The 72,089-nt window shown below is 34.8% G+C and overlaps 1 protein-coding gene across 1 annotated transcript; it reads right to left on the bottom strand.

Moving 5' to 3' along the window:
- Window positions 1-15,284: 15,284 nt before the first annotated feature.
- LOC106673291 lies at window positions 15,285-45,023 on the bottom strand. Its single transcript, XM_024227340.1, has 51 exons — window positions 44,893-45,023; window positions 44,765-44,813; window positions 42,686-42,811; window positions 42,462-42,512; window positions 42,357-42,400; window positions 31,685-31,769; window positions 30,501-30,638; window positions 30,268-30,438; window positions 29,196-29,285; window positions 29,079-29,141; window positions 28,818-29,015; window positions 28,433-28,552; window positions 28,262-28,375; window positions 28,150-28,209; window positions 28,048-28,092; window positions 27,929-27,991; window positions 27,046-27,114; window positions 26,923-26,976; window positions 26,798-26,845; window positions 26,683-26,727; window positions 26,572-26,631; window positions 26,446-26,505; window positions 26,071-26,127; window positions 25,952-26,008; window positions 25,313-25,372; window positions 24,820-24,873; window positions 23,800-23,886; window positions 23,461-23,715; window positions 23,331-23,375; window positions 23,179-23,241; window positions 22,975-23,034; window positions 22,849-22,905; window positions 20,935-20,973; window positions 20,729-20,764; window positions 20,043-20,075; window positions 19,945-19,980; window positions 19,849-19,872; window positions 19,749-19,790; window positions 19,631-19,678; window positions 18,677-18,718; window positions 18,579-18,611; window positions 18,405-18,437; window positions 18,269-18,301; window positions 18,171-18,200; window positions 16,599-16,631; window positions 16,495-16,533; window positions 16,391-16,423; window positions 16,292-16,330; window positions 16,206-16,238; window positions 16,052-16,090; window positions 15,285-15,763 (listed from the first exon to the last, which is right to left on the bottom strand). Exons 6-51 carry the CDS (start codon window positions 31,726-31,728, stop codon window positions 15,652-15,654), a joined length of 2,994 nt encoding a protein of 997 aa, XP_024083108.1. The 5' UTR covers window positions 31,729-31,769; window positions 42,357-42,400; window positions 42,462-42,512; window positions 42,686-42,811; window positions 44,765-44,813; window positions 44,893-45,023; the 3' UTR covers window positions 15,285-15,651.
- Window positions 45,024-72,089: the final 27,066 nt, after the last annotated feature.

The raw sequence follows: 72,089 nt of genomic DNA, 5'->3' as shown, positions 1-72,089 counted from the left end.
GTGAGAGTGATAGAGAGAGAGAGATAGAGAGAGAGAGAGATAGAGAGTGATAGAGAGAGAGAGAGAGAGAGAGAGAATGTGACAGATGAATGGCAACAGAAGATGATGTTCCGCGAGCTTTGGTCGAAAAAAATCTCAGACAACTCTTCGAGAACGTCAGAGAATCTTTCAGTTAGCAAATCGACCGTCGCTGACCACCTTAAGGCAATTGGACAGGTGAAAAAATCAAAAGTTTGATTCCTCTTGCATTAAACGACCACCAAAAATCAACGTGATGAATAGTGCCCAACACATTATTATCAAAACAGAAACCTATTTGGATAAAAGTGTTACTTGTGATGAAAGTGGATTCTCTACGATCACCGCAGACGTTCTAGACAGTAGCTTGACAATGGAGTCTTTCCAAAGCCCCCAATCCATCAAACAAAGGTGATGGCAACTCTGTGGTGGGCTTGATTTGGGCTGATTTACAACAGCTTCTTGAATCCTGGCGAAACAATCGATGCCGCAATGTAGTGCTCTCAAATTGAAGCAATACACCAGAAATTGGAATACTGAAGTCATCTTTGCTCACTCAGAAAAGGCCGAATATGTTACCCAACAACGCACAATAACACATGTGTTAACCTAAAAACTGGCGGATCTTAGTTTTAAGGTTCTGCCTCACCCTATTTTCCACTCTTTTCGCCTACTGACTACGTATTTTTAAACACCTAGGCAACGCTTTATAGCATAAAATATTTATTGATTAAAAGTCATTAGAAAATGCGTTTACAAAATTTGTTAATAGTAAAGACTCAAAATTCTATTCGGAGGGTATAGAGAAGTTGCCATCTCGTTGGGAGATTCTAAGTATTGAGAGTGATGGATCCATTTTAATTAATAAAATATTTAAAGTAAGTAATTTATTCATTGGTTTCTAATTTACAAACACAAAAATTCACTATTTTCTGGTCAGCCCAATAATTAGTCAGAACAGGTACTTATTTCAATTGGATTTCAGTTCTACTTCAGTGTAAGTATTTTAGTTATGATAATAGTTGTGGTTCTATTGCATTGGAAGAAAGTGTTCTTTTTTGTTTTGCTAATTTGTAAGCTATTTAATTTTCTTCGAAGCTTTCATTCTGAAATATCCATGTCCAGGTCACTTTGGTGTATTTTCTTTCTATATGATGACAGCGGGTATTTTTTTTTAATAATCAGTTTTTCCCCGCAAACGCAGTAACAGGCTAAACAGGACAATATGATACATATACATTGTTAAGGTTGTATAAGGTAATAAAGCCCAGAGTCTTTCGCACTTCCAACACAAATGAAAAAAGATTCTGGTTGCAATCTGTATATATGTAAATATTTAGTCAAATATACTTTATCTCTCTCCTCTCTCTCTCTATGAGAGGAGTGTAGGCATTTCCACTGACTGGTAGTATATTTTATAAGTTTTATTGCCTTTGACAACTCTTATTCAATCATACATTCATCTGTATACCACAATATAGTTTTGTTTTTAAATGTGGGATTTTTGTACTTCCCAACACATCTATGATTCCCTGGGCATTCGAGACAGGAAAGTGGACATGTTGGCCGAAAAAGGAGCCTATCATTATTATTATTCTCTAGGCCCCGGAACCTAATATGGCCTAGCTTCATACCACAAATAAAAGACACATCCAAAAATGGATCCAAAACCTGGTGGAACTAAACCCCAGGCTTGAGGCAGCGAAGAGATTCAGAGAAAGGTCATTTGTAAGACGAACTGCCGTCTAAGGAAGCAAAAGCACCGGATAGGAATACAGGCAGAAGAAACACTGTGCAGATACTGTAAGAGGAAACCGCAGAACACATTCTATGTTTTTGTGAGGGTTTTTGTAGGTGTAGACTGTTGTAACTAGGAAAAGCCGCAAACAAGATCATACGCTAAGAATTGGCTGGCAATGTTATAGAGGTTAATTAACAACCTGAAGTTGGCCAGTCAGTTATAAAAATAGAAGACCACAACACATTTTCTCAGCACGAGGTGCAGAAGTCCTAGTGGCCGCCACTTTTATCCTTATCAGATCACACATTTTGTTTTTGTGTATGTTCGGACGGGTATTTAAAAAGTATGCAGAAATTTCTTTATACTATTAGTTCCAAATTGTTCCAATAATAATACAAAACTGATAATAATAATTGTATTTCAGTGTGCAATTTTTAATTTCTCCATTTATTTGTTCAGTTCCATTTGCAGCGTAATTAAGTGAGCATAGTTGTGGTTCTGATGGGTGTGTTTTTAGCTCCTTCTTTTGCCACCTTGTCACCTATTTTATTTACATCAAATTTATTTATTTAAGAACTCTTGATATAGCATTAATATTGATGGAATCTCTGAATCTGGTTAGAAAATATTTCTAGCCGATTAATTATAATCATTAGGCCGTTTTAATTACTTGATATTTTATTCTGCTGATATTTAAGTTTTCTTAGTTTGCGTGTTTAAATTAGACGATTGTTTAAATTTTAGTAGAAAATAAGTACAGCCTCTGGGCTTCGTCTTACATCTTTTCTCTGAACCCTTGTTATGGAATAAAATTACGTATTCCTACACGAATCCGAGTAGAATAACTGGGCGAACCTGAAAGTGAAAGCAGGAGGGCTCGGCCGGATGAAAACCGCGTGTCCCTTGACACGCTAATTCCGGACGACCCCTGTCGGTAAAACGACGCCTTTTTTCAACGGCCCTTTCACCGGAAAACCGAAAAACACGAGATTTCAGAACGATGTCGAAAGCCTGCTATAAAATGGAGTGCGGGAGGAAAAGGAGGCTATCCCCTGGGAGAAGGACGGCGTTAACCGTGTAGCGGGGCATTTTAATAGAGAGAATGTGAGACCTGAATCGGGCGAGAGAGCTTGATGAAGATCTAAGAGAAAAGAAAGGTCTTTACCAGAACGGGTTATACGACAAAAGGACGGGTCAAAGGGAGTGGGAGGTAAATTAGACGTGGGAGGTAGTGGCCTGGTACAGTTAGGTCTGTACCAGGGATCACCGGTAGCCCGTGGGAACCTGGGATCTGTTTTGTCTTTCTCTCTATTTATCTCTCTTAAAAGGATACGATTATTCTACGCACAGATGTACACAAAGGACGGGAATTATCCAAACAGGAAATGATAACGACGGAATCAAGGAAGGGAATCTTCCTGGCTGAGAGTGCAGCGAAGGCGACCCATTTTATTTATTTCCGATTTAAAAGTATTTTCACTTGAACATATTATTCTTTCAATTACGCGGCCCTAAATTTAAACTTCATATTTTTTATTATAATTTATAAAAAAAGCAACGAAAAAACTGTGTACTTTCAGAGTATATTATTATTTTTTCAATAAATTATTTTCCGGACAAACAATTTACATAAAAACAATATAGGTACCCAGGAAAGTGCTTAATCTTATTGGAAAAAGTACACTTTATAAGGTATGGCTATAATTTATTGGAGTTCTCGAAAAATATAGGTTGAAGTGTAGGAAAGATTTTTAAAACGCTTAATCAACCCCCAAACTTCAAAAAAATTTAAATTTACTCCATTTTATTTATACTTTATAAACAAAACATATCTACAAAGTGCATATTACTATAATACATATATCTTTTTTCTGTATGACGAATGTACCATTATTTGATGAAAACATCCGACTTGGTAGACGTATTATAGCCCTTTGTCTTTTGTCAATTTAATTGACTAAAATGAAAATAAATAAAGTTGAATAAATTTACTTTTTTTTTGGGGCGGGGGTTCACAACAGAAGAGGCTAAATCAACCCCAGGGTTGCCTGTTTTTGAAAAAAAGCTCTTTTCATAAGTATGTCAGGTTCGAATTTAGCGGCGCAACATTGCCTTCTTCCAGTGATGAGAGGTGTGTTAACGTCTAAACCGGCGGCCACCGACATCCCCACTTCACTATTATCATTATTATTTTTACTAATTACTAGAAAAATAATCCACTTTTCAAAATGAACAAACCTCTAAAAGTGCATATTTCATAATATTATATAGCAAAAAATTATTGACTCTATGACAACGTTTATGTAAAAATGTTGTTAATTTGTTTAAGGGAAAGAACACATTACCATTTTCACTCTACTATCTGTCAAAATGTAATTTTAGTTTGGTTGAATCCTTGATATCTATATATTTAAATAAATCATGTCTCTAGTTTGCCTCTGTTCTGAGTGTATGTACGCGAGATACTTTTTGGTATCGTTCAGGAGTATTTCTTTTTAACCACTAATAATCGGATCTCGTTATAGTCGTCATCATTAGGTGTATAATTTTACAGACAGTAAAGGCCCTTGGCAGTGTTGGGTCCGAGTATATGTTCAATGAATTTTAAAACCACTAATCGATTTGTAGACATCTTTAAGATTAGTTTGCTCTGATAATGACCTTAAATCGAAAGCTGGCCAGTTAACAATTGAATTTTGATCCACTTGACCGTGTAAAGTGACATATTTTGTAAGTAAAAAAGTGGTCGATATGATCATTTTGAAAAGGTTGAATTTATTTTGACAAAAGTTTAATTTGATTTGGAGAGGGTTGTTTTTGACTTAGAAAAAGTAAAAAAGATTCTTATTCTACCAAGCTGTCCACACATGGTTCCTTTCTGTCAACCGTAATTTGTCTACTGAGTGAGAGTATTTGATTATTCCTTTAGAATTCCCGTCCTCGATTTGATGGACCCATCTGTGAATTTCATGTCTTGTTATATATTTCAAACTGAATTTAATGATATGAAATACAGGTTTATGATAAATAGCTATCCATGATTTATTTTAATACTAGAAAATTTATTAGAAAATATGAACGCATAGTAATTAAAGGAGTGGTAGTTACCTGTTACCTGTTAAAATTAGATTCATTGCATTCACTTGATTTGTGCTTCATTCAAAGCTGGAGCTTTTATAGAACCAATTGGCCAGTCCTTATCTGCCGATACCATCGTGTAGCCTAGCAGGATGATACTTGTACTATACTACTCAAACAGGAGTGCTTTTCATTTAGGGTCGAGTAAACATAAATATACCTTTATTTTATGAAGCGTTAGCTACAGGGAGATTTGGATATAGTAATTCAGCCTGTCAAGCGGGATATGCTGCATGCAGAAAATCCGGAATTTCTTCAGACGTGCGGTAAAAAATTCTCTTCCAATACGAGGACATTTATTTACGACGTTAGCGGGATAATGATACGTAATTTACGTCCGGGCGTGCTTAGGATATCAGACGGTGCTTTACCTGCGCTTAGGAGGAGCGCTATTTTTTTTTTAATCGGTACGTAACCGGAGTTCTCATGAATATTAACGGGTATGAATTCAGAATCTGTTTAAGAGTCGTCGAAATGTCGAGTGCATCCGAGACAAGTCCACGCCCGGAGATAAGGTTCGAGTTAGACCGGTTTCCGATCTGGAAAATATTCATGTCTTCATTCAGGTCATCTTAGAATCTTCGCTCGGCAAATTCAGCAGGTTTGTTTGTTTGCACTTTTGATTACTTTTTCTCTAGGGGAAATAAAGAAAAGTATCTATATAAAAACGCACAGACCACACAATATGCTATTTTTCTATAAAATGTACAAGTAAACAGGAATGCTTTTCGTTTAGGGTCCAGTAAACATAAATGTACCTTTATTTTATTAAGCATTAGCTACCGTGAGATTTGTATATAGTAATTCATCCTGTCAAGCGGGATATGCTGCATGCAGACAATCCGGAATTTCTTCAGACGTATATATAATNGATATATATATATATATAGAGAGAGAGAGAGAGAGAGAAAGAGAGTGAGAAGGAGGAAAGATTATTATTATTTTATTTTTGAACAACTTCACTCACAAATGCTAAGAAATTTTCGTTAACAAATTTTCATGTCATTTTATATTGAAGAGAATGGAAGATAATTGGACCGAATGGCATTTCAGCCAAGAAATGTAACCTGAGATATATTGTGCACCAACACCAGGTTTAGGAATTTCTTAAGATATTTTTTTTCTTCAAATGATCTAGTATTAGCTTCATAGGTGGAACGTAATGTCCTGAATGTGGGAGGGAAACGGTGAAAGTATAGGAACGGTGAGAAGGGCCTGGAAGACCTAAAGGGCCTCTATTAGCTCTCGGCTCTCTTCCCTTTACACTTTATTATTCTCTGTTTTTCTTTCTTTTGCCCCACCCGCCCGTCCTCCACGGCCTGGCCACTACTCTTTTTTTTCCCATTGTCGGAATAACAAAAAACAAAATAAAAAAAATTATTGGAATGCCCTGTCTGGGGTGTTTGCCTGTGACCTACCAACATGTGATAAACGCTGCCATCACACTCAATTCCATTCCATGCTCAACTAATGCGTGCTCTCGAGTGTTCTTATTGTACAAATAACAAAATATTTAAAATAATCTCATCATTCTACAAGATTTACGACACCAGGTTTATCACTAATTTTTGTTTAAAAAAAACAAACATTAATGCATTCAAGCTTAATAGCTAATTTTAAATAGAATTCACTAGTTTTCGTGGTCCGCTTGACCAATTAATATATTTCAATTTATTAAGGTTTTTAGTTGAGATAAAAAAGTCTTAGATTTAAATAGAATATTCATAATTCTTAAAAAAGTATTGTATTCTAGTAATGAAATCAATCTATGGATTTCAGATACCTACACGATAGATGTTTTCATCCTAGCGATGTTCTTGAATGAAAATATTTTGTGTCTTGTTTAACAGTTCTTGGTGGTTAATTCTTCGTCAGGTACTGGCAAATATCACGAAGGCAAACCATCCTTGCACATACTAACATATCATATATGTACTTATTTTGTTTAATTTATTAAAAGTCAAACTAAAATACGGCGGCTTTCAGATAAAAACTCAATAGAGGGGGCAGATGGTGTTGTACAGGCTGTAAATGTACGATTTGTCGACCCTTCCAGCAGGTAAACAGCACTTCCAAACTTGAGTCAATCTTTTTGCAAACTCAATCAAACAAAATTTCCACACAATATAAAAATTCTGGCCTAATTAGACAAAGAACCTTATCATCCACCGTTCGAAAAGAATATAGCAATTAGTAACACATTATTGGAATAAATTGGCAAATTTGACAGTCCACAAGCCCAAGTAACACCTGAATTTGCTTAATTATATATATACATATATATNTTACAAATCTTTAGACAAATTTTATATTTTTCTTTTACTAACATTTTCTAAAGTAAACTTCCCGGTTGTTCCAGTCAATACCCGCCTTGAGGAAGTCAACAAATTTGACGTTTTTTTTTTGCATCCCTTTCAATCTGACCGACCCTCCCAATCTTCAAACGAATTTAATCATTACGTTCATCTACTGTACATTTAATCAATTTCCCTTTTTTTACGTTTTTTTGACAATACCAAAAAAGTATATAGCGATTTGTTTACAGTGATTTGGTAAAATGCTTTAACAAAATATTGTCAATTTTACCCCTCACAGCAAAGATCGTAACCTGAGGGTGTTACGTAAGATAAATAAAGTGGGTCTCCACCCAAATGCACCAATTGGGTCCGTTTCACGAAGGAAATGTGAGATCTCGTGTTGGCTTTGTAAAAAACGACTGTTTTTTATATTTTACTTACTAATGCAGACCGTTTTTACTTGATCGCTGAATTTAGTCTGTCAGTTAGTTGACCAGACTGATTGGATCGACAATCGTTCTCAGGAAGATTTTCATTGAAAAATTAACTATCGACCCCACAAAATTATTGGCAGTTAATTGCTGTTCATTTGACTTTGATTACAGCCAGGTCTATTATTATACAGAATCCATTTTTCACCTCAAGTCGTTCTTATAATCGGAATCATATTGTGCCCTTTTGAAAGAAAATCAGAAATCCTGCGAAACCCTTGCTTTGTAACAGGATCGAATAGATTTTTGACAAATAAAACGACATAAACCATTACAAATATCCCGTCTTTGAAAGAATTACTACGTGTAAATTATTAAAAACATAATCTTGATATCATTGATCATCATTGATCATGATATCATGATATCCAAGATTTCGAATTGAATACAATTCCAGTTATAATGAAACTCACCTGACTAACAAGCGAGCACAATTAATTGTCTTAAGAGTTATATGACACAGATGCCCTCCCAAAACATTATTAGGTTTTTGTTTTCAGTTTTCCTAATTTTTGTTGAGATCAGATTTCAAATCTGAAAATTTGGTCAAAATACAGTTGCACATAAGTAAAGTTGATTAATTTAAAGTTTAAAGTAAAATTTTGTACTTAAATATAATTGATGTAGTTATTTATTAAGAGGGACAAAAGAACAAATAAATTTTAATTTTTACATTATCCGTATTTATTTTTAATGATGTTTAGTTGCAAATTGTTAGAATCTTATGATTTTTAAGCTATATTTATATTACAAATTTTTTAAAAATAATTTCATCGCATATACCAAAATTTTTGAATAACAAAATAATATTGCTTTTGGAAAATTTAATATTTACTATAAGGCTTTCATTCGGTTGATTTACTTATACCGGATCGTTCTCCTGTTCATATATCATTTTCCTTAACAGAAACAAACATAAATGGAACAATTTGTAAATAAAACATGTGTTCCGCGACTAAAAGCGTAGTAAACGTCAAATTTTATTCCTCCATCAAAACTGGTTTTTTACAAACTCGCTTAAAAAGCGAAACGCTGAAACCAGTCTTCTCACACTTTTATTGCCGCTTAGGTAGCGTTTTGGGCGAGATTTGGATCGCCTTTTTTATTTTAGACGATCACATTTTTTCTTTTCACACTTATTTCTTTATGGTTTCCTACTCGAAATATATATGAGTCAATTTGTTGTAGACACGCAGGAGTTAATTCATTGGCTATTTCCTAGGTAGAAACTACCTGTTGTGAAAGGCTGAACAATTTTCACACATATTAATTATTTGTTTATAAAGCAGACATAATCCACGCTCTTCTTTCTGTGGCTAACCATTTGCACGGTGGAGATACGAGTCCTGAGACGAAACTGTATTTAAATCAACAAATGTCCTAATCGACTAATGAGCGATCTCACCTCACAGCAATAGAAATCCTATTTTTATAACTTTATTACGACGAGAAAGTTCTGTCGGCTTCTTGGTTGCTGAAGGTAGTGGTACCCGTGTCCACTACCGTCTAGGCGGATCTGTCCTGCAAGAGGGGAACAGATGCATAGCTTGGTTTACAGGTGTCTGCGTACTTAAATATTTCCTGTTGAATTACAAGAGCATGCCCATTCGATATAACTGACTTTTTTAATTTCATTAAAAGATAAATAAACCAACAAACATGCCATCAACTGAAGACCGCATAAATAGGTTTCATTTATGTAACAAATTAACATTCATTTCATAATTAAAATGTATGTTGATACCTGTATCTAGAAAACTAAATATACCATCGAAAGTGAATTTTTGCACGTTTGCAAAGGCAGATTCGATTGTTTTTGATCATTCTCAACTACTTTGTATTATTATATTATTTGTATACAAATTAGTTACATTATTATTTTAATGTATTTTTTAAGGAAGCGCTTCTTTTATAATAGTCAACAATAGACAACGTTCATTATCTACTATATCACAACGACCTCAAGTACCCATTGCACATAAATTGATCCTCACCGAATTTTCCAGGTTTCACGATTAAATCACCACTCATGATCTTGTTTAACCAATACCAACGGGCAGACAAGGATGATCGGTAACGAGAAAACTAATGTCTGTAAAGGCTTTATGTGTTTCTCATCCTTTCCGTCCATCGGCTAGAAACTGCGTGTTTTTTCATTCACTGGACAATTCTTAAATGATGTAAATAACCGGCCCATGTATTACGTTGGCGAGGCAGCGTTGTTCGATTTTACCGAGAAAACAATTTGTCAACAGATGAATCGCGTTTTGCGCCTTTTTCAATTATTCACTGAAAGGGGTTTCGTTAGAGCTGGCGGACGGTTGAAAAAATAACGTGCTGCTATTCGCTTCAGAAAGACGAAACATCCTAAATTATGGAGTGACAAAATTGAGAAGTTGAATCGAGCTCTTGAGAAATCCCGAGCAACGGTCAATTGCGCATCGATTATTTAGCCTACGGTCAAAATAATTATTAGTGCTCAATTCCTGAAAGAAAATGATGGACTACGACCTCTATTGGTATTGTACATTTATACCGACTGCAATATTCAGCAAAGAGTGTTAGAACTCAAGTTAATATTTCTCTTTTTAAAAAGTATTTTATCATTTTATTATCTTTGGGCCAGGCCAGTTTCGCTCATTGATAGCTCTCATCACGCTAAGTTAAGCAAGGTTTGTTTATCGTGACAACAATGTAAACAGTATAGTTTAAAATTATTTATAACTTAAAAAATAGGTTTCAGAAAACAAATCCAAAGTTATTCATAAATTCAACAATGAGCTAATAAATTTAAGTACCATCATATTAATTGTTATTAATGGAATAAATAACTTAATATGGTTGAAACATCTAGACAAATATATCGATTTAAGAGATAAATTGTACCTTGAAATATTTGTTGATTTGTGTCGGCTATTTAAATTAAAATTTCGGCCATATCTACAAGTTTTGAAGACGAGAACCTTATTTTGTACATTAAAAGTTAAAATCGATTGTTGGTAGTCCGAACGGCCACAACACTTACTCTGTATACATTAATCCAAAAATTTGCCATTAACTAGGAAATACAGTTGACGACACAGCGTTTGGGTTATAAGCAATTGTAGCAAGATGATGGCTCATTTTGTTTCTACAAATTCGTACAGTGCCAAAGTTAAACAGCATTAAGACGCACTTTTATATGCTGAATTCCGGTACACTTTTGGTTTTTGTGAACAATCTTTTTTTTCTTTTTTTTTGGAAAGGGACCAAAATAACTCTCATATTTTTTTCTGTCTGTTGAAAGGGACAGGTAAATACATTTTTGTTTTCCTGGTTGAGATGTTGAGGAAATTCTTTGATAGTTTTGCTCCTGGCGAATTTCTCCAGTGTGGGATCATTGTTTATCCATCCATATGTTGAATTACGCTTATAACATTTGGCGCCAATTGCGGTTCCTGTACATAGTGTGCAAGGGCTGCTTCTATTTTTGCTAGTACGTCAGCATGTTTGGTGTTTGAATGACCTCACGTTCTGGCGATCACATGACAGTTATCGGATATCTTTTTCCCAGGATTTAGGGATATAAGGCATTCCAATTTGCTTAGAGTTGAAGGTAGAGGATCTGAAGCTTTTATTGATGCTTGGTTGTATGTCTTCTGCAAAGAGGTCTATTGCACGGATTGCAGCTTGGAAAATTGATAGTGTAAAGATCAAATCTTGGGCTCCACGTCTTGTTTAATTTTAGATTCACCTATATACCATAATAGGCCCCTGTATTAGTGTTTTATTAGGTTTTTCTATTCTTTCAAACATCTCTTCTTTTTACTTTTATGTTCATATCAATTGGAAGGGTCCGTAAATAATTTGACCTAATTTAATTTTGTTAGATATGTTTGTGACATCTTATTTATTTCCTTTCTCTAAAGCAGGTTTTGTGTTATTTCGGACCTCAACGTCTGCACATTTGTATGCCAATCTCAGGATATGTTTGCGAAGTTGGCAAACCCAGTGCGATTACCAATGCTGAATTGGGTAAGCAATTATTTCCCGTATCTTCTTTACATATTGATTTACTGATCTATCTAACCAAAATCTATATTTCCAAACCTATTTTAATGTATGTCATTAAAAGTTAAAATCAATTGTTGGTAGTCGGAACGGCCACAACACTTACTCTGTATACATTAATCAAAAAATTTGCTTATGATTTTATGTCCAATTATCCCATGGGTAGTTACAATAGATGATTTTTAAAGTATTGATTTATTTTTGACTATTTCAAGATTTCAATGATTGAGTATATTCCTAAAATTTTGATACATTATAATCTTCTTATATTTCAGTTGCGTCAATTGGCCTTAGTTAAAGGATCAACTTGATGGAGAAGACGCTATGATAGGCGCGAGGCCAACATAAATTTGCATGCCAAAATTAGACCCTGTTGTAGGACGAGGCGTGCGCCGAAAAGGCCCGCGGCTCTGAATTCCAGCGGAGCCGGAAAGATCTTGGATTCAATAAGGTCTGATGCGGTGGGTGGGTGAGGAACCAGTCGACGACCGGTTTTTCCCATCCTTCGGGATCATCCCGAGCACACGCAAAAACGTATAACGGGCCTGTGGATCCGGCATATTGCCCGTCGGTTGCCACGCTTCACTTCACAACGAAGGCGGACGAAGCCGATTTTTAAACGTCCGATTGTTTTATGGAACGTTAAGCTCTCGGTTGAAACGGCCAGTGATCATTAGAGGGTGCATCTGGTCTCCCACACCTGCAAGGCCCCTTGTTACATGACCTTCCCGCATATATTAAGAATCGATGCACCAGTCATCCTCTTGAAATATAACATAATCAATTATAATATATATTCTAACATAAAACCAAGGCAAGAAAGTATCAAAATTTATGTTATTTTCTACAGATACCATAATCGCCATAAATCAGACGATCGTGATAAAATGTTAGTGAAGAAATAGCAAAAAAAAAAATTGAGACAACAATAGAAAAAAAGGTGGTAATCAAATTTAACAAATTCAAGTTAGTAAATATCAATTTTACCCAACATTTACCCATTACCATTAATTTTTATTCAAACAAATATGTTACAGAAAACCATTGGTCGGAAAAACTTTCCCCAAACCAGAATTTAAGTACTGATACTATTAGAATTTTCTACATCTGCGTTATACGAAATCACTTCGGAAGATGGAAGATGTCTCATCGCATAATTATAAAAACTACAACCTCCTTCGGGACGTGGTTATAGACACTGTTAAGCAAACTAGCGCACAATTTGACATGTGCCATTTACAAGGACTATAACATTACACATACACCTTAACATTGCAGCGTTGGTATAGGTTATATTTATCTATCAGACTCAACAACAACAATCCTTTTGATCGGCTCAGTGAAACGTGACTGTGCAAGGTATTTGTTTTATATNGAGAGAGAGAGAGAGAGAGAGAGAGAGAGAGAGAGAGAGAGAGAGAGAGAGAGAGAGAGAGAGAGAGAGAGAGAGAGAGTGAGAGAGACTCATTGATCTATATATGTATCAGACTGCTATATTGGTACTCGTAAAGTATTATTGTGAAGGGGGTGAAATAGTGATTGTCTTACGGGAGGGTGTTTTTGATGGGGCTGAACAAAATCAGTAATTCGTAAAAAAAAGATAAATGAAGGGTCGAATGGTATATATGTAACTTTTTAATGTGGATAATTTTATTGGAAATTATCCATCTACAATTTGGCAAATAATGAAAAATGCATACAGGACAAAATTGACATGATGTGAGGAGGTTTTAACTCAGTGGCTGTTAAGACAATTAATTATTCTTTTTAAGTAATTTTAATATATTTAAAACAAGATAAAATAGTTTCTCGTCATTCTTGGTACAATGGTCTTTAGACTTTGGTCATAAACATTACAGTAATTAATTTTCGAAAGATTGAACTTTTGTTAGAACCATTGAATTCCTTGATCTTCATGTTCAGAAATTGATCATGCCCTTTTAAAATGACCCAAGGAGTACCTTTTAATTAATTAAATTAAATCTTTGTACTTGCATAATCCTTTTCGAAAGAACGATGTTTGGCTGAACGATAAATTATGAGCGACATATTGATTATTGATATTTGTATTTCCGTCCCTATCCGGTCCATAAATTATTGTTTTTTTCCAATGTATCACCCCTGCCCTACATCACAATAATGCTTCATTATAGCCTGTAATTAATTTAAAAAGAAATGTTAAATTTGAGTAATAGAAATATGTTTATACAATTTGTTTATAAGATAATAGTAAATAATACCATCAACGATAAAATATAAAACGATCGTTTTCTTTATCAAAAATGCGATCTCATGTGGTCGTCCAATGTGTATAATTGCCTATTTGTATACACTGTTAGGTAAAAATAAAGCACTAATAAACACTACATAATCGTATCATACGAGCAATTTAAATAATTTTACATCACGTACATCTAAATTATTAATATTTACTTCATCTGTTAAATCATAACTGAATGAATTTCCTAACCAATGCTTTATTTACATTTTGTCATAATCGCAATTACAGCGTTTAAAGATTGAATCCATCTACCAAAAATAAATAAATATCTTTTTTACTGGCCCATCATCCTTCTTCCTTCTATGTTCAAAATACATGAAAGGTTGTTTTTTTAAACGCTTAATACCATAAGCCACGATACTCATAGAATTCCTTCTCATCAATTCTGTTTCCGTCCTCATCATTTCACGATCCAACAAGATTTCAGAGTTGTCGACACTATATCCTCTGCTACTGATTAAGGGGTATTGCTTGGGTGCTACAGGCTTTTGATAAGTTCTGGCTCCCGGGCATGGTTTATAAACTTAAACGTTTTCGACCTCCATATTACCTTATCCTGAAAACCCATCAAACCCATTGCACCACTGTTACATTACAAAGTGATTACAAAATGTTTTTTCACACTGTCACAGCACTACTAGTAATGTCAGCGCTGCACTCGGAGGATTTGCGGGTTCTCGTGATGGGAATGTGTAGAGAATGTTTGGGCAGTAGGATTAGGATGGATCGAGGGGATGGAGTGATGGACAGCACAATCCACAACGACCTCGATATTCTTTTGTCAAAGAATTGATTCGTTCCCCACTCCAAAAGTTACGAACTATCCCCTCGATCAATCCTAATCCTACTGCCCAAACTTTCTCTACACATTCCCATCACAAAAACCCACAAATCCTCCGGGTGCAGCGCTGACATTACTGGTAGTGCTGTGACAGTGTGAAAAAAACATTTTGTAATCACATTTGTGATATAACAGTTTTTGGTCACAATCTTTCTGTTGTAACTTAACGATACGTGCACCATTGTGTAGGATCAAAATAAAATAATTTCAAAAAATATATATTCAGATAGTTTTTTTTACTATTATTTCTTTTTTTTATTATTTCTTTTACATGTAACGATACACTTTTAATGATATTATTAATATGTAAAATATAAACCATTTGTGTTTTATAATAATTATTACTGTCATCCTTCTGAGCACAATTAATGTTTGTTTTTAAAATATTTGTTTAAGTTAATATATATTTATGAATTACCAATGTTGTATAATAGGAAATAATATATAATTGACAATAAAATATTATAAAATGCTATGTATGGTAGTATATAAATGGTCACCATCATATCAAAAGCTATTGTATAAAATATAAATATAACATCACAAAAACTATAAGTATGTAATATTTAATTAAACCAAATTGAAAGGTACAAAACTATACCTTTATGTAATATTTACTTATAAATATATAAAAATTAACTCAAAGCATACAAGCAAACTGGTTTATGTAATCGCCCTTCTTGTTTAGATCTTATAGTATACCTTTTACAACTGTAGCAATAATAATAATAATGCGACAACAAATCTTAGGAACTTTACGATTTAGTGATGCAACCGAAACCTTCATCACGATTTCAGTCGATGTCCCATTTTGGCGTTTTGTCCTGGTCTTCCCGTTCACTTTCTGGTTGTTTTGGACTGGCCACTTGGTTGTCGATGAACCACTGGTTGAGAGCGGAGTCAAAGCTGCAACCCAAATTTTCGTCAAAACCGTTGGAAAAGTGATTAATTTGAAATTCGCGCTTTTTCCTGCAGGTCAGAAGCAAAAAGGTAAAGAAGTACCACACATCCATCACAATCCACCGAATAACTATCATTATTTTTTTTTAATTTCTCAAAGAGTTCTGTCGTTCGGTCGATAAGCTATGCACGTGCATTGAGCATGCATTTTAACGGAAAGTATGATTATTCGAAACTCTGGTTCTAACAAGAAATTTGTATATATATTTAAACGATTCGTAAATTTCTACTTACTCGCTTTGAGGCTCCACTTTTATTTTAATAGGTAGAAATCTGTAAAAAAATACATGTATTTACACATTTTGCAGGGATTTGAAAATATTTATAGTAAATGTTCATGCCATTAGTTGCAGTTTATACTGTGCAAATTAAACTTGAATTCTAGTACCTTAAACTTGAAGACGAGCATCCATGGTCAATTCTAAAAAACAAATTCAATGAGATAACGTATGCAAATTTACTTATACCACTTACTGTTTACGAGAAGTCTGGGTGTTTAAATCAAGGGTGTGCCTGTATAATAACAATAACACAAAGTATAAAAAAATTACATTAAATTTTAATAATACTCACAAGTCGGTCATTTCTCTTAATTCGGGTAAGTCGCTTATAAAAGAACTTTTTTTAAATCAGTCAAGCCATGAAAAATTAATAACTAAAACAATTATACAACTTACGTATTTATCTGTTCTACTAGGTTCATCTCCGTAGGTGAACTGTAGAAAAGCAAAAATTTATAGTTAATAATTTATCTTAAGTTTAAAGTTCAGTTTTAACTTACGTGACTTCTCTTTTTATAAAGAACGTATCCAATCTAAAACAATATATTTATCATATACAAAATTATAAAAGTAAAAGGAACAAATGCTGCCATCATCAAATTGAATGTTAGATAACTGATTAAAGAGTTATATATATCTCACACCTGGGCATGCGTGTACATACGTATACGCATGCAAGAATTGAACCTGTCCACCAATAATTCCAGGTTTTTTAGTTTCCAATAAATTACCGGTTGGCCAAGAGAATCATCCTTCCTGCATTTTGGCAGTCGGGGGTCGGATCTCGGTCTTATCCATTTAGCCACGGAGTTTGGGCTCAAGGGGCTATGAACATCTAGGTCATTTCAGCCACAACGCAATAGTTCCTAAATCCAAATCCATTCGCATTCTTACATACATTATTTTTTATGTGTATACCATTCATTTAGTTAGGGTGTAATACTACTATTACTGGTGCTAAATATTACTCCATAACCATTTTCACCTATTAAATAATTAACCTAATTGAGGGATGAAGATGTACTAAATGCATTCGTACGCGCTCTTTGTATTGAGCCAACGACGCTTCAATTAAGTGAGACACATCATCACACAAGCAACTTTGCTCTAAATGCCATTCTCATACACGGGCTTTGGCCCAAAAGTAAGTGTTCGTGGGTTTTCCTCGCAGGGCCTATCGATAATTGGGTGTGGATGACCATTGTTCTGCAGGTCAGGTCTTCCGAGGGCACTCTCGCCCGTCTTAGACCGTCTATAAAGACAAGAGTGAAGACCGGCCAACCTCTATCTAAGTTTCAAGAACTTACCGATTAAAAATATGGCTAATAAAGGAAAATCGTTCCGTACGAGTACTGCTCGGAGCACCCCGGGTGCCGGTTGCCCAGCTCGAGTACAATTCCCAGTGACATCCCCTAAGTCTTGTCGTAAGCGAATTCCTAGGGGTTGCGCCCTATACTGAAGTCACTCGAATATTCTGTTGTAATACTGGTAACTGAGGATCGCACCCGAAACCTGATGTTTCTGTTTGCCCAGAACCCTGCCGCATAGCTGATGCTAAGAAGTTCTCTCCGATTTTAGGGGGATTTTACTAGCAGCACATCGAGCTAGTAGCACAGGCTGGGCAAAGGGCTTGTTCTAAACGCGCTTGAGTCCGCTCGAAAGCCTTTTTAGTTGAAGATATCGTACTTCTGCAGGCCCGTTTTTCGGGCTGCAGGGTGGCCTTTGTATCCATAAAACAAGATTGAGCACAACAATGAGTCAGACAGTTTCACGTGGGTATCCCTGTCCGTTCCCCACTTGAAATGGCTGTCGAAATTTATGTGCTATGATTTTTCGGAGATCGTGAGATGCGGTCTGGTGTGACGTAGGTTTTAGAAAAACATTTTCTTTATCGTGCCAACGTTTCGATCTTTATTGAAATCATCTTCAGAATAACTCATTACTAAGTTATCATCGACTAACGGTCATTAATCACCACACATTTATGGGTTATAACTTTTCTTCTCCCTCCCCTCAATGTTTGTCTGACATCTATACATGAGATTTATTTATCTTGTCATTACTGTACTTACAATTTCTCTAGCTTCTTGTCCGCTGACAGACTGCAAAAGATAAATGCAAAGTTTAGATTCTAAAATAAATAAAACTGTTTTAAATTATAAATACATACACATTTTCTTTCTTAATTTCTTTAATTGACAACCTAAATCAAAGAAGTTGGATTTAATTTTTTTTATTACTATATTATTATTCTTCATTGTATATTTCGAAATTTTATTAAACAAAAATATAATATACAAACTTACATCTTTTCTTGTTTTATTTTGTCTGAAGGTAGCCTGAAAAAAAAAAAAAAAAAAAAAAAAAAACTCTTTGTCCACAGAAATTCTGACTACATTAGAAAGGTAAAAAAATTCAAATAATAAATTTTTGTACAAAGGTACAAATTAAACGTTACAATTTAGTTGAATGTTACTCACAGTTCCTCATGTTTGATTTTATCCATATTCAATCTGAAAGTTTTTGGTGACAAAAGTTAATTAATATGTTCATGCTTTCAATAATGATTTTTACTAACAGTTTTTCACAAGATCCTCTTCGGCCGCTTGGGACGTTAGAACTAAAATAGATTGTATTAACAATTTTAAAACAGCACACCGTTAATGTGTATCTATGGTTAATTATTTAACTCAATAATTAACTTAAAATAGATGTAGATTTACTAAGTTATTAATCGGAAACTAGGAATAAAATGCACAAAATGTAAGCATACCAATATAATATGCGGAACAAATCATATAAAAACTCTTTTCTTACTGATATTGCTGAATCGTTTAATAAATTACTAAAAGAAATTAAACAAACGGAAAAAATTAATACATTCAAAGTAAACCTCAAAAATAATTACTTCAAATGTTATGAAAAGTGGAATACATTACTTATTTTACTTACAATTAATCTAGTTCGTCATGCTTTTTCTTCATTCTCTTTAATTGCAATTGTAATCTTTCTCTCTATTATTTGTTTGATATTATTGGGTTTTTATTGTGTTTTAGTTTGCAATCCGATTGTAAATGATATTTTCTGTAATCACAGTGCAATTTACCATACGAGCCTCATCGATAATTTTTATAGCTACATAAAGCATATTATTTAATTTTTTAAGGCATCAAATTTATATGATAAATTATAACCCACGTTGGATTTAAGAGAGTTTCAGGAGATCAAGTGTTGTTTGGCTAAATAAAATGCGATCAATCCCCCCCTCTCTCTCTCTCCGTCTCTCTCTTTCTCTCTTTCTCTCTCCACTATTTCTTATTATGTTTATATCATAATATATTTATAAATACATAACCATCCCTCTATACTACCTATTTCATTATCACTATTCCTCCCACTCTGCTTATTAACTAACTTAACTAATTTTGTTATTAATAGGAAGTCGTTCAGCAAAAGCCTAATAAAATCGTGTTGCTGAAAGGGTAAACCTGACTTGTAGAGAAGTAATTAAAATTATGGCTTTGGTTCTAACCTCGAACTCGACTCCGAGTGTTGTGTAGGAATTTCAATTAAGTTTGAGCTTGAAACCGACAAAAAATTCTAATTAGAAAAGTTTATTAAACAAATAAAGAAATTATTGCAATCCTTACCTAAAAGTTGGAATCCCCGGAGTTATTGTTGACCCGGAAAACCTTGTATGAAACAAACAATAGTATTTTCCAGTGGTAAATAACAATTTTTAAGACTTACTGCGGTTCTATATTTATATTTGATCTAGGATAAATTATTTTAAGATTATCTTAAAAAGCAATAAATAAAAAAATGTACACATTTCTAAATAATCACCTTGCTTCCATTTGTAGACGAAACGCACCTCTTGTCCTGAATTTCATAGTAAAACTTATTATTGGGAATACTTTTTGCTAAAATACGTAAAGTATTACCTGTTCAGCCGCCCTCTGCTTGGCTTGGAGTCCCTTAAAACAAGTTTGACTATTAATTATATTGTTATTAAAGGTTGAAGTGTTAAGGGGAAGGAGTGATCCATTTGTTTAACTCGTTTAATTCTTTAACTCGTTTAAGAAAACATTAAGTTACGAAAAAATCAATCATCGCAAAATATAGAATTTTTAAAGAAGCAATACTCGGCAATAATAAAATAAAAATAATTTTACAAAAGCATCTGTTAAAGATAAAAAAGCTAAGCAAAAAGTAATTCTCAAATACATATAAATACATTTTGGACAAACGGAGTATAATCTATTGTACTGATTGCACATGGATACATAAATTGAAGTTCCACCAAGGCTATGTGCTAAGCTAGATCCGGTTCTTTATGTTCATAAACATGCTTTTTTAAAAATATTTTAAATTGTTTTCCTACATATTATATACAATTTTAGACGATTTATTTTATTATATTATAGCATGAAGAAAAAGCTGATCTGTAATATTTCTAAATTGCCTACATTGTTCATAAAAGCTTAAATTTCTGTTACAATGAATATTACTATTATTAATATATTCAACTGTCTCTTGGTTTGAAAAATAATTATTTGAATTATAATTAGTTTTATATTTAAAGTAAGGTCGTGTATATATAAGATTTAAATTTCACTTCATAACTTACTTATAATCCAAACTTGATCCTAGTCTTCCAAATTTACTGTAGACAAAAGGGACATTAATAACTTACAAATAACTATAACGCTATAGTATAATTAATAGCCAAATTATTGAGTTCTTATACATAATCAAGTACACGTTGTTATTGTTTGTTTGTACATGAAACGTAAAAATATATTAAGTAATAGAAAATAATCCATGAATACGTACAAGAAATCAGCCGTGTTTGTACCACTTCTTGCAGCCATGCTAAAAATCATTAACGATAATTAAATTAATTAATACATTTGATGCTAAATTTAACATGATCTATTTTCATTTTGAACCAAATTAGTTGCCTATATAAATAAACTGAAAGTAACAAAAAATTGTGTAAATTCATTTACCTTTTCTAACTCTCTTGATTGCGCAAAATCTTGCACGCTTGATTCTTCATGTCAAGAAAAAATATCAATTTTTGTTAGCAGTACTGAGTTTTGCTAGTCTGACTCCGTGAATTTTTAACATTTTAAGCCTTGATTATAATTCTGATTTAAACCCAGCAGCAATGTGTTTAAAATTCAGACTCAATTTAGGTTTTATCGTTTTCTCTGGGTTATAATTTATGGCTTTTTAACGATATAGAAGGAGTCAGACATCACTACTGATGAGTTAACATTATTACGCAGAGAGCTTATTGAGGAACTGTGTAAGAGTAAAAAAAATATGTGTATTCGAAAAATATCTTTGCTCAAATTATTTGAAAGAATTTACAAAATAAAGTATAACTTTTTATGTTAGTGCATTCATCTTTACTCTCGTTTCCATAAAGCTTCAAAATAGAAAAATCTTCTTGTTTTATTTTCTCCATTTCTTTCTTCATTATGTCTTCATTTTCTTGTTAATTTATTATAACCAATGTAATTTTAAAGCAATCTGTTATATATCGCTAAACAAGTTATATAAAGCAAAAATATTTTTTTTATAAAGTATTTAAGTATCACAAGTATTTTATATGTTCATTGATTGTTATACTTCAAATAGGTGACATTACACTAGTTGGTTAGTTATTCTCTGTTTGTAACTCTTTTATTACTTTTTTAATGTGTGAGATTTTCGTTTTGATAAATTCTGTACATAGAGTGTATGTAGGATTGTAGTTTAATTTCTTTGTAGAGGATAATTTTTTGGTTAAAGAGATTTGGTTTACTAGTTTGCCTGTTGATCTGAATAGAGTTGTTGTATATTCTAGTTTGTTAATTTATATTTACTTGCCACCAGTTATTTTTTCTTCGTGTTTGAATGACTGATTGACCTTGATGTAGTTTTCATTTCTTTTACTAACAATAAATGTATCTTCGATTCATCAAGTTTTTAGAATTTCTATGGAACACTTTTTGTTGTTGGCATGTATGTTTCTTATTCAATGGGTCGATTATTTTGAAAAGCTTACTTTAGTCATGTTTTCCTGATCTTGATGTTGTTTTTTGGGGATATTTCGCTATTTGAATATAAATAAGAAAACAAATAATATGCTGTAATAATTATAAGTAAGTTTCATGTAATACTGATCAAATGAATATTTTTATATTTAAAACCTAACCTAAGTTAACCTAAAGTTGAAGCAAGCGATTCAAATCGACGAATTTCTACAAATCAATGCGAACTAGTTTGCGAGTAAGATATTAAATTTTTGAGTGATGCATTGTGGACCTTGGTGGTCCTGAATCATCTTAGCACTAATATTTAGTGCTATTTCTGGATAATTATACTATTACAATATTTAAATGGTCTTTGTTTATCAGTCGTGTATTTTTGTAGATTATTTAAAAAAATGATGAAAGTCAAATAAAGCGAACCAACCATTCTACTATTCTATAAATCTTTTAGGTATATTTGTACTTATTTGTTGTAATTTTCATTTTATGATAAAGTCAAACGTGAAAATAAAATGGAATATAATTTCGAATCGTTTAACACTGCTGGAAAATTCGTCTTCAGTTGTACTTACCCTGGCTTCATTTTGAAATGCTGCTAAAATAGGTAATTTGTTTGATTAGACAAATTTAATAAAGTAAAAGTAAGTAAAACTATAAAAAAGGAAAACTAAGTAGCTCTTGGATTAAAAGAAGAAGAAGTACTAACCTTTCTTCGGGAGGAGCTGCTGATAAAAGTTTAAGGTAATCTGGTGTTTCATTTTGCCTAAAAGCATATTTTAAGCAGTTTATATTAAGTAAATAATAAATCTGTTGTTATTTCTTTTTAACTAACATGTAAGCAGAGCTTCGCCGAGTTGCCTCCTGATAACTGGGTGGATTAGGCCGGGTGAAACTTAAAAATATAACATTTAGGTGACATTATATGCATTCATTAAATCATAATACATAGCATATAACAGAATTAGTCAAATCCAATGAACTTTGTGTAAACTAAACTGTTATAAACTACACAAGTATATCGAAAAAATCAGCTTACTTCTTATCAGTGTAATATACATAGTTGTGTCCCCTTAAATTGGACTGGGAGTCTCGGATTTGTCTGATAAAAAAGTTTCTTAGCATAAATGACTAGCAATTAAGAAATGTAGGAATTTTTGTTTATAAATATTTAGTAATACATTTAAGTACCTTTTGGAGTATCTTCCTCTCGACCCTTTTCCTTTTTTCGGTGGGCTGTAAATCAGTTGAGAAATTTGGATAACAAGTAATTCAATTTTTCTTTTTCTTTCATTTTTAATGTTTATTTAATGGTTATGACCTTTTGTCGTCGTCACTATCGATAACGATGGTGTCGACGACTCTGGATGTATTTCTTCCGCGGCCACCCCTGCTGCCGCGTCCCCTTTTCGCGGGCGTCCGCCCTCTCGTCGGCACCGCAGGATACTGCATCCCTGGTAGAGGGATCAAAAGCTGGGGTGGCGGCACGCTTAGGTTGGCGTTTTCAAGGGAGACGAAATCGACCCTCTGCTCGACTGGAGGATTGGGCAACAGGGCGGGCCGCTTGTGAGCGTTCCTGCCAAATAAGATCGTTTACTTAAAAAATAAATATAAATAATAACTAAATAAATTTAAAAGAAAGTAGGTGAGCAAAACGCACCTGATGAAATACGAATTTTGGCCGCTTTGATACGGTAGATCTTGTTGATATCCTTGAAATTTGCGCAACTGTTGAGCATTCCTACTGCTAAAAGTCAAAATAACTAGGATATATAATCCATCAAACGATTAAGTGTTTTGTATTACAAAGGACACGGTCTGGTCAATACAGAGCCAGTAAGAAATGTTGTCAAAAATCATTAATGATCATCGTTAGATAGAAAAATGTATAGATAGATAAATAGAAAGAGGAGGAGAATGGAGTGTAGACAGATCGAGTAAAATAGGTAGTAGATAGAAATAGACAGAGCAGAAAAGGATATAGAGATAAAGATAGACTGAGAAACAGGGAAGGAGAGAGGGAGAAGAATAGCGAGAGAAATAGAGAGAAGATAAGATGAGGGGGAGTGGGGAAGGGTGAGGAAGAAGGAGATGGAGAGGGAGAGGGAGAGTGTGAGTGAGTTGGAGGTGCGGGAGGGAGTGAGGGAGGGAGGGAGGGAGGCAGAGAGAGAGAGAGAGTGAGTGAGAGAGAGAGGGAGGGAGAGAGAGGGAGAGAGAGAGAGCTCTGGGAGAAGACTGAGTAGGAGAAGAGATGGATAGATTTATAGAGCTAAGGAAGAGACTCAGAGAAAGAGAGGGTGAGTGAGAGGGAGAGGGAGAGGGAGAGAGAGACAGAGAGAGAGTGAGAGAGAGAGAGAGTGAGAGAGAGATCGCTTGATAGATAGATAATGAGTAACAAAGAAATAACTATGGAAATAAATACGAATTTACAACTTTAAACTTATCATTGATATGATTGAGTGTTTATTATTAAGTTATATACGTGGAAATATAATTTTTTTTGTGGAGAATCTAATATATATATAAATAAATAGCGTTTACTGGAAATTAATAAATATTTATCTATGACCATAATGACTATAGAAAAATTACGCCAAATTTTTAAAAAAAGAATACTGTAATTTATTAACAAATAATTATAATAACTAGGTAACTATCAAATTAAAAATTGTTTGCAAACCTGTTTTGATAAGGTGACAGATGCAAGTGGTGTGAACTTTCTTGCTTTATTTGACTGTAAATGAAAAAACATCCTTTGTAATTTATATAGAAATCACTATAAATGACATAGGTATTAATTAAATGTTCATGGATGCCTGACACACTTAAGAACTTCATTCCTCAGCATGAATTTCATTTTCAGAAGTATTTTTTTAAATTTACTTTTAGCATTTTCAAAATTATCGTTAAAATGCTTAGCAGTATTTACCATTTCTCATGTGCGTGAAGTGCGTTGATGGTAGATTACCTTAGACTTAACCTACTGCGAAAAAAGTTATAGCCGCAAAGTATCACCAAAAAGTTCAGAAAAAATTACATATTAAGTTGCCAAAGAACAAAAACTTTATAACATAAACAACATTGTTTTCTATATATTAAAACATATAATGACTTTTAAGCTGAAAGTAGTTTTTAATAGTTTAAATAAAGTAAAATCACAAAATAACAGTTACCTGCTATCCAATTGTGAAAACTGCAAATGATGTGGGTTTTCTAGCTTAATTTTGTTTAGACTGTAACAACAACAACAACAACAATAATAATAATAATAAATGAATAGAAATTTGATCCCAGAATTGAACAAAATGCAGTATATTAAATATTATTATAAAACATTGCTCTACTGGATAAAAAATTTTCTCAAGCATGTCTAAAAATTATTGATGCCATGTCCGTTCAATTTGCTTGTTTTATATTTTTAGTTGTTCAATTAACTCTTATAAAAATATTCTTTAAATATGTAGAGTTGCTTCTTTTGTTTTTGTTTCAGGGATTTCTAATTTAAAATATTTTCAATGCTGTGAAATATTTTTCACAACAAAAAAAACAATACATTTGGTCAGCTTTATAAGAAGCATTATAAATAATGTATTGTGATTGCGTACGTAAATAGTAACGGGGTCTCTTGATGAGACATTTGGCCCTGTGTAAAACTAAAAAAATTGAAAATTAAAATTAAAATTACTAATATATTTTTTCAAGTCTACCTTATGATATGCAAAGGTTGCTGGACACCATTCTGTTGATACTGCTTCGAACTGGGAGATTTTTCAGCAAATACATATTATTAAATTCAAAATAAAACTAATTACCTCGAAAAAGAAGAGAGCCGGAGTTGCTGTGACTCGTTTTGCCAAGATCTGTTTGTGCTGTAAGAAGCGCATTATTTCAAAAAACTAGAAATAATAATGTAGTAAGTTCGTTCTTTTACCTGCTGGAAAAAGTGTTCAATTTGTTCTGACTGCTGCCATGTTGTACGTTGTTGGAGCTGTACAAAAAAAACCCATAAACATCTCAAGTGAAACAAAGTTCGCTATAATTTATGTAAAATGTGATAAAGGAAATATAATTTTTAAATGAATTTAACGTGTGGTGTTTAGTGACCGTTATTTAATGATTATTGGGAGATTGTGAGATGCGGGCTGGTGTGACGTGGGTTTTAGAAAAAAAATTTCTTAATCGTGCCAACGTTTAGGTTTCTTTATAGAGATCATCTTCAGGGCTCAAAGGGTTTGTTTTCCGCGTAGATGTGTCATTCTTGTGTGTCGTGTTGAGAGTGGCACTGAATTTAATGAATTTAACTTACCTATTAAAAAAGGAATTTTGATGTTGGGGCTCACCCGGCGATACCAGTATTTCCTTTTTTCTAATGAAAACATTCTAATCAGATTAATTAAACAATAATTAGGCTGAGGCTTTTTTCAAGGTTTACCTAATATCCAATGTAGGTGTCAATTCATCGACTGTAGGAGGAGGAGTCTGATTCCTAACACTGCAATACAATTACATGTTTCACAATTTATTATAATTTAAAAAAACTTACCTTGTACCACCTGCAGACGGTGTAGAATGTTGGAGTAAATCCCCCCTAAATTAAAAAATTTTTAATAGTAAATTACAAACTTGAAATCTGATATGTTTATATTTCTATAACATACAAGCCCATATCGGTACAGTTTGTTGCATCGGATTTGAAAGTTGTGTACCTTGGAGAAAAATACCATTATAAATTATTACAAACGATCACCAACATTTTAATAAATAATTTAAGAAAGTAACTTACCTGTTGTCAGTACCTACATCCTGAGTTTCAAGCTTGGGAGGAGGTAAGGTTAATCTAAAAAATCAATTTAAAAAAACAATAATTAGCAAAACCCAAATATTGTCAATGTTGTCCTGTACTTACATAAATTCACTTGGCGCAGGAACTGCCGTATCTATCTCACGATGGTCAGACGGTGTTTGCCCTCTGACCCTAAAATATTATTAATTGTTCACTTATCCTTAAGTGTCTAGATTCAAATTTATATATATATATATATATATATATATATATATATGAAATTTTCATTCATACGTTGATTTACAAAAATGACTTCCTAATAGTCGTTATCCTGACAAAAACGGTAAGAACACGACGGGCTGTTTGATTTTCAACTCAAGCATGTTCAGTATAAGTTGAACTTTTAAACATTAACTAGGAAATTACTTCGTGTTTACATATATAAATGATTTCGAATATTTTAGAGGAATTACGATTTATCATGAGTTCGACGTGATATTAGACATTAACACTACTGTTGTTAGCAATCTTGGCCAAACGTTTGAACGTTGGAAACAAAGTTACACAATATAAACGTAAAAATACAATAAATTATAATGATTTATAGTAATTATGTGTTTGAGTACTCTTGATTCGTGAGAGCTTCTCTGACAATTTCTTAGGAGTCTGCAGTCAGACATGCATTTGATGCATTTTTTCCTTACAACGCCTTTTTATGCTATTTAGGAACTTCAAAATTGGCCATTGACAACGATGGTACTACTATAAAAGCAAAAGTGGTCGGTTTATATCGTGATATATTAAGTTAAAAATAGCGAATTATAACTTGTAGATATTAAGTGATAAGGATCGTCTGATACCATAAACAAAATTTACTTTAAAAAATAAATAGAATTAAAAAAAGTTGGAAAAATTTAAACAAATCTACCAAGCGACTCGAAAGAGGTTCCAACAAAAACAATACAACTCGAAAAATTAAAAATGGCGTAATTTCATTCCATTTCACCTTGCTGCCTTGCTTAAACGATCCATGGAGGGGGCTAAATCAGCATGATGTTCGAGGCTGTCCCTAAAAAATAAATGAATAAACATTAATGAGAGAAAATTTAACTGCTATCGGTTTACCTAGACTGAGATTGGCTCTGATTCCAATCGAAACTGAACGACGCCCTGTAAATAAATGAATTTAAAATTCCTGGTGATTTATATAAACGTTTTTGAACGTACCCTGAGTTCTGCTGCGTAAATTGGACCTGCTCCGGATGCTGTGTTGTTGGTTGAAACACGCTAAAAAAATTACTGCTTCAAACAAAATATATACCGATAAGTCTGCCATCACCTGTTAGTATGTGAAACTGACGTGGAGGACGGTGAGAAAGTTACCGGGCCCTGTTGAACTTGCTGTTGTATTTGAATCTGCTGCGTTTGCTGCTGCTGCATGTATGTTAGATAACTGTAGAGACAGTATTCTTAAAAATCTAATTCATTTGAAATATGCTTAAGAAAATACCTGCCCCCAGCTGGCTGTGAAGATGTTGGCGACGAGGGAAAACTGGATGCACCTATTTGATGATGCTGCATATGATGTTGCACTAATTGCTGTTGTTGAAGATACGTTATATATGTGTGGCTGTAGAAATGTGGAAATTTAAAAAAAACGTGTTTTCTAAAAAGCATTTAAATATTTTTGTGACTGGGTCCGACCACACCCCTAAGGCTTTGGGGAGGGCTATCCGGACCGGCTGCTGCCCTCTAACAAAATATGCCGCAGAATTCGAGGCCCAGATTAAAAGCCAAAGAATTTTGCCGACGAGTAATTGTCTATACATTTAAAAAAAAATAAAAAATACCCCCTAAATGTACTCTTTCCTTTATTTCTTTTCTCGCTTACTAACCTTATCTGCTGAAACATCTGACACTGCTGAGCCAATTGAGCTGCCGACCATTGCGGCTGCGCCTGCCAAGCAGGTTGATGCTGAAGAGGAGTCTGCCAACTCGTTTGATGGAATCTTCCACGAGGCGCTTGGTAACTTGAAAAACTTTGCCAGCCAGTTACTGGAGCCAACTCAGCAAAAGTAGCATCCTGTGTTGCGCTAATCATCAAAGAGCACTCAGTGACCACTCATGCAAGACATATCAAATAGTTGTACTTGTACCTCGTATTGGTCCACCATGCGCCATGATTAATACTTTCCTGCTCGCTTGCAAAAAGAGGCCTACTAAAAAGTAAATAACTTAAAAAAAAGAGAAAAAATGTATAAAGCAACGCATACCTTTCGTTTGTATAGTTACTCTGGTTGAAGAGACTTGGATTTATTTGTCTTTGTTGCAACAATCGGCCACCGGAAAATGACCCAGAATCCCTGAAAATATCCTTCTTACAAAAACTCACGTAGTAAATTTAAACAGAATCACTTTGTATTGTATTACTATTGCGACCATCTTTTTATTACGGGTGAGAAATAGTTCAAACAATCTGTAATTTAAATTTTTTAGTGTTGTTTTAGTATTAAGTGTGTTGTAGATTTAAAAAATTACTCGGCGTTAAAAATAGGGATTACGCTTTCGGCAAGAATGTTTGTTTATTTGTGCAAAATTTGTAACTTCATGAGAGGATGCAACAAACAATGATATATATTGCATTAATATAAGAAGTTAAGCATAGTGAGATATCATTTTCATTCTCATACTACACATTCACTCTATTAAGTACATTCTATCTCAAAACATACAAAAGTTAGCACAAAATTATTTATATACAATAAAAAATGCCCTGGTTCCTACAAAACTATTGGTGGCCGGGCTCAGAGAAATTGACATATCCGGTGACATTCATAACCCCGCCTTCTGTACGTCATATTTACTACTATATAGTCATATTTTTGGAATAACGTGATAGATTTTAGGCCGATCAACATTGAGTGATACTGGTTAGGTACATTTCGCTTGCTTTTGGTTGGGTTTATGTGTGTTGTGAATGCGTGTTTTAGTCAGTGCGTAATACATATTATTCACATATACTTGCTAGACTAGGTCGAATGTATTTACTTTAATTTTTACAAACTATTAGTATTTTTGGAATTTTACAAAACAGAAGAATTTAAATTTTTTAATCCAGAAGATTTTTTATATTTTTTTAGCTGACTTGCTGTTAGCCACCAAATATTTATTTAATCAGTTTTTCGAACAAATCTCATTAAATTTACGATAAAATTGGTCCAATTTTGGTGATTTTAGCCAATAAGATTCTGTTTTGCCCTTGAAAGAATGAGAAGAGATACTATTGAGACAAAGGTTACCAATGTTTGTTCATTAGTCATGTTGAGTTAAAATCTACGGCTTTACCTTGGATATGGTGGCGGAGGAACATTAGAATTTGCATTGAGCAGGGCGTTCATTACGCTCGGATTGGTCCGTCTAGTGTAGCCGGTTGCATTGCCGGAAGACGTTTCTGCATCTTGGCCTAGTCCGGTCGTGTCCAGCCACCGGCTTACCGTAGATCTCACGGTGTCTTGCCTGCAACTTTAACAATTTTAGACGCTCCGTAAAGAAACACTAACGAAAACGATGATACGAACACACTCTCGGCGGAAGATATCAGAGAAAATTCGTCGTTAGCGATTTGACTGGAAGATTGCTGAGCTGGCGGACGTCGCGTAAGGTTTGTTGACGGTCCTGGCGTGATAGCCGGTGGTATCGGCGTGGTCCGGGATGGACTTAATTCAGGGAAACAACGGATTAAAAATTCATTTCAGGTTAAAATTTAATGAGAGAATGCAGAGTCTGTTTCGGGTTGGGCCTTTGGGGTCGACTAAGCACATTCGGCTGGAGGTATCAAAACCAGCTCATATCGAAGGGGAAATATGAGGAACAGGGGACAGAGAGGTCTATACGGTGCTAACTAAGCAAAACTGTGGTGGGCCTTTCTTAGTTTATTGCTCCATCGGTCGAAGTGCGTGCACATCACTTGGACGTGCCTTTTAATCCGTGTCGGCCCGTTTTAAGCCAAATTGTTTTTTAAAGCCAGACTGTTTCAATACGGTCGAAAACTTTATGCTTACTTCGAATAAACTGAAGCCAGTAGACTTGTAGAAGGTTTTGATATTTAGTATTTTACCTTGTTTTAATTATAACATTCATTTTTTTTATTATTTTTATAAAATAATTTAGCAACAAATTTTTCTGCGATTATTTTACGCATGCCAGTTGTTATTATCAACATTATATGTAGTATGAAATGTTTAAATAAAATACTGGTTAATAAGTGAAGCTAATTTTCCTGACGATAACAAAAAAGATTAGCATATTTACTGTAATAGATAACCTTCTATTGACCACAATAATTAAGATTATATTTTACTACTCTATGTGTTTTTGTACATTATTTTGACCCCAATAATCTTAATTACTGGAGGTCAAAATAATGCAATAAAACAGAGTAAAAGGTTTATACTAGGTGAACTAAATTTTGAAAAAGTCGAAATCAAAGCAAAACTACTACAGCTCCTAGTACCCTGTAAAACTTATTTATATAAATTACGTTCAAACTATGTAATTACTTATTCTTTTGTAAAAACAACTTTGTCAAAATTATTTTGAACAGAAATAACATTTCCTCATAATTATGATTTTTTTAAGTGATTGGATAGAATTGGTAGAATGAATTGAAATTATCGACGTACGAAGCTTTAGTTAACAACAAATGACAATAAAACATTTATCAAAATAATATTCGAAACATATAAGCCATTTATGTACTTACAGACTGAAGTTTGGCAGGCCCGTAGTAGAAATCCATGTGGACATGGTTCACCAATTACTGAAAATATATTTCCAATTTTGTAAACCTGCACGAAACAAAATAATTATTAATTATTTAAGGTTAACGTTAAATTTATTACTAATAATCGCATAATTTTAAACTGATAAAATATGTTTTTATTCATATATATTTGAAATTATATTTAACGTTTTTATTTATTTTTTTATAATTAACATAAACTACTGTAACGTTCACATTTTTTTACAACTTAGGGGAGTAAGAAGAAAAGTTGTTAACTGGGGGGTTTAAATGATTAAACGGAAAAGAAATATCTCTTGGATGACTTAAAACTTTTCTTGGTTATGAAACAATTATGTGAAATAATAATAATAATGAAATAATGAATTCACCTTGTTGTAGGCGAGGTGATTAAGCCGAAATATGGTCGTTACCAATAATTTTAGTTTCTTACCTTCCTTGAGTTGGTCCGTCAGACTCATTTCGGCTTTTCGCCATGTACAGTGTTTTGGCTATCTGAGAGATCAATTCAGCGAAGATAGGCAAGTGAAGATGAACGGTACCGACCAAATTACATAAAAAAGCGAGGTACACTATCCGTTCTTTGTGTGTCGATAATCAAAATTACCGAACATACTGCTGAAACTTGTCTCACAGATCAACCCAGCGAGGGCAGGCAGAACGAATGATCGATAACGACCAAATTTGTTAATATAAATTATTTAATCAATTAACTAATGCAAATTTAATGGTAATTTTGAAGAAATTGTAACTAAATTGGTACATTTGAGTAATGCTAAAAACGGAATTTTAATAATATATGCTTAAAATATTGGTTATTATCTATATTGCGTCGCAAAGTGGTGTTTTAAAAAAATAAAGAAATTCGAAGCATGTACTTAACACACAACTAATTTTACAAAACGATTTAATTCAATTAAAAATAATAAAGAAAAAATAAATAGGTCCATGATCGCACTTAATTTTTTAATGTCCAGGAACTGTTGAACATACTTTCGATTTACAAAAATGGAAAAGATTTCCCTGGCTCAAACCAGAGCGTGTTTGTACATTTTCCATTTTCTGGCAATCAGCCCAAGATTGCAGCAACAAAATGAAAAAATTAGGTTATGATGTGAATCTATTAACGGCATTGTACAACTCAATATTGATGGCAAAACGTTGGCAGCATTTGCAAATCACTGCAGAAAACAAAAATTGCACGTTGTCAAAAAAATATGTGTTATACCTTGTGATATGTTTGCATTGCTACCAATGAATCGATTAAAATAACCTAGAAAGGGTATTGAATATTTCAGGTTCCTTTCATTTACATATCATAAGTATTATCACCCAAAATTTAAAAGGGAAAATATTTTTACATTCGAGCGCCGTCGGCACAAAAATATGACTTTATGCTTGTACGTAGTTTCGATGTTCTAGGAAACCTAATTTGGTATTATCACAAAAACAACAATTTTAAAATGACATTTATTTATAGTTAGTTAAAATTAATATTATTAATAAGTGTAATGTTTATTTAAAACTGAAGAAAGTGTGAGACATTGGAAAATTATAACGAATTTGTCAGAGCGACAGAGAATGTCAAGAGACCTAGACGGTTAGAGACTATGAAACAATTTAGCAAACAATCAGACAGACTTTTAATACGTTTAGACAAAAAATCTTTCCCAAAGGGAAAATAGTTTGTCTTAAGAGACCTCCTTTTTAGTCGGATATGACTTTTACCGGAACCGGAACCTTTCTGAGCAGCAGTACGCGTTGATATATGGTTAAAGGATTTGGGTCGCGTTGAGCAAGGAAGCAGGTGGTTAGGCACCTGTAAACCATCCCCCGTTTTGGGCCAGCTGCAACCCTCCACACAAAACTAAATAATTGTAGCCTTCTCGGCTATTTAATTGAACGAATAAAACCGACCGGGGGATGAAACCTGCCGCTTATAAATGAAACGAAAGGGATGATACTTACTTTACTGTAATTCCTAATTTTGATGTTTTCGATGGACTGTAGATGACTAGATGTATTAATTTTTGGTGTTTTAAAACGATGGATTCATTTAAATTAATTTTTTTACAGCAAGGTATTATACTGAGAGGCCAAAAAAGTGGCAACCCTTATTATTTTTAATTACCTAATAGCAAATCATTGATTATCATCCAACAATATTTTGCCCGATTGAAAGGATTATAGGTCAATAAAACACGGATAAAATCTTCCACTTGTGTTTACGATTTTGTATTTTGTGGCCGATTTGTGGCCAGATATAGGATACAATAAAATATCAACATAATTTCGCCTGGTTTGCGAAAATTTTGAATATTAAAATGTACGGAGGGTAAAAATTTGGTTAGTAATATAAATAATTCATCCGTTGATTCCTAACAGGTTAATTGTTCTTGCCATAGAATGACAAATCTAATAGATGATGTTAAGTCACACAAAGCGCGCATTATCCTCCTGCAGTTGTGTAACGTTTGAGTAAAATACAACCATCTTTGTCAGTTAAAGTTCTTTCACGTAAGACCAAAACGTTTCATTTATTTAATAAATTCAAAGAGCTAAAATTCACGGAACTTATTTTCTTTCTCATTGTTAGTCCAAGTATAATCAAAGTGTTGATGTGAGACCAGGCGACGGGTGATTAAAACAAAGAAGAAAAAACAGGAGATAAAAATTTGGTTAAATAGGGAGGATGAAATATAAGGGAATAAAAGTTTCCCAGAACAAATGGCGAGGGGTGGTAAAAAAGGGAAGAGAGGAAAGTGGAGTTGGCTGTGTTTACAGAGTCGTCCTTTAATTGACTTGGGGACCCAATCCCAACACTCCTTACTCCGCATTAGCTAAAAAGCCACTGTTTCCAACAATCGGATGCGTACACTAACGTAATTTCCATTGTCTCTACGACGATTTTTTTTTTCTCCGGCTGTTGCTAATTGCTAAGATGGTGAAAATTGGTTGTGGTCTAAAGTTTAAAATATACACAACTAATTGCACTAATACTAAATTAATTGAATTAAAAGATCGCAAGTTAAAAATCTCGCACTAAATGGATTATATAATGTTCAGTAAGTAAACAAACTCGACATTGAGGTGGATCAATTAAACGAAGATCCTTATACAATAAACATTATTTTAGTTATAGTCTGTTTGCTGATAAAGCAAAGTCACCGGCGTTTAAGTGTTTTCATGGATAACTGGGAAAATTTTTACAACAGAAATATAGGGAAATAGTTAAGAAAAATTTAAGTTTCAAGGCTTCAGTTCATTCCGGTCTGTTTTATCCGCTGTTTTATCAGTCAGATCGGTTCATCATTTTACCATTTTATATAAATACCAAAATATCGTAACAAAAGAAACCCCATTCAGTACAATGATAAACAATCCTAATTTGTTAGATAATTACAAAGATTATAGTTGTGGACGTGCTATATAATTCTTGATTTTACACTTAGATAACTTCCTGAATGAACAGACAAACCACTGAAATGCAATTTTTTTCTGCATAAGGAAAACTGCATTTCACTGTGAACAACCTATTCTCCCTGCCATTTTCACACGAAAGAATACACCAAAATTTGGCTAGTTCAAGTGGAGTATTTGGAATATTGGTATGTTACATGTACGAAATGTCAGCGGTGTATACTAATCAGCATAAGTGACTTAAACTCTACCTGGCAAAACGGAAAGTTTGTAGTAAAGGGAAAAAAACGTATTCAAAGCAAAATCAAGGCGAGGAAGTCTGTTCTAATATGCAATGACGTTTGAGCTAGAGAAAGGATGAGGGAACCAACTTAAACAAATTTAACATTATCTAAGATCTGATCAAGTATAAATAACGGTCTAAAGGTTACTGGAGGGTGAAAAATCATGATGTTTCATAGACCTAATAAAGACATGTAAACGACTTCAGAATTCCTTTATTTCATTGTTTATTTTATGACCTCCATTACCAATAGAAATAGTCAACCTATTTGAAGTTTATCAACTTTAAGCATTATTACAGAATCTGGATCAACAGATGTAAAGGTAGATTATCGGAAAGAAAATAATATTTTCGTTGTGATGGATTTAGTTTTTCTTGTAACGTGACTGATCAACTCAAAAACATAAACAGTAACGTTTTAATCAAGCCAAAATCTTGCATCCCGTACTTCTCAGACATGGATATTCACACTAAAGCAAAGCGTCAACAGAAACTCGATCTTTTTACCCCCGATGTCAACCCGCATGACTAAGGTGTATTCCGGTCAACGGCCCATATTTTGAATGGAATTAACATAGAAAATTTGGAAGCGAGTTTTCTGCCTCATATCCGTATAAGCGGTATGTCCACAAAATTAAACAATGTAATTTTGGAAAATAAGATCGTGACAATGATTCTCGTCTTTTTCAATCATACTGTCTTTTTTCTTTTTTAGGAATACCTTACTCCTTCTTTTAACATCACCCAGCTTATTCCCTTGATGTAACATTTAAGGTGGCAAAATGCCAAACACGTCTTGCAATTCGAAACAGCTTACATAATCCCTCTTATTAGTCTAAAAGAGGTGAAATTTAACATACAGCAATTAAATTGAGTCAACCCGTAATATCTCTTCTAAGCATTTCCTCTCAAATTTCTACATTTTCCCTGCAGTTTAAAAGCGAAGTCAGTTCATGTGACGCAACTAGCCGCGTGACATCCATGGGACAAAGCCCGCCATGTCCTGCCTGTCAAAGACATGGAACTTCCTAGAATTCCGCCTCGAAATCGTCAATTGATAATTGATTTTGGTTCATTCCTGTTAAGTAGAATCCCATTCTTACCCTAATGAAAAATGTACGAGATAAATGAGGCCAAAAAAACCGTGTTATAACGGCACAAATAATGTTCAAAATATCGATTAGCTTGCCTCGTTTTATTACTTTAAAACCAAATATTGTGCTAGCTGTAAAATTACAGTATTTAGATAAGGTAATGTTATATGAAATTAGAATAAAATCGATATTCCAATCTAAAAAGAAAATATTCAACATTTTCCTAATGTTGGTATAAAATCAATAACGACTATCTTACAAATGCCATTCTTCGTACTGGTACTATTAACCTAACCGAGGAGCTTTTAATAATTCGAATTCCAAAAGTGTTCTACTGTATGCTTTTTAAACGTTTAAGTAATTGTGTTAACATCTCAACTATTCATTAATATTTAATTTACAAGAGTAGTCATTGAAAATTATTAAGTTGAGGTCAGACAATTCCAAGGGCGACGTTTGGAATCGAATGCCATATGTCGAAATCGAGCCGCCTCCAGGCACTTATTAGCCATAATATTTTTCTCCTTTAGGCAATTCGAGAAATTTACAGAATTAGTTCATTCATTGCCCAAGGGTTTAAATTAATGATCAGCAGTTTTCAAACAGGAGCAGGGTGCATTTTACCGTTTCGCTAATCATTACACACAATTATTCCTTTGTGAAGTTTACCTGGATGGCTAGCAAGTGGTTGAACTTGTTTAAAAGCTTGATCATCAACCACAGTTTTAACATTGCTCGATCCCTTCTAATTTGGTTGGTTAGCCTGTTCCTGCTATATGTTTCGGCCATATTTAGATTTAAAGGGGTTAATTCATACTGATGAATGAAATGTTGACAATGTTGTTGTATAGCGGATTGTTGATAATTTTTTAGATGTTTAGAGATTAATTGATTATCCTGGTCCGCGTAATTTCGCTGTTTGTTTTAGTTACATTAGTTTTCGCCTGGCTTTCCGCTGACGTAAATTTCTGCAAAATCAATTATGAAGTTCTTAGGCGATTGGCGAGTTGTTGAACAGTTATTGGCAGATTATCCCGAATATAGATAATAGACCGATAAATGTGAAAGATACGCTTGATATCAAATATCCTGGGAGGTAAAAAAGTATGGCCTCCTGCGTTTTTGTAGTAAATAATTGTAATCGTTATAATTTTCATTTTTAGTTGTTTACTGGATATTTTTCAAGAAAAATATAAGATATAGTTAAATAATTAAATTATTAAACTGAGTAAAACTATTTTTCCAAACATTTTGCTATCCAAACAGTGAAGAAAATATTCAATTAGTCCGACGTACTCCTCCTCTTGCGTTGATCATCGCTTGCTTGACTTGGCATCGATTTTATGAGGTTTTGAATGTAGTGATGTGGAATATTTTCATACTCCTCCAACAGCAACATTCTTAATTCCTACAAATTATTTCGCCTCAATGGGCAACGTTTTACCCTTTTTGACAACTCGTCCCAAAGATGTTTAATAGAAATGAGTGGTGATTAGTGACTGTTGGTCAATGATTATTCGGAGATTATTCAAAGTGTTTGTTTTCTGTGTAATTGTGTAAGTAATGAGATATTGCTGTTTTATGTTGATATACGTTGGATTTTGAGGAGGTTAGGAAGTAAGTCGATATAAAAAGACATTTTTATATAAGAAGTCGACTTCTTTGAGGTGAAAGGAGCCGACGAAAGGAAAAACGTTGGTAATGTTTAATCCAGATTATCCATTCAGGATTATATAGACGGAATACTTGAAAAAAAAATCCAATAACGACAACATACATATATCATCATCACATCACACAAAACATATAACATAACATATGAAATAATTCTTTACATTCACTAGTTTCGTGGTCCGCTTGACCAATTAATATCTTACAATTAATTAAGGTTTTTAGTTGAGATAAAAAAGTCAATGGCATAAGCGGGAATCGAACCCACGACCTTCGGCTCAAAAAGGTGGGGTTGACATGGGAAGTTGGTGTCCGAGTGGATCGAGGTTACGATAGCTCAAGTGGTAGAGGTGGCGTATTTAGCCGAAGGTCGTGGGTTCGAATCCCGCTCGTGCCATTGACTTTTGTATCTCAACTAAAAACCTTAATTAATTGTAATATAAAATAATCATCACATTCCACACATCAGACATTTCTAAATAGTATAATTTTTCAACAATTTAGCTTTTCTTTTCCTAATTATCGCCTTCTATATAATCCTGAATAGATAATCTGGCCGAACCATTACCAACGTTTTTCCCATCGTTATATAAAAATGTCTTTCCATACCGACTTCCTTCCCCACCTCCTCAAAATCCGACGTTTATAAACATAAACCAATATCTCACTGTTCCTCTCAACACGACACACAAGAATGGCACAATTACGCAGAAAACAAACACTTTGAGTGAGTAGAAATACTTTGATTGAATATAAAAAATGTTTGTTTTTTTTGCATTGTATAAATTCACTTTTTTCCACATCCTACATGTTTTTGTTAAATTTAAACAATGTTTGTAAAGCCCAGGCCCAGAAGATGATCTCAATAAAGCTCGAAACGATGGCACTATAAAGAAAACATTTTTCTAAAACCTACGTTACACCAGACCGTATCTCACGATCTCCGAATAATCAATGTTCGATAGAAGGTTTCACCAATGATCCGAATTGTGTGGCGCCTTGCATTGCGTGCAAAAATAAAACCGTTGCCAGTTAGTGGAAAATAGAGAATAACTTCTTCTGATAACACATCTTCAATGTATCGCGCAATTGTTAGGGAACTCTCGATGATGATCATGTTTGAGAGACATTCCATATAAATGCCTGCCCAAACCAAAACATACCACCTCCATAGCTACTCCGAAGTAAAAATGTTGCAGGGATATATCGCTATTCTATGATTTTCCAAGCCCGCTCTCGGCCGACAGAAACCTACACTCATTCGATATCGAGATTTTAGTCCAATCTTGAACAGACCAATCGATGTGATTTCTTACGAAACTTAACAGAGCAGTTCTGTACCTAGACAGAGATTCTGCCCCACTGGCAGGCTTTCTCCCACGTAATCCAACTTCTGATACTCTTCCCCTTACAGTGCATAAACTGCTTAAAATTTCTGTTGTGCTGAAATCGTTTTTGATTCCATAGGGGTGGATGGTCTCTTAAGGAGTTCGTACGAAACAATAAAATGTTTCATGTTCAAATTTAATCCATTTTGTGATCCAATTAGTCAATTATTGTGCTAATGTTTCATGCATTCATTTTATTAGTTAGTTATAAATATGTTACTAAAATATGGTTTGCGATGGCATTTACAGAAATACTAAAATAAAACGTCTCAATAACTTTGGTAAAATCTTGATTATATTTTGGTAAAATAATTATGAAAGTACTGTGAGGTAGCCGTGTACTAAGAAATTTAATTTCAAAGTGAAGATTTATAAATTTTTTAAGTTATTATTTAATTTTTTTATGGTTATTATTAACACCGCATTAAGGAATCAGACTCTCAGCCTAGTTTGTGGGTTCCATTTCAACCGTCGCCCTTTGAATTTCTGACTCTTTCCCCAAAAATTTATGGTCATTCTATAGATTAGTAATATCATTAGATATTACATTAATCATTACATTCGCAAATGTCAATCTATTTTTACGCCATAGTTATCAACATTTGTTTATTAGTTACAAAAAAATTAAAGGGGGTGGCGGAGCAAAATCAATATAAATTTAGACCACATTTTTTTTTTAAATCAAATTTGACACAAAGTAGATAAATGAGTAGGGCGAAATTATTTAAAATTTTACAGTACTTTATGCAATTATATTTATTAGGAACGTGATACTAAAATTTTCTTTTTAATATTCTGAATCAAATTTTACGGTTAAATAATTATGAAAAGTTTCAGCCAATCTTGTCATATAAATCAATAGAAGAGAGAAAAATAAGACAATAAAAACAAACCAATAAATGAAACATCTCTAGTCAATTTTCTTTCTAATCTGTTGAATAAAAAAATTTGAAATTTATGATAAGGTTGAAAGGTTATGTGATTTGACGACTGATAAGAAAGATAATAGGAGTATTCATGACGTTTGTTAGTTTTAACTCCTGATAACACGAATAGAGAAATGTCCAGTAAGATCATGAATGCCCCCATCTTTTCTTAGCATGTTAAACGTTAATTTTTCCGCAAAGCTGCTCTTGGCGATGGGTAGAACCAAAAGAAAAGCTATAACAGTCCCTGAAGGCTTGTGGTTGTTTGTTATGGTTTTCTTTGGTGTTAGAAGTCTCTAATACGAAATTATATAGGTGATTTTACAACCAAAACAACAAAATACAACGACGAAAACGATAATTTATTTAATGAATATATATTAATAATTAATTCAAAATTATGGAACTAGGAGTTTTTATACAGTTAAAAATTTACTTTCCATGATTGATGGTGTACTATATCAGCACTATAACTGCCAAAGATAATTGTTTACATATTTTTAAGTATGATTCATCATTGACAAAGGCAGTCTATGTTTATTATTTGGATTCAGCTTTAACTGAATAGTCCCGAGATGAATAAACTGCCGACAATGAAAACCGCTGTTGGCGTCCTCCTAATGGTTTTACAGGGCGACATTTCACATCGATTGATACCTAAATCTCATTTTTCCTTCTCACAAAGGTCAAAACATATCCGGAGGGTGTTGCTAGATAGAAGGGAAAGTTCAAATACGCTAAAATACCGGTGGAATTAGGAACGCACTTGGATGTGAATATCTGACAAAAGGCATTTTTCGTTCCGATGGAAAAATAGCTGAGAACAGTCGTGTATTTATTTTAACACTACGGATTTCTATTGATTTGTTAAATATTGAAAAAAAACACAGGTGACAACGTATTTTTCCGTTTTAATTGCCAGTCAGACCAGAGTCATATAGCAAATACAGGCAGATGATTGTTGGTCAATATAGTACAGCAGGAATCACTTTTTCACGGTTATGTATGATTTTCAGCTAGATTCAGTAGTACTTTTACGAGAAGCTATTCGTTCGATGGCCTGAAAAATGATGAAATATTCTCGTTTGATTGACCTTGCCTACATGGTCTATTTGCTCAGAAATTTGCTGAAGGTGTGTAAACGCTTCCACTCAAAACAGGAAAATATGAAAATATCAGACTGCAGACAAATATAACAAAAATTGTATGCCTGGCAAAGAAGTAAAATACCAAAGGGCCAAATTATTGTCAAAATAGCTAACTGTCTATTATACGTTTTTTTGTTGGAAGGACAAATAATCTGATTAAAGAAACTTTTAAATTGTCACCAAAACCAAACCTTAGCCTGCATTATGTCTAAAGCTTCACATATCACTACATCCAAAATCTGTTTCATCATGTATTTATGTCAGATTCGATAGATCAATACTAAAGAATAAAATTGAAAGGGCGACAAATCATTGCCATTTTAATCTTTCATTTTATTCCTTTTCCTATCCTGACCTATATTTTACCAGATGTTTAATGCTTTGCAACAAAGTTAAAAGGAATACCTACAGTATAATAAGTCATTGTAATATGTACAGTAATATTTTTACTTCAGATAAGAAAGCTTACAGAATTTCAGGGATTAAAAGGAAACAGGAGCTATGCAGGAAAAGAAACTGACACAGGGGTAATTTTTATTATAAACTATACAAAGCGGTTAATATTATAAATGGCATTAGTACGAAGAAAATTACGTTAATAAACTATCGAAAACATTAAACATTAAAATATAGAAATTAGTCAATAAGAGGGATGGTTGCTTAGGAAAATAGTTTATATTAAAATGCACACAATCTAACTGACCTTAAAATATAAAATTGTCTTCGTTTTATTGTTTCTCGCTACATCTGAAAAGAAAAATTATCAATAACAAATTTTGTACATGTGTATAATTTAATTTTACCATACTTGGGCAATAGAAAAATCCTTTAGCGATCAGTAGGCAATGCAGCGTTACCACTGTGGAAATATTAAAATTATTAATAGATATACAATTAAAGCCCTCAATACTCGCGTAAAAATTTGTTACAGATAATTAATAAATAAAGTTGGGTACTTAATAAATAAGTTATTTTATTAAATTTGAAGACTTTATATCGACCAAAATAAAATAAAATATTTTGCTATATCACCTTCGTCCCTTGTCTGATGTTACCAAGAAGAATGGGCGCTTGTGCAGCCTGCATCGCTTTGGGCCAATATGGCGTTGTAGTGCGACTGCGCAAAGTAGTCGCCCTTGCAATTTCAATATTTGAATACTATTTTAAAGAATTTTTAAAACATTATTTAAAAACATATTAAACATCAGATTCTACATAGTTTACATTTTACTATAAACAAGTGCTATGTGTCAATTGTTATTTGAAAAAGGACTACTTTGCTTTTTTCAAAAGGGCGCGCTCTGCACGTCACAACTGATAAAAGTGAACGTCCATTCATTATTTCATCACCACAACATACTTTCTTTTTCAAATTACAATGGTTGAAAATTCATTATACATTGCTTTTCAAGTGTGTAATGTAAATAGATGCAGAGAAAGATAGGTACAGATATATATATATATATGTAGAGAGAGAGAGAGAGAGAGAGATAGACCGATATAATATATATATATATATATATATATATAAAGAGAGAAAGAAGCTATAGCTAGATGAGAGAGAGAGAGATATGAGGTAGAGAGAGAGAGAGAGAGAGAGAGAGAGAGAGAGAGAGAGAGAGAAGAGAAGATAACGAGTAACAAAGAAACAACTATAGAAATAGATACACATTTACAAATATTAACTATTCATTCTATCGTAATTTCCATTTCAAAATGTGTTGTTTAATTAAACTTAGTTGGTTGTTAAAAAGTAACTTTTTAAGTGGTATAATACAATTTTGGACTAAAATGGAAATGGACCTCCGGCTATCAGTTGCCTTTGATGTTCCACACCACCGGTTCGTTAGCGTATAAGAGTGTGTAAGTTTATGACAATTCAAATTAACCTCAATCCTTTTAAAGTTGGTTTTACTTAATGTTTTAAGAATAAACTGCCAAATTAAACTTTCAAATGGCACAACTTGAACCGAGGAAAACCTTCGAGAGTTACACTAATTAAAAGTCTATTAGATTGACCAACACAGCCTTCCCGTTTTGCAGTTTCGTTTTAATCTATTTCCAACTCGTTAAACATAAGATCATCAATCAGAACATACTGTACCAATTCTAGAGGTTATCAGATTTATGGTATAGTTTGAATGATGTAAGGAAGTACGGATAAGGGTATGTATTCGGGGTGAACAAGTAACAGGCATGTTCAATAAAAACGGATATTAGTTGATAATTATTATCACCCTTTTTGTCACCTAATCTATTTTTGGTCACATAGGAACATCTAATGTTCCAATAATGTAGCGATCATCCTCCAGGCAATTATTCATCTGGGTGATTTCTCCATCAGACATTACTATACTCTATTAAACAAAACCCTCCTCGAAAACCTCCAGGGATTACAACACAAGTATTACAAAATTTGTTTCAAAAGACTTTACTAAATATACATATATAGCTGTACTCAGGGCCACATATTTTCTGTTGCAATTGAAATTTAATTCAATAATTAAATTGATTCATAAGCCAAATATATCTTCTAACTTTTTTCTAATTTCTAATTCTAACTTTTCTTATCTGTCATTGCCAAATTCTAGAAAAAATCCTCCGAGGATTATTGCCCATAATTGAAAACTTTAATATTATTCCCGAACATCAGTTTGGATTCCGCTCATTTCACTCTACACAACTCAACAGCTGCATCATGCTGTTGACAATATCGCCTCTTCCCTTGAATAAGAACAGCATTGCTTGGGCGTTTTTCTTCATTAAAAACAGGCCTTCGACCAAGTCTGGCACTCGAGTTACTTTGGAATCTAAAGATTATCTTCCCTCAAACGAACTTTGTCATAGTGAGGTCATATCTGACCGAATTTTTTCTATCCATTCATATTTTCAATATACTTATCCAATATTCCTACACGAGTTAATATTTTAACATATACATTCGCTGACCATACAGCGATTCTTACATGGAATTCCTCCATAAACATTCAACTCTTACAACTTCTGAATGAATTAATAGTGAAACAAAGTGAGCGTATCTAAAATACAAATTTTACTTGTCGTATCTAAAACTATCTGTCCCGTAGAAAGTATAAATGGAAACCCACTGACCTTGTGCGTTATCTTGGATATTTCTTGGATAAATGACTGTCTTGAAAAACTGAAACCACAAGAAACAAACAGAAGTTATAAATTATTAAAAATACTACTTTTCTCACGACTCAAGATAAAAATAATACCTTTCTGAGCGTACAGTTATGAACTGTGGGGCTCAACCAAGCAATCAAATGCCCATCATCTCCAATCACTACAGTCTAAAATTAGCCGTACAATTATAAATGGTCGTTTTATGTTCCAATTTCACTATTCATAACATCAAACACTTCCCCTTTGAACATGACCTCACCAAACACCGCTATAAAAAACTTCATCAATCCCTAAGCATTCACAACAATCTACTACTACGACAGTTATTATTTCCAACCCTAGCAGAAAATTCTCCAAGACAATTGAAGCGGAAGTTGCCCCGAGACGATCTTCTTAATGAATGAAGAATGACGAGGTTTCTGTGTGAAGAAGTATTGCTAAAATGAAAAAAAAGATTCTACTTTTTTTTAAAAAAAACTGTGTTTTGGCAGACTAAAATGATAGGTAACGACCATATTTCAAATTACTCATTTACTCACAGTTTTTTTAAATTCAAAATGTAGTTGTTTTCATGACTATTTCGTCAATAAGGTTATTTAATTGATTGGACTTAATTGCTCATCCACAGTCGTACCTGTTATATATTAGTTAAAACTAGGTTTCAGGCTTAGGGTTAGAGATGATAAGTAACTCATCGATATTTGGAGGATAATCAAATAGATCATTTGCAGTAGCTTAGATTTGCAGTTTACAATTAATTTTAGTGGTTTTAACCAAATTTAATGCTTTGTCGAAAGTGACTAACAAGTGGAGATGATGCCTAACATCAAAATTTTCCACAAATTCTGCTCTATACACAAACCAAATCTATAAATCTTCTTTCAGCCTGCCGCCCTATCCTCCTTCCTGTAATGAGTACAATTCTCGAGAAGCTTCTATTAAACCGCCTTTAATCAATTGAACCCAAAACAACTATTCCCAGTCAACAGAGTGGATTTTGATCCGTACATTCCACAATCTATAAATGTTATCGCGTTGTGAACATCATTTTATCCTTTTGAACAGAATTAGTGTTGTCCAGGTGTGTTCCTTGACAATGCTCAGGCCTTCAACAGGGTTCGGCACCCGGGCCTCCTGTGGAAGCTGAAGGGTACCTTACCCAGTAACTACTACCTTATCCTAATCGTACCTGTTTGATTGTTAATTCGAAATTACACAGATCACAGCGATATCCCGTATGTATCCTATCCAACCTAACATCTCACGATGGCTTCACTTGGGACTCACCTTTGTTGGATATACAGTGCTGACATTTCCTCGTAGAAATAATCCTCTAATATTTGGCTGGCAATACATCAATCTTTTTCCTTCCTAACTATCCTTCAGAACTATTGGCAGTACCTTTACATATGGTAAAACAAATGCAACAACGAACCAATAAAGTATCTTCACACATTGCCGTATTAATCTTCTACATGTTTTCTTTAACGGAATTTCACTACTCCCTGTGGGACAAGTTACTTGGAACATCACCTAGAAAAATGACTTATTTCGAACACACAATACCATAAAAAGTTGATATGCACCATGATTCTCAACCTTAGTGGACTTATGGTATCGAGCGTTTGGGTTCAAATAAGCATTCCAATTCCCTACGCATCCAAACGTTCAAATGAAGCCCTAAGAAAAAACCGTAATGTTCCATTTGTTTTCTACATTCGGACCTACTGAAAAAAAAACGAAACTGGTGTGTGTGTGACTGGAATCAATAAACAGTTTCTAACACAGTGACGCGGATCTACACTCGAAGCGTCTAAAAAAGATAGAAATTACTAGTTCCTTCAATGAAATCAGAGAAGGAACGCAATTCCTCTTCGTTCGTTTACAGTCATGATTACGTATGATACATTAAGTATTATCATCACTACAGATGAACATGTTGCGTTCATGTGTTTTTCAACTTTATGTTATGCTTTTTCAGTGTCGTCGTCCTATCATTATCCAGGAAATGTAAAGTTATATAAAACAAGATGTTTTTCAACTTTTCTCACAAGTATTACATTCTCTAGTTAATTATTCATCTTGAAAATCACTCCGAACTGATTATTAATGTATTAATAATCACTAATGTTACATTGGAATTTTGGAGTGGTTAAGGATGATTGAGGGAGTATGCAGGATGTCCTTTTTAGATTGTCCGGCTGAATTTCTCTTGAACCAATGACGTATCAAAAAAAAAAAATACGTGTTTTATATTTTTAGCCTAGTTTCAAATTTTAACATTAATATTTTACCTTATGCTGAATGAAAACCATGCTGCAATCGGATTTTAAATTGAATAAACATTGACAAAATTATGGCAAAATTCACTAACTTCGTGGTCCAATTGACCAATTAATATATTACAATTAATTAAGGTTTTTAGTTTAGATAAAAAAGTCAATGGCACGAGCGGGATTCGAACCCACGATCTTCGGCTTGATACGCCGCTGCTCTACCACTTGAGCTATCGTGACCTCGATCCACCCGGACACCAACTTCCCATCTCAACCGCACCCTTTGAATTTTCCCTCCTTTTTGCCATTTTTCAATGTCGTGTTATCGGGTTGGATTCTCAATATGGCAAAATGTTCATTATGGCAAACTGTTTGAAATAAAAACGGTCATTTGGTTTGCTATTTATTAATCATAATTATTAATTTCATTTATTATTTATTTAATTTCAACTTCGAACTGCCTGAATTACATAAAGATGCAAAGATTTGTTCTTTTTAACCATGCTTCAGGTGCTCAGAGCAATAGAGTCATGGGTGATAGATTGACAAGCATTTTTTAACCTTTGCCGCTCTTTTTGATATAGTCAACATTGTTTTAAATCACTGCCAATAATTTCCTTATTTCACAATCTGTACATGCCTAAAAATCAAGTGTATTGTTTCACCTAGTACAGAACTGCCCAAATCACCATAAACGCAATGAGGTTTAGCGAATTGTGTGATGTGATGATTACATGATTTATGTTGGACGACTGCTTTTTGCCACGCCATCTATTTGTATGATCAGTACAGAATTATAATTGGGCTAAAATTTCAGTAGACCATTAGTCTACCCAACCTACCAAACTGTTCATATTTCTTATTTAATCAGATTACAGATTTCTATTAACATATTACAGGTTTTCTTACAAATTACGAGAATAATTCGATTTATTTTATTGAATAATTTTAGCAGTCCTAACGAATATAACCTCTTTGATAGATTTCGTTCATACCTTTTTGTCTGCCAAATCCTCTGAGTATATTAGTTGATGTTTTGGCAAGGTCGGTGTTGCTCACCGAAACGATCATATGGTTTGAAGTATAGATAACGGTTTGATTCTTATGAATTCTTCACAATTCCGTATCCATGTTTACATTAGATTTAGTTTAATGATTTGCTCGCCCTTCGCAAATTGTTGGTGAACGTTTTCCTGAACTTTAGGGTAATTTATAAAGAATGATTCATTTTTTTACGCCAGTTCGGCTTGTTATGGTTGGAGATGTTAAATCTGTTGATTTATTTTTTCTGGGTCATCCAATTTCCGTTTGATACACAGGTGGAATTTTCGCTGTTCAACCTGTGGCAGTTATTTCATTTCGAACGGAGTCGCACTTTATGTGTTAGCCGGTGTTTATGTGATAATCAAGAGCATTAGCATGTAATTGAGAGGTTGTGTACGTTGTCCAAAGCACGTGATGCTCCTGAAGCATGTGCGCATGGCCCAGTGGAGTTTAATCGACGCATGCGTTTTAATATTAGTGACGATACCTGTTTCTGTGCACGGTCAGGAATTGCTTTTGTGCGGACTTACTCTGATGGAGCTCTCATTTTACTACGATCACACGTGACTAGGACCATCAGAAGACGGGTTTTAAGATAAACGACCACGGTAATGTGACAGGCCTTATCGATTTCCTATGCCAAACGAGCCTGAACCAAACCAGGCGGATCTTTAGCACGCCGTATTTTTTTCTGGTAGTTTAACTTCTTCCTACGAGGGGTTGAGGGGCGGTTTGCGGATGGTGGGGGATGGTTACCGTGTCAGCCAGTAAGTGGCACATGGGGCGGGCTTCGTTGAGAAGGAAATCGATACGAGTTGGGGGTGTGTGCGCTAGACTTTCCCGCCAATATTGACCCGAAGGTGGGGAACGAGGGTGAGAAGGGGCGGTGGAAACGGGAGCGGCGCAAGTCCCACCCCCGCGGTCATCTCATCAATGATTCAATCACCCTTCCCACTCGGACAATGCTTACCGGTAAATACAGCCCGCGCCTGCATATTTCGCCCTCCCCGGCCCTTTTACATCCGCAATTCGACGGATGTCGACCTCCGATTTTCAACTTGGCCGTGAACAGATAGTGGAAATCAAAACGATATTCCCTGGGTGAAGGGACAGAACTGTTTTCAACCTTATCTATCCCACGGGTTTGTTTTTTTCCTGCAACAAGTTTTTGCGTTTAACCCTCCAACCCTTGACAACACGGATTCTCCTCGGTTCAGGCATGTTTTTGTTTTTGCAATACTGTAGTAATTAACAAACGACTCATTTTGACGCCTGGTCCTAACAGAAATGTTTACTGTACAAAATATGAACTACAAAAAAAGGCATTGTTTTTTCCTATGTGTATACAAATATACACCCGTCTCGGTTTATTAATAATAATTTTAAAAAAATAAATAGAACGACTGTGCATAATCATAACGAAACCTTGTATTTTATAAACAGGAGGACACGTGAAATAAGAAAATTGTTGTCCATCAAACCATCCCATACACCTTTAACAAACCATGAATACCATAATCATCAGCGTGCAGTATTATATTAAAGTATGTCATCGCATTTGATTTTTATAAAATAAAATAAAAAATTGAGCATTTGTGGTATATTCAAATAATTAGGGTGGGAAAATTGAAGCTTAGCCCAGTATGTTTAACAACCAAGCAGAATTGCTGGCTCTAGTTTAATCCCTTGAATGGCTACACCAAATTAACAAAGAAGAAATACAAAGTTCCATCTTCACTGACAGCCAAATTTCCTTACAAAGCCTGGTCGATTAATGAAAACAAACTACTCTGGTAGACGAAATTCGTAAATTGATATCGGCATTGAAATACAAGGCGTCTGTAATATTTAATTGGGTTACGACGCATGTAGGTATTGAATTAAATGAAAGCGCTGATTCATTAACAGGTAGCAGCATCTAGCCAAAGTTTTCCCCAAGAGTATGAAAGGTATACTGCGTCGAACTTACACAATACTTAAGAAAACGGTCTTTATCTGAATGGAATTCCCAGTGGAGGCAGTCAGAAAAAGAATTACTAGGCACTATTTCCCGACATCAGACAAGGTACTCAGGTAGACCAATTCATCCCAAGTTACAAGATGTCCCATATACTAAGTTGCCATGGGACGATAGTAGTTATCTACACAGGTTTAAAATGTTATCAAGTACGTGCCCATGTGCTGAGGAGAAAGAACAAAAAGTGGACCACATCGTTCGTATTCCATTGCTCCAACTGGAAATCGTATAGGGCACCCCTCATTTGCCATGTACCTGCCCTAGGACAACCTTCTCCATCTGGAAACTCAACCCTTCCTCAAGATGACAACTTACTGACTTCAAAAGATCATCATTTCGTGCAGCTGTAAGGGTCCCTCAATGAAGAGGAGACGTGCTGTGAATCCTATCTATCCACCAAGCCACTTTTTCCCGAAACAAGGTTTAGCACTGTATCCCTTGGACCCCTAACCTCCCTGTTGGCAAATCTCGTTTTAGTTTTACAGTACAATAAACAATCAGGCAACAAATGTTTAGCTCAAAAAATAGAATAGAATTTGTAAATTTTGTACATTTAACAACCAACAAATATACATGTTTTGAACAACAACGCAAACAATCAATTAAGAAATAAACAAATGGAGTAAATTGTAAAATTCTTTTAATTTAATAATCTTTCAATAAACTTAAATGTTTAAGTTTGAGTTTTACATTTTGATCTGTTCAATAATAAATATTTATGTGAAATGATGTACGATTATTTGTAGAAATACAACTATTCCAAATGGGGTACAGAATTATCTTGTTTATTGCCTCCTGTCAAGGCAATGGATTTGAGGAATGACTCAATGTTTATTTCGGTAAAAGTAACTTTTTACATTTATATTGGCTTGTTACCAGGCCGGCAAATTCTTGGGGAGATTAAGTCGGTGCTTTTCAGGTCTTTGCCGGCCGACAGCCGAATTCCCTAAGTTTTCCCAGGGAAGCAAATTATTTACGGTTCCGCTTGAAATTTATACATTGATATCTGAGAAATTTACAACGTAATGGGAAAATTTGCCGTTTGATTTGCAGTCATATAATAGTTATATTCAAATCCGTGCATGGCAAATTCACGTATGTTAAAATAAAATCAATTATATGTTCTTATCCCCCCCCGGGATCGTGATTTGAAACTTCCTTTCTTCCGCTGCGACGAAAAAAACCTATTGAGGAATTGTTCCTTCTTTATTTCCATCTCCTGGAAAGTGTTCTGTCGTTTAGATGGTTTAATACTCTAAGCGTTAGTGTCGGCTTACTGATATGGCTGAATGATATAGGGCATGTGCCGATGTATCTGCAGTTTCATGACTGAGGTTTTTTTTCATTTCTTTTTGGTAGCGATTGTTGAGGGAGACGAAAACTTTTGATTTCCTGGTTAAAATGTGGAGGAACTTCTTTTATTTTCATTAGTTCATCCATTGTATAGTCTCCATCCATTTTTCAGTTCCGGTTTTTGCAAGCTTTCAGGGGTGCCAGTTTGCGGTTTCGGTCAAAGGGTGTATGGACTAATTCTGCTTTGTCACTTTGCCAGCATACTCGATGCTTTCAATCCTGTCGCGTCCTGGCTCTCACATCACCGGTACTTGACTTCGTACTCCATTGAGTTAGTATCTTGGCCATTCCGAGACTAGATTTGGGAAGTGGAGGAGTCTAAGTCCTTAGTGCTGCTTGGCCTTCTGAACAGTGCATATACATACATATATGTGAACTTTTTAAAGTACAATATTTCTAGTGCAAATTGTATCTGCTTGGGGAACTAATGCTGTACTGTCAATAAGTTTCTCTAGGTCAACAATTGGGTTTTCAACTCCTGCCCCCACTTCATGTTCCATTTTAAATCCATCTATGCAATATAATTATTGTTATCCACTCTATTATTTTCACGGTTTTTCCAAACATATTTTGTTGTAATTTTCATTTATAAGGGTCTGCCAAAATTTTCTTTTAATTTCATTTTCCCCAGATTTTTTGTAGCCTTCTCATTTATTTTAATCCTTTTTAGGATTTTATGATGGCTTTGTCTTAGGTCAGGTTTTATTTAATTTTGCCCTTGGTTATAGATCTCGTTTAACTATCAACTCGATGTATTGCATGTTTATAGAAATAGTACATTTTGTAATTTACCTGTTTGGTTATTTTTGTTTAGTGGAGTTTAATTTCTATAACCTTCAAATTTTAGTGAAAAATCTCTTAGAGTTTTTAAAGGTTTATTTTTAACAGAATATGCTAGTGAATAATTTAACAATTTCCCCTTTATGATTACATACAAATATTCAGTTCATAAAAACCGATGTCACACAAAATGATAAAGTTTCAAAAAGCAAAAAAAGTATTAGTTCTCCGCTGTTAGGGATTTATTACTGCGTAGAAAGAAGTGGTGATTCATTGGTCGGTTATTTATAGTGGCGATAACGAATTTCTACGTTTATATCCCCCTCGATTGATTTTCAAATCCTCAACTATAACTTTTTTTGCGTTTGAACTTAAATGTCTCTGATGATTTTTATATTAAAGGGGAAAAGATATGTCTGTACCTTTCCTAATAATCAAAACCATTTTTTCTTTAAATATTAAGCGTGCACAAATAACATTCTTATTTGTCTATTACTTATTCATTAGGCTTTGTTTTGGGCTTGTAGCCTGCTGAGGCTCGATAGGCTGTACTATCAGGACATTCGAGGGTCCCGGGCTTATTTAAAACAAACACTTTGGACACCCTGTGCTGTGTGGTGGAAGTGCTGCCGCCCGAACTTTGAAAGGAGCAGCTACCCTTCGGTATGCACCAGGGTTCCTAACCAAACCTGGACTTCCGCTTTCTGCTGCGATCCTAAGATGCCAGTACAGTAGAATATAAGAGCGACTTTAGATCGGATACGAACCCTGGGAATACGCTTCGGCGAAGCTTTAGGGTGGTTTGCACTGGCAGGTACTCGAGCTGAACGAGGCGGCTAAGGCCGGAACGTCCAAAAATCCGCACTTAACCACCGTAATCCTGTGACTCTAAAAAATGTAATAAAAAACATTATGAAAGAAAGTGACAACGTCGGTGGGCCGGATCTTCTGAGAAGCTCCCGCGTGCCAAGAACGTTGTGCTTAGGTGGCCTTTAGAACAAAAGGTTGCTTGATGTGTTCCACCTAGTTGTAGAGTGCAATTCCTCTGCTCTATATAGAGAGCGAGTAGTAATGCCAGGATAAGAATTGTGCGTGAGCACGGTAGCGTATCTGAGCTCTTTCTTTCGGTTTTTGGAGAAAACACGGTTGTTCTACTGTATAATAACCCTAGTGTGGGTTAAGAGGGAATGTTTTTGTTGGCGTGAATGTGTATCGTGTTAGGATTGATGGCAGAATATTGAGAATCCGATCGATACTCAGTTTACCTTTACCTATCAGTTAGGTTAAAGTGTAAAGCAGGGTATATCAAGTACTCCACGACCATAAGTTTGTGAATGGTATGTAAATAAGAACGGATGTATTTAAGAGTGAGTGAGTGAATGGGTTAGGATTTAGAAACTGATTGCGTTAGTGGCTGAAATGACATAGCTATTGATAGCTCTTGTGTCCAACCTCGGCGGCTGGACGGATAAGACCTAAGAACAATTCGAGACTGAACGAATCCAAAAGTTGATAATTAAAAAACATTGAGCCTATGATATAAATAGATATAAAATCGTAATACAAAGTTTTTGTAAATTAACATTGGTCACTAGAACACAAAAGTTCAAAATTGGCGGGAGCACAAATCAAAACTGATGACTGAGACCGTTCATATTAGGACATTTTTTCCGGGTGAAATGAAAACCCATTATATGCGGTGGCCACCACCTACGCCTGTGCGTATAACCTTCGTTGTCACGACGATCCCAACTAGAATAGCCGCCTTCAAGACGCTGAGCGGTGCCTCATGGGGCATTTCATTCAGTACCCGCTTCACCTACTACTCAGCGCTGTGCGACACTGTGATGCTGTATGCCGCCCCGGCATGGGCGTACGAGCTTCGATTATCGGAATGGGCAAGACTGGAGAGATCACAGCGTGCGGCACTCTTGGCCGTTACTCGAGCTTATAGGACGATATCGACGGACGCACTTTTGGTTCTTGCGGGACGAGCCCCGGTGGATCTGCAGGCAAGACTTCTATGTGCTAAATGGGAGCTAGCAAACGGTAGGACTCCATGCATACCAGTCGCAAACCTGAACGAAGCGGCGGAATGGGTAAAAGCGAAATGGCAACAAAGATGGGACGCATCAACCAATGGACGCCACACATACGCTTTGTTCCCGAACGTGGCACATAGAATGAAGATGAAACACGTGGAGCCTGATCACTTCGTGTCTCAGTTGCTGACGGGCCATGGCGACTTTCCCAGCAAACTACACCAATTCAACCTAAAGGAATCCCCAGAATGCGAATGCGGCGAGAGAGAAACAGTAGTGCACCTAGTGTTCGAATGCCGGATACATGCACGAGGACGAACCAAATGGCTGCGAGAGGCTGGTGCAATAAACGCAAGTTTGGATGCCCTGCGGGAGGCAATCTCCACCCCCAAAAATTACAGATTAACTGTAAAAAGGTGGCGCACAATAATGAGAAGGAAAGGATGGCCCGCATAAGTCACCAAGTCATCAAAACGTATACGCAAGTATTCATAAGCAACACTACTGGCCCCCACCAACATCCCCACCGGACCCCTCCGCGCGGCCCATCCCGGAGGCACATAATAGCGCCGCAAAGATCCGGTGGAGGGGCGCTAGCCAACCGCTAGGCGACAAATAGTTGCCTACCACTGTAAAGCTCGGGCCGGGCTTAGGAGCAGAGGAGAAACAAAGAGAAGACCTAGCGGTATGTGGCGAGGCCCCTGGCGGGTACTTAGAGAAGAGGCTGTTCTTCTATCTGAGACGTTCGCACGAGCACTTTCGTATGACCATCGTTATAAACCCGGACACGAAGGATCGGACCATCGAAGCGTACAGCGTTGAGGACGCTCAGACTACGCTGACGGAGTTCCTCGAATACGTAAGAAGTGGCGGATGGGAATGGGTAGTGGTCGGTTGCGCCTACTCGAGGTATGTAATGTACACGAATGGCGACTTTTACCGAAGGCATCCTCTAGGGAGTGGTTAGCAATTCCACTTTAAACGAAACCGAGGCCTGAGCGTATCCGGAAGTTTCTACGCTGGGGAAGCCCCAATACTCAGGGAGGTAGAGAGGCCTTATCTATCTAGGGGAAATCAGGCTGATGTATTTCGGCCTAGGTAGTCCTTTGCGCGCGGCATACGGTTCGATGCTTAATGCGGACCCAACCACTCGGAATGGGAAGCGGAGACCGAGGTTCGTCTTGGCCCCTCGGGGTTAGGGCGGCTTCTACACCAATGCTGCGGCAGTATGCGGAGGTGTGTCAGGTCTCATCTGGAGAATCAAAACGTCCGATAAGATCTAAGCGGCTAGGTGCGGACGTTAAACATACTCATTGTCCTTTTAAGGACGACCGAGTACGCGGGAACGTCATCCTATTATATGCATCCCATAGGGTACTATTCCCTAGTTGCCTAGGCAAGCCCTATCATCATCATCTCCTGTGCCTAGGTGTAACCAATGAAGGAGGCAAAATTCCCTATTACCTTAGCTGGAGGGTACCGACCAACCGGAGCCGGAGATAGAGTGCCTTCTCTATCTCTCCGGGGATGGTGAAAGGCCGTGCCGGAAACCACAAAAGTGCCTTTTTCAAGGCACATGTATGAATGTGCCCTTTTTAGGGCACTTCTGAACTAGGTTAGCATTGCACCACCTCGCTGGCCAAAGGCTGTGACAAGTTCATTCATGTAAAACCCCTCAAGGGTCTCAACACCCGAGTAAAGATGGGAACATCCCATTATATTCCTATAAATAGAAATAATTTACGGCCTGCTCATCTCGCTTGAGCGTTTGAACTTTTGTTTAAAAACGTTCCGAGTTTTTTTACGTTAAAAATCAATAAGAAATATATGTTGAGCTATCATTGGGAGGATAACACACAAAGGTAATTAGAAAGATGCCATCTTTAGTGAGTGACATATTTAATGACAAAAAATTAGAATCTGCTTGAAACCTGTTTTTACCGGGATTGATGAAGTTCTAATAAAGAGAGAATTAGCGGACTAACATTAAAAATTTCCTGATTTGCCCAATTTTAAGCAATTGTTATTTATTTTAAAGTGAAACTGATGTGAATATGAATGTAAAACATTATTCCACGCTTTGAACTCTTGTAAGTCATATCGTTAAGTTAAAATTAAAAGGAGATTTTTATATAATTAATTGTTAGTTGTTAATAAGAAAAAGTTAAATTGTTCAAAACCTCTGATTCACTGGATTAGTTTCCTTCACCGTCCCGTTGCCAACTGAGTGCGTTATGTGAGCTCAGCATACCTTCAGCGAGTATGGCTTTATCGCCTTTCTGCCATAATTATGATTGTGTTCCCTGAGATAAGTCGGTCTTGTAAATCAGCATTGGTCATGGTCGTATTAATTGATGTTTTTCCTATTGTACCAGCAGAAGGCGTTTGATAAAGTCTTGAAAATGGTAACAAATGAAGCTTTTTATACGCTGGCTTGTAATCGGCATAAATCGACAAAGCGTTTAAATAAAAGTGAACCTGGGAAGTTTAGGTATTTTTGAACAATAAATAACCATGTCGATGGGAGAATATTATTTTATTTTTAAAAAGTTTTGAATTCCTTACTTGCACATTATATCAGGTGAATATCCTAACAATGATTTCATAAAAATAAAGCTCTGATTGATTTAGCATAAAATGGTGATTAACTAAAGACTATGTTTTTTACTACGTCTAATAATACAAACTTTTTGTTGGTAGGTTTCATTCTATTTATTTATTTTGATACAATAATATCATGGCTTTTGTAATGGTCTGTATTTTTGAGCGTATATCAGTAGCTTGATAAATCATTCCCATAGCCTGAGATATTATTTTCAGTGTGCTACCTCTCTTGATCGTCCTTTTCATTGAAATACAAATAAATACATACTTTTAGATTTCTAGTTTACAATTAGACAAAACATCATTTTATTTGGGAGAGATAATACAGCAGAACCTTTTCCTGTCTTTGTAGATTTTATTTTGTACCTATAATATTACAATATTATACTGATTACTGATTTATATACGCTTAAATCTACACATGCAAGTCCTTACGCTCACCCTGTAGCATTTCCCGCAGTTCACCGGCAAATTCAGCTTTTGAACTTTACAGTGAACTACACCCTCAGTTAGGGTGGTGGAGAACTCGATATTCTTTACACTTATAACTAACCTAAAATAAGGTGGATTTGACTCAATATTCTGCCATCGACCCTCTCAGACAGCACATTCAACCCAGTAAATGCAATCACTCTTAACACACTCTAGGGAACACAAAGATATCAGTCCTATATGCAATAAAACAGCGCGTTTACTCCAAGAATCGGAACCGAGGACCCAGATACTCACTGCGGTGTTCAGGACAATTCTCATATCGGGTTGCATCTCTACGCGCGCTGTATAAGGAGCCAAAGAATTGCACTGTTCAACTAAGTGGGCACAGCAACATTTCTCTATATGCTGGAAACATACTCGGGCTTTAGCCCAAAAGTAAGTATGCATTTGTCAACAGCATATGACCAATTCTAAGTCGGGTTACGATAATCCTTCTTCTGAGCTTTAGAATATCTCGGTGTAAAGCATTTTTTTTCTATCTTGATTTTTACGATAAAATTTGGCGAAAAATATTATCATTTTTAGGTAGAGGTTTATGATCCTTTATTCAACAGGGCGATATTTGCCTCTAATTTGTTTTATTCCGTTGTTCTCCCTGTATGTGCTCATCTGGTTTGATTTTCAAAAAATTTACAAGAGATTCCAAGTTTTCAATTGCTTTTCTGGTTTTGTTTTATTTTTAAATGGAAAATAGAATCAACAATGATTACACTTAATTAATATATTAATCAAGCTTTATTTACATCCATGAACGTATCATTTGTTCCTTGGTTCACATCATTGCCTATATTATTTTTTAAATTAATTAATCTTTTTTTTGAGGAATTGTTTGAAATGAAAAAGTCAGTGTCACGAGCGGGATTGAAACCCACGACCTTCTGCTTCGACTGACTTTTTCATTTCAACCAATACCTTAAATAAAAAGATTAATTAATTGAAAGAAGTTATTTGGTCAATCGGACATAATGGACAAATATAATGGATTAGTTTTTAAGTTTATTTGCTTACTATATTGTTATTCCTCTTTTTTGCGTACTTCTCACATTCTTACCTCTTACATTTCTTTATCAATTTATCTATTTATTTTTTATATGTTCCTAGTCTAGCGGAAACTTCTATCTGTTCATGTTGTTTAACATTAAAGACACCATAAAATAAAATATTTATTACGAAAATTATTAATGAATATAGTTACCTAACACAGGAAAAATCATTTTTCAAGATGAACCATTCTCATGTATACAAACCAAGGGACAAAAGTACAATCGATGTATCTATCAACTAATATATACATTCATTATCAAAATTTCGTGGTATTTAAAATATTTAGATGGTTTTCTATTACAAACATATGTAAATTTCTTTAAACGTATTTAATTTTAAGCTGTTGTAATGCCCACTGCGGAAGAAAACGTGGGGTGTGAAAACTTGCTATAAGACCTAGTTTTACGAGTGTTTGTATTCAAGCCGAATGTATGGCGGATATTAGCCCGGTGCGCCAAACACATAAATACTAAAACTTTGATGATGGGGAAAGGACAAACAAACAAAAGCATAAGATAACAGGTTCGCCAACATAAACTGAGTTAAATCCGTGATCGGGAAGAGTTGGGGACGGGTTTGCGTGATATGTCTCCCTCATGCAACACCTCCCCCGACTTCCATTTACAAAATTGGGAGCCGATCCTTTCCGTGTCGGCGCCATCTTTCCTCCCCCTTCAACTGCGTCATAACTGGCAATCCGGCCAAAATAAAGTACGGACTTGTCTCGAAAACATAAGCACGAGTCTTTTAGGGTTGATGAATAAATAATTACCATCTGCCCCGAGTTTCTCTCTTTCCCGGCTATAAACTACATCTTCCCCCCGGAGAGAATACTTCCAGCGCCTTTCATCTTGTGCCAATCTAGCTTTTTTGCAAGCATCCGAGGAATCCTTTGTTGAATCAAATTTTAAACTTCCCTTATTTTTCTTAGAAAAAATTTCAAGTAAGTAAAACGCTCGGTCCTTACGGCTTTGTAGTTAAAGAAAATCTATTTTTAAGTTGGAAAACCCAACTTTTTTTCAAACCGTAACTCGAATGTAATTTCTATTAATTCTTCTCACAAATATCTTAAAATTTAGATTTGGCAGAATGTACAAGCTGTCGAATGTAATTCAGTTCGATGAATGCTCTTCAATTTATTCGGTGCAGAGGCGGCACGGGAGGAAAACGGACGAAATTTCCGCTCTGTACCAATTCTGCGCTTGCCCGTCCTGCTGAACGTCAATCCGGGTTTAAATTAGTTGGTGGATCCCCTGGCCGATTTAATTTATTCAATTAAAATCGATCGACGGTTACGGAGTTTCAGTTAGTGTTATATAGTCGCCTGTTATGCTCCAGATGTGTTTATGTTTTGCAATGTTCCCTCTCGACATTGCAGTTATAATTCACAATGACTTCGAAAAAGTCTCCGAATGGGATTGGACGTTGGCTGGATTTATATTTAGGTGATCGATGGTTGTTTCTTTGTTTTCTGTTTTATTTCGTGAGGAGTGGTGTAAGTGCGGCGCCGCGGTTATGCACGCCCGCCCGGCGGGTGGCTGGGTCCGTCCGGCATAAAGAAAAAACAATCCTGGAAGGTTAACGCTCCGTAATCGCATACTTCCCGAATCGCGAGGATGATTTCACTTGGCGTTGCGACACTTTCCATTACCCAAATCTATTTCAAAACGGTCGGTCTCAGCGGGGGGAGGCAAGATAAAAACTTAAATGAGCTCCCACTCGAGACGTTGGCTTTACTGTGACGGATTGGACAAATTTTGCCTGAAAATGTAGCGATCCTTTTCTCTCTCGATTGTTATTGTACATAAGAGTGCCCTTTCATAAAACGAAGTGTACATATGTCGAAGACTATTCTTTTAAGAATATATAATTTTTAAGAAGAACTTATTTTGAATGATTTGTTAATCAGAAAAATAAGATTTAATTGTATTACATTTAACTGTACGTATTATAGTCTGAACTTTTGGTAAATCCACACAGTGTTCAATAGTTGTATGTTTGTTTAAAGAATCGTGAGAAGAAGCTGATTAGTTGTGTAGCTAATCAATAATTAATTGTGTAACGATTATCACATTGAACAAATAGAATGAAAATATGTAAAAGAGAGTCATTTCGTGTCTTCTTTGGTCGCTCAAGTATCCCCTCCAAAAAAAGTTCCGGAATTGCTAAATGGTGAAGCCACAGGGTAGTGGCAGTCATGAGAAAGAAAGTCCCACATAGGATGTAGGATTACAAACGAAAACACCGATGTTACAAAAAAAGAAAAAAGGGTAGTCATGGTGCAGTGAATGGATGACATGAGTATGAAGGAGTTGAGTTGACACTGATCAGTTGGTCGCGTGTCAGTTACAGTTTAGGCTTAGTCATTGGTCAGTGATGATTTAGAAGTTGGATTTTAAATGCGATAGTTGTTGATTGCAAAAACAGAGAATTAGCTAGACCTTTATTAGATTTTTATGGAAGGTCACGAGCTGTGAATGGGGATCGTCTTCGGCTACGAAATGAATTATTTTTCATTTCAAAAATTGTGTATAATTAATTGAGTGATAATATAATTTAGAATAAGCTAATAAAAGTAATTAAAAAGTTAAGCAGTAAAGAAACATTATTTTAAGATGTGAAGATATGGATTTTTTTTTGTATCGTCCCAATGGCGGATTCTCTGCCGCCCTTAATCTAAGACATATATACGTGATATACATTGGTTCCAATAAAATTACACCAAATTACCCGTTTACTTAACAAAAACTACTGAGATAGTGAGATAAATAAATAGATAGATAGAGAGATAAAGTGAGATTACTTATTTCACGAAGTGTTGTCATAGTGAGCACAATACTGCGTCTGGTACTGAAAATGAGAAAGCGCACATTCGTCGAGCCTTCATTTAATTACCGTTACATCGGGACCCATTTTTCGCTAACCAGAATAGCAAGTGGTCACCGAATTCGCAAAACGTCTTAGCTCAATTGTGTTTAAGGAAGTGTCAGAGTTTGTCCATCCTGATATTCATTAGAGAGTGATATATCATATTTTCCGAAATGAAAAATAAGTTTTATGCATAAGATATTGAAAGATGTATTCTTTATATAATCCATCATTATGAGAAGTACTTACCCATTTTAAATAGGAAAATTTTTAATAGTGTAGCTTAGACTTTTTTTATGAACCTCAACAATATAGACAAACATGAAACTATTGCACGGACAAAACATGAACCTACTCTAAAACATTGGTATAACATTATACCAGTTGGAAGGAAAAAGGACTAACGATCATAAAAACTGACCGCAACAATAAAAAGCTCATACTTAATCCACCAAAGACTTCGACAAACAAAAATAATCCCAACGCTCCCCGCATCTCACGACTTTATAAAAGAGACAACTTCACAGAAATCACGCACAAACTGTGACTGAACTATGACGAAACGTCTGGCAAACCCGGATGGAAGGTAATTCAACCTCATGATTGAGAGAAGAGCATGAGTCCTCTTGCTTCCTGAAGAGGACCGTCCTTTTCTTTCGGTGATGAGGTAGAAAACGTTTTATTAAAAAATAAAATTCTCTGCTGCATTGTATGTTTAATAACGTACAATGTAAATAACAAAGTTTTTAAATAAACAGCAAAAAAATTTAATTATTATTTAAAAAATGTAGGTATAATATAACCCAGCAAGACACTTAATGAAAAAAAAAATACGTGAGATTAACATAAACATGAATTTATACAGTTGCTAAAATAAAAACAATAAATATAGAAAATGTAATAATAGATGCAATTTATTATTTTATTCGTTTATTTGTATATTCAGTTCTTTTAAAGTCAGAACAATAGCTTTTACACTATCAAAAACGAAAGAAAAGATGGAATTTTTGGAGGATTTAGTTTAATATTCTTTTCACATTTGTTACACTATATCTAATATGTATAGGTGAGAAATTTTCTTTAAACGTAACTAAAAGTGTATTATAACTTAAATTTCAGTCTGCGAAGCAGAAATAAAAAAAGAGGAGAGGAACTAGAACAACTTTTTAAACCATACTATTTTTTAAATCTTAATCATTTAAAAATACGATCCAATTATTTTCTCTCTGGGGCTAGCTTGCTGATCTTCTTCATATTGTTATGTGAGAATAACTGAAATAATTTCTATGAACCAAAATTTTAACTAGCCTATAGACAAATGAAGTGTGCCGGCTCTTTAAAAGTGGTCACGAATTTTTATCACTGTTTTACAACTTGAGGAAGAGTTAATAAAGGATCCAAAAGGTATGGTATTTCTTGACAATAACGAAAATATATGATATAAGGTGATGTACGATAATTCTTAGTCTTCCTTTGATAGGTCGTGATATAAAAATTTCAAGTGCTCCAGCCGAACGTCTTACTTCTGCGTACCTCAGGATCATACCAGGCGAACGTTCCCGATCGATTCTTCCCTCGGCGGGTGTCTTTAATTTAAACAATTAAAATTGACGTATAACACGGGTTTCGAGGCCGTTTGTCCGGCGGCGGTCGTGACGCGTCACTCGTGATCATCTAACGGTTTCGCGTATCCTCTGTTTACCGTTCGCGGTTTGGACCACGGCCGATCGGCAGGCGCTTACTTTCCGCCCTAGTATTATTCCTCCCACAAGCCGCTCCCTGAAAAATCGTCCGTCGCATTTACCTTTGGGTATTCATTTCAAAGCGGCGGAAGACCTCCAAGTCTTCTCAAGACCTTGCTGCGAAGGACTTGAAAATAGTTTTTGTGGTTTGGCGCAGCCAATTTATCTGGAATTTAGGCGAAGTGCCACCGTCGATATCGTCAATTTGAATTATAATGAGTTAAATGAGTCAGTTAAATAATCACTCAATTATTCAAAACTTCACTTTATTAGATATATTTAAAAAATTATACATATATTAGGATCTTCCTTCATTTTACATTGTGAAGTATATGGAATATGATTATTTGGAGATCGTGAGATGCGATCTGGTGTTACGTAGGTTTTAAAAAAACGTTTTCTTTATCGTGCCAACGTTTCAATCTTTATTGAGATCATCTCCAGGGCCTAGAATTTATAAATATTGTTTAAATTTTGCAAATACATGTAGGATGTGAAAAAAATGAATTTATACAATGCTAGAAATTTTAATATTATTTTAATCTAAAATTATAGCATTGAATAAACTCATTTTTTTCACATCCTACATGTATTTGTGAAATTTAAACAATGTTTATAAATCCCAGGCCCTGAAGATAATCTCAATAAAGATCGAAACGTTGGCACGATAAAGAAAATATTTTTCTAAAACCTACGTCACACAAGACCGCATCTCACGATCTCCAAATAATCATTAACTAACGGTCACTAAACACCACATATTTCTGTATGAAATATGTAGGACTTCAAAATATATTATAATAACTTTTACTAACTTTTTAAAAATAATGGACAATTAATCTTATCTAATTATAGTATATAAATTTTTAAAAAAGTTGGAGAGTAGTTATATTTCTGTACAGGCAGAAAATTGAAAATTGACCTGTTGCACAGGCCTTGGTCTGTCTATCTGTAAGCCTGACTTTCAGTCTCTTTCTTTCTTTATCTTTAAATATATATCCACATTTACTTGTATAATTAGCTTTTAACTTAGCACAATTTAGAGTCATTTTGATAACTAATAAATAACTATGAAGGTATTTCATTCTCACATTTGCTCCATCCGGAGAGCGCACAGGAATGCCACCCGATTTGAGAATTGTGCTTGAGCACGGCAGCGAGTATTTGTGTCCCCTGTTCAGATTGTTGGAAGAACGGGATTGTTCTATTGTATATAATAGTTGTGTATACCTCAGTTTGTGTTAAGAGTGAATATATTTATTAGCATGAGCTAATGAGCATGAGCATGTAAAGTGAGAGGGTGGATGGCGGAATAAGGAGAACTATACCGACTCCAATTAGGTAAGTTGTATAATATGTATCAACAAGTTCACTGGCCTTATTAAGAACGTATATTGAAGCCATTTTTTAACACTTTGTGTACAAATGATTATTCAGAAATCGTGAGATGCGGTCTGGTGTGATGTAGGTTTCAGAAAAACATTTTCTTTATCGTGCCAACGTTTTGATCTTCGTTAAGATCATCTTCAGGGCCTGGGATTTACAAACATTGATTTTTTTTGTTTTTTTTTTAATAAAAGGCAGCGACAAAACATTGTTTACATTTAACAAATACATGTAGGATGTGGAAAAAAGTGAATTTGTACAATGCAAAATATATTTTTTTATATTCAATCAAAGTATTTCTATTCACTCAAAGTGTTTGTCTTCTGTGTAACTGTGCCATTCTTGCCTGTTGTGTTGAGAATACCAGTGAGATATTGCTGTTTTATGTTTATATATGTTGGATTTTAAAGGGTGGGGAAGGAAGTCGGTATAGAAAAGACATTTTTGTATAAGGCGTCGGCTTCTTTGAGGTGAAAAGAGCCGACGAACGGAAAAATCGTTGCTAATGGTTCGGCATATCTTCTGAATATGTTAATGTGTGAGTAAGGAATATCGAGGACTCCATCACCTTAATTGAATAGTATGTAAATAGTAGTGAATGTATCTAAATGTGGCTCTAGATGTGCGGTATTCGCTGAATATTTGCCAAATCCCGAGATGATCGTCTTGGCATTCGCCAAATAGCGTGCCTATGTATACACACATGCGGGGTTCGTATAACCTCTTAGTTGTTGCCGAAACTGCGAATACGTATTTGTCAAGTGCCGTGCGAGTCCTCAACTTATCAATCGTGATGGACAACAGTAAAACTGTCATTGCTGCAGCTGCGATTACTGTCCTGTGCAGTGGCTATGCATGCCTGGAGCCGCCTTATGAATGAGTACGAATGGGTTTGGAAATGCATGCGTTGGGTGTTTAATTGACCAGGCAGATGACTGCCAGAATCCAAGACTGAGGTCTGCCCTCGGACTGCCAACACCAGGTGGGTGGTGTACATGATCAACCGGTTCCATATCAGGAAGTGCAAAGACTGTTAATTTTTGCTGAGAGCGACGTTTTCTTGTCGTGTCATGACTCTTTTCGATACCTATCTGTATTTTGAAAAAAATAGTTCGTGAGTAAAAAATATTTCAGGTGTAGTAATACTTCAAACTAATACATACATTTTCATATATGTGTATATAAGCATATTAAATAATTAATTTAGTTATTAGGAAAATATACATGACAAGATATGCATAGTGCATATCTTATACATACATACATATATATATATATATATATATATATATACATACAGAGAGAGAGAGAGAGAGAGAGAGAGAGAGAGAGAGAGAGAGAGAGAGAGAGAGAGATGTGTCGCTTCTTTCGCTTCTGAATTTAATATTATATGAAATGATTCTAAACGGTTATTGACTCATGATGCAAAATCATATGATACAATACTCAATCATACACAAATAATTGAGTACACGGTTATCGGAGCAATACGTTGTCCTTTTGTGGATTTCAGAAGAATTTCATATGCATAAAATTTGTAAAACTTTTTAATGCTTTTCGATGCTTCGAACCGTTTTGCCACGAGATTGTAAGCCCGGAAAGGCGCCGAGGTATGCGAGCGATATCGATGAACCCGATCTACCTCGGCTAATGTTTATTTGCTCGTGGAACGGTAGGTGTTTTGCCTGGCTAGGTGCACAAAGGCCGGGGGGAGTGCGACTCTTTTGAAACGCGTGGATGACCGCGGATGGGGGGGACCAGGACGTTGACGTACGCAGAATTCTTACGGGAGGGAGTGAAGACGAAGAGCCCGGTAGGTTTAGAGAAAAAGAGAACATCTTCAGCAGGCTCTCATCTCGGCGTTGCCGGTTCTCGCTCAAGACCTCTTTTAATGGGCTCTGCTACACCCACTTCGAGCAGTACCGGATTTGATTGGGAAAAAGAGAAAGAGAAGCAGTAGAAGAAAAAAAGAAGTGAAGAAAAGGAAAAAAATCATGTCTACACTGTTCTTATTTGCCATGCCTTCCGACCGAGACGAGCCACCCATCGGCCGAAGACAGCCTTTTACCTGTCCCTCCTCATCGACCCTTGCCCTTAATAACACCTTTTAATAAGAAAATAACATAGCTTTTAGGGTTTCATTTATTATTTATTTAGAAGAATATAAACGCGATATAAGATATTCATAATACAATAAATCGGAATCGTAATACAATGTACAATGTTTTTATCTGTAATAATGACACGCAAGAATAATGATGTACATTACGAATCTAGAATAAATTATATTGTTTAATTCTTTTAGTGGTCACCATATATATCATGTAGTTTAGAATAGTATATTTAAAAAAATCTTTGTTGACTAGTTGAATTTTTGTAAAATATTCATGTATATTTTGGGGAAATATATATTGGGGAAATATATATATATATATATATAGAGAGAGAGAGAGAGAGAGAGAGAGAGAGAGAGAGATGGGTAAATAGTTCTATATATTGATAGATAAGTAGGGGAATAGAAAGAGATATATCTAAATATAGATGTGGGGATGGAAATAGATAGAGTTGGAGAGATAGATAGATAGAGAGATGAGAGAGAAAAAGAAAGTGAGTGAGTCAGGAAGAGAGGAGTGCGAAAGAGGGAGTGAAATAGAGATTGAGAAGAATGAAAAATAGGGAGGGGGAGAGAGAAAGCGAAATAAAAAAATATAAAAATTTATTGAAGAACACTGCTAAAATAGACAAACCAAGATCAATGTCAAATTGTGTAGGTAAAACTGCATTCATGGGGGTAATTGAGTCACTTGTTGTGTCCGGCTTCACTTGAATTGTTTGGTTCTCTTGACTTGATATTAAAGAATGACCCAATAAATGACCCAAATGGCTGTTCAGTATGAACAGAAAGCAAGTTTGCTTCATTATCCTAGTTCGTCGATTTTTGCAGTGTTCTTCGATCGTGGCAAAACTATGTTCATGCTGAACCAGCGTTGGGTCACCTATTGTATCACTATCAAGTCAAGAGAGTCAATAACTTCAGCTGAAGACGGGCCCAATAACTAGCCCATTGCCACTCGGATACCAACATCCAGGATCAAAATGTGTTTATGTTGTTTTTAATAAACTGGACATGGTTTTATTAGATAAAATAATTCAGGTCGTACAAGGTGTATAGTGAGGTTAAGGATGTTAAAAAGTATTCAAAAATATTTGTAAATCTTTATCATATTTAAGATAAACCATGAATTTAGTAATTATCAAATTAGGCTAGATAGACAAATTCGTACTTGATAAATGAATTATCCAATATTACCCGTATCTTAAATCGAAATTCAGATTCAATTTATTGCTTCATATTTGCTACCCTTTTATTACGATTTATACATCTTTCTTTCGTCAATAGATCAACTCGGTGTGGCAATAATGGTTTTGGGGAAATCAGTGAGTAAACGTTGCGTAAGTGCAGATAGTGAGGGACAAAGCAATGCAAATAGGGTCGGTTTCTGGTTTCCTAAAGAGGAAAGGTGAAGGGATCATCACGTAAATCGGGCTGTACCAGATGGAGAATGCATGATGATGGGCAAATCCGGTTTTGCTGCGTTGAACCGCTTTGTTTATACAGGGTGCCCCCGGATTGAATGGATGGAAACACGGCAGTGCAATTAGCTTTCCACGGAATTAATAAAAGGACAAGGGCGCCGCAATAAAGTACATTTTTGTAGAAAACCTACTTCAGGTTCGACTTCGTACGTGGTCTAACGTTCGTCAGCAAAGAGGAAGGGGAGCACTGCTAGTCTGGTATTTCTCCGTAGTCATCGTAAACGTAGGACGTTTCAACATTCTTAAAAAAACGATAACAATTTATTTCCTCTTGACTAAAACTTAGTTTAATGACTATTCAACATGTGCATAGTAAATTTAAACAGTATTATTCAAATGTCTCAATAAATGCAACTTTATTAAGGTTAAATTGAACGAAGTTTTCACGTAACAGTCTTGTTACAGCATGTAAAAATGAAAATGTTTACTTAGTGAAAACGAAAGAAAAGCTCAAATTCATAAATAAATTTTTTAATAATATAATTTTTTATTTTACTTTAAACATTACATAAGTTCAGCGATTATGATGCTATATTTCTTACAAAACAAGTTAAAGTTTAAAAACTTTTTTAAAAACGGATTTAATTATAAGTTAGCATTTTGTTTCACTACTGCATGATGTACAGAAGGACGTTATCATGAAGTCAGTTGAAGTAATGATTTTCAATTTCATTTGTTCCGATTTAATTTGATATAAAATTGCATTAACTTTTTAAGAATGGTTTAGGATAAAATGTTTAAAAAATTATTATGTTTTAGCAAGAAAAAATTAAATAGAGTATCGGTGGCTATCCTTCAGACATTTTTGAACAATGGTCATTTAAGTATATCGTTTGAAAAACGTCCAAGAGCTTATTGACACCCAATAACAACGTATAATACAATATACCGTTTGATTCTAACATCATTGCATTCGACGCATTTTTGACGCTATCCGTCGAATACTGATTAATCTGTCCTGATAGTATGGAACATATAGTAGTTCGCAGTAAAGGATTTGCGAGTATACGGATGAAAGTTCTTTTCAAATGTTTGTTAACGATCTATAGACCAATTTTAGTCAAATTTTAAATTAACAACATTTTGACATTTTTTTATTACATTGTTTATTTAAAATACTTGCGTAAATTATTAATTTCTATATCTAACAAATATTCCGCATTGTTATTGATTTGTGATAAAAGTTAATCATTGAATACCAATTTTATTGAGAGGATATTTCAACTACGAGGTTATATAAACCCTTGGCGTGGCGGTGTTAAAAAAAAGCCCATTTGTAAGTATGTCGGGTTCGAATATGGCTCGATTATAACCCAGGATTTTTACCTTGATGACCGCCTAATCCTTGTGCCGATCTCCCCCCCACCTAGCAAATTTTATTATGCATTAATAATTCACTTTTTCAATTGAAAAAGACAATTTTTAGACAACACGACTTCGTAGCAAACCACTATATTAGAATTAAGTTTATAAAAAAAATTAAATTAATTAAAAATTTATAATAGAAAAGTAACTAGATAATAATATACCCTTCTTAGATTTTTTTATCAATAAAAATAACAGTGGCAACTAGACAATTTGACAAACGTGCACACACGTGTCCCGCATGTAGAAAATGGTTGCTCAGTTTGTAAATTTGGTCGAGGTCGCCAGGTCCTATCCCTTGCAGGGGGCGAGTAGGCATTGCACCCGATATAAAGGCTGATCATGATAGAGTACTGTTGGGTATCCTGTTCCGATTTTTAAGGGAAACGTTGTTTCCCCATCGTTAGAATGTAAATATTTTATATTTATTCAGAAATCGTGAGATGCGGTCTGGTGTGATGTAGGTTTCAGAAAAACATGTTCTTTATTGTGCCAACGTTTCCATCTTTATTGAGATCATCTTCAGGGCTCAAAGTGTTTGTCTTCTGTGTAATTGTGCCATTCTTGCGTCTCGTGTTGAAAGTGCCCAAAGACGCACGACACGCAAGAATGGCACAATTACACAGAAGACAAACACTTTGAACCCTGAAGATGATCTCAATAAAGATCGAAACGTTGGCACGATAAAGAAAATGTTTTTCTGAAACCTACATCACACCAGACCGCAAGTCACGATTTCTGAAAATTGTGGAAAAACATATTATAAAGTAGTTTTACCCGTCTTCCACGACAGTAGTTAGACGTAACTGCTCTATGGGATTACTTTATTGTATTTTTTATTAGCAGATCAATAATGTAAACTCAGTCGTAAAAGAGATGATCAGAAAGTGGAGTTACCTTGATATATTTCACGCCATCTTTTTTCTCTCCGGCTCTCTCTCATTTTCTCACATTCTCACACTCTTTCTCTCCGTCTCTCGCTGAGCGAATAAATCATTCGCAGTTATCAGTATTGCGATTGAGATAAATCATAACAATCAGAAACGGCGAATTTTCCGATATCCTTTTATTTGGCAGATTAGACTACTATACAAATATAAACTTTATTAAATAAACAAATACAACAATGTGTACTATCTCATACCCGTACTCTCTCTATATTTCTTTTATTTTTCGATTGTTCTTAATATCCAATCATTTACGTTGTAGGTAAATCCACTCTATGTACACTTTTTACTCTCGCACCGGTTTAAATTTAAGTTTCTGGTCTCTTTTTTCTTTGAATGTATTTCTTTCCATCTGGCCTCAAATATATCATTCCTTTTGACTACCTGATATGTCCATTCTTCCAAATCTCCATTAATCTTAGTGTAACGTTATTCAGCTCACTCTCTTTAAATTTTTGAAACTATAAATTTACATACATATTTAAATGCAATATTTGGTGTATGGTTTATTTGCTTGTCTATTTTCCATATATATTTCTTTTTCGCATCTGTCTCGTTATCGCTCTCTAACTTTATCTACAATTTGTAAACCTTCATCAACTCAAAATTTTCATATATCTTCCAATAAGTATTTATTTTTAGATTCACATTTCTACATAATTTTCTGCAGTATCCGACTTTTGTCTATTTTTCTACCGATATATAAGTTTATGAGTATTTATGTTTTCTATCTTTTTCTCACGACCTCTCTCTCTCTCTCTCTCTCTCTCTCTCTATATATATATATATATATCTTTCTCTCTCTCCCTCTCTATCTCTTTCTCTCACCCCAATTCTCTTTGCGTCTATTTATATCCATCTCTCTACACTCTATGTCTCTCTTTTTTATTCTTCTCTGTCTACTTCTAACGCTCACCTGTTTAAACGTTTGTTAGGACTTGTGAGATCTGTTTTCCTTCCCTCTTTATTAGTTGCTATCCTTTAGAGATTGTTTAACAATTTCGATCTCTCACTCTTATTTTCTACCTTTATTTCTTCTTTGTCTTTCGTAATTTTTCCTCTCCTTCAACTTCCTCACGCCCTTCTTTTAACCGTTATACTGGACTGTTTGGCCATACAAGTTCTCATTTGTTTCTTCTCATTGTGCAAGGAGTGATGCGTACTAATCATAGCTTTGATCAAACTGATTTCAGTAGTTTTGAAATATGTGCTGCAATAAAAAAAGGCGATGGGCCAAGGCTATCGCTGAACATTTTTTGTAACCTAGAAGCACGCAAATATCCCTTTAATTAGATATTTCGGAGGTGAATTGGAATTGCTTTTACATATCGTAATACACTGTCATTTCTAGTTGAAAGAAATGGATTATAAATGGGTTCGTTTAGTCAAAGTTCACGAGACTTTGTCACATCCGGCTGGTTTGTTAAAAGTTTATCGGTTGGGATAACTAGCACTAAATTGTGAATATCGTTTATTAACAATATTTTAGCTTTGCACACGTGTTGGGTGAGCACATGCTTTCAGTTTACAATCAAATTATATTTTCTAGAGTCACCACTCTCGACATGACAAGAGTCGTCGACAAGAACAGTTATTGCTTTTGAGAATTAACAATCGCATGAGCCCTCAAAAAGCATTCGCTGATAGAAACAAATATATTGATAGAACACAAATAACAAGCAAGCCTTTGATGAGGAATAATTTCATGGTGCGCCTTGAACTACCGGTC

This window comes from Cimex lectularius, unplaced genomic scaffold, assembly GCF_000648675.2.
Source record: "Cimex lectularius strain Harlan isolate CLEC.00 unplaced genomic scaffold, Clec_2.1 scaffold179, whole genome shotgun sequence".
Lineage (NCBI taxonomy): Eukaryota > Metazoa > Arthropoda > Insecta > Hemiptera > Cimicidae > Cimex > Cimex lectularius.
The sequence above is the reverse complement of the archived record's forward strand: the minus strand, read 5'-3'. Positions and strand labels throughout refer to the sequence as shown.

Excerpts from the sequence above, each read along its gene's own strand:
- LOC106673291 (XM_024227340.1), bottom strand. The coding sequence starts at position 31,728 with ATGTCCACATGGATTTCTACTACGGGCCTGCCAAACTTCAGTCT. Across the intron at positions 29,142-29,195 it reads AGTAACTATACAAACGAAAG|TAGGCCTCTTTTTGCAAGCG; the intron begins GTATGCGTTGCT and ends TTTACTTTTTAG. Across the intron at positions 18,612-18,676 it reads AGAGGATCTTGTGAAAAACT|ATTGAATATGGATAAAATCA; the intron begins GTTAGTAAAAAT and ends AAAAACTTTCAG.